This window comes from Dendrobates tinctorius, unplaced genomic scaffold, assembly GCF_039654945.1.
Source record: "Dendrobates tinctorius isolate UK_male_01 unplaced genomic scaffold, ASM3965494v1 ptg000065l, whole genome shotgun sequence".
Classification (NCBI taxonomy): Eukaryota; Metazoa; Chordata; class Amphibia; order Anura; family Dendrobatidae; genus Dendrobates; species Dendrobates tinctorius.
The window spans coordinates 25,612,564-25,684,652 of NW_027361733.1; the positions used below are offsets into that span (position 1 = coordinate 25,612,564).

The 72,089-nt window shown below is 46.2% G+C and overlaps 2 protein-coding genes across 2 annotated transcripts in view; one reads left to right on the forward strand and one right to left on the reverse strand.

Moving 5' to 3' along the window:
* The first annotated feature begins 33,661 nt into the window (after window positions 1-33,661).
* Window positions 33,662-45,639, forward strand: PSMF1 (proteasome inhibitor subunit 1). Its single transcript, XM_073580784.1, has 7 exons — window positions 33,662-33,861; window positions 41,015-41,161; window positions 42,215-42,297; window positions 42,604-42,777; window positions 42,849-42,902; window positions 44,509-44,655; window positions 44,763-45,639. Exons 1-7 carry the CDS (start codon window positions 33,727-33,729, stop codon window positions 44,812-44,814), a joined length of 792 nt encoding a protein of 263 aa, XP_073436885.1. The 5' UTR covers window positions 33,662-33,726; the 3' UTR covers window positions 44,815-45,639.
* A 25,639-nt stretch (window positions 45,640-71,278) lies between these two features.
* The window catches only part of TMEM74B (transmembrane protein 74B), a 5,884-nt gene continuing 5,073 nt past the window's right edge, over window positions 71,279-72,089 (reverse strand). Inside the window, exon 2 of the mRNA XM_073580785.1 lies at window positions 71,279-72,089. This exon is cut by the window's right edge and continues 2,446 nt beyond it. The gene's annotated coding sequence lies outside the window, so the exon portion shown is untranslated.

The window sequence follows — 72,089 nt, forward strand, 5'->3', positions numbered from 1 at the left end:
TGTCAAAAGTGACTTCATTGAAGTGAATGACTCATTCGGGGTTCCCTATCAGAATTTTCAAGGACTCTGATAGAATAATGCTCAGCTGATAGCACTGTTTAAATGTGAACATAGCCTAAAGGGGGTATTCCCATCTCCAAGATACTATCTAAATATATAGTTGGTATAATAATAAAATTAGCAAATGCCTCCAATTAGAAGTATAGTATAGTTCTTCTGATTCACTATGTTGCTTACCTCATGTGCAGGACATTGCAGAAGCTTAGGCATCTATGGTTACGACAATCAACAACTAACTTACTATACAAGTGGTCCTATCCATGCATACCTAAGCTATTGCAATGCCCTGCACATGGAGTAAGCGACATGGCTTATCAGAAGAACTATACTACTTTTCTAATTGGAGGTATTTGCTAATATTATTACACCTTCTACATATTAGGATAGGATCTTGGAGATGTGAATACCCCATTTAGGCTATGTTCACATTCAAACAGTGCTATCAGCTAAGCATTATTCTGTCAGAGTCCTTGAAAATTCTTATAGGGAACCCCGATTATGTCAAAAGTGACTTCATTGAAGTGAATGACTCAATCGGGGTTCCCTATCAGAATTTTCAAGGACTCTGATAAAATAATACTTAGCTGATAGCACTGTTTGAATGTGAACATAGCCTAAAAGGGGTATTCACATCTCCAAGATCCTATCTTAATGTGTAGAAGGTGTAATAATATTAGCAAATACCTCCAATTAGAAATGTAGTATAGTTCTTCTGATAAGCCATGTCGCTTACTCCATGTGCAGGGCATTGCAATAGCTTAGGTATGCATGGTTACGACCACTTGTATAGTGAGTTAGTTGTTGATGGTCGTAACCATAGATACCTAAGCTTCTGCAATGTCCTGCACATGAGGTAAGCAACATAGTGAATCAGAACAACTATACTACACTTCTAATTGGAGGTATTTGCTAATTTTATTATTATACCAACTACATATTTAGACAGGATCTTGGAGATGGGAATACCCCTTTAATGACACTTTTGAATGTGAAAACTGTTAGGGTATGTGCACACGTTGCGGATTTGCCAGTGATGTACAGTACAATGTTAGGCTATGGAAAATAAAAACAGCTGTGCACATACTGTGGAAAATTCTGCGGTTTATTTTCCGCACCATGTCAATTCTTTGTGCGGATTCCGCAGCGTTTTTACACCCATTCCACTATAGGAATCCGCAGGTGTAAAAATGCAGCCGAAATCCATACAAAATCCGCTGAAAATCCACAGGTAAAACGCGGGCATTTTGACCTGCAGATTCCGTGTGGAAAAATCCGCACACGAATCCGCAACGTGTGCACATACCCTTAGTGTTTGGAACGGTGGCATCCACTTTTGCTAATACCAAGGTTTGATTAATACACTAGATGATGGTGCCAGTTGCAATATGGCTGATGAGGTCCAGTAGATGAAGAACACTTCTTGTCGTTATTATTAGTCTTTGCATCTATTGATAATGACTATTAGGTGGAATGAAGGCCCTTCATGTGGTCTCAAAGTCCAATATTGCACAATGCAAACCAGCCTTTACAGGCTGATCGTCAATGTTTAATAGTCTGTTTAGACAGGCCAACTGCACTAATGATGTCCACAATCGTCACCAGCAAGTCTTGTTTAAACAGGACAATGCTGCCGAGAATAATGATAAAATACATATAATTATTTTTTTTTTTTTTTTTTTTTTTGCAAGCTTAAAAATTATTTCACTAGTTCTGCTCCTTTGCTGGATGATCGTCAGCCTGTTCACACTACCTGATTATCAGGGAATGAGCGTCCATAAATATCTTGCAGTGTAAATGAACCCTAGCACCTGTCTACATCTTCTTTGATCTTTCTGCAGAATGATGGTATAAATCCAGACAATGGCGGTTTTGTGACAATGTGTCTGAATCAGCAGAAGTTTTGTGACATTCTGGTTTGTCGGTTGTAGATGACAGAAGTCCCTGTCTTCCTGAAACCCGCTGATCCCTCACTTCTGTCGTTACTCATCCATCTTGTGGCTTCAGTATCGGCTCTGAAGACTTTGCCCCGGAGGAAAATACCTTCATTCCCGTAATGCCATCAGGTACAGGGGAAGTCTGAGTAGCAGGAAAACAACTTGTTCCTGCCGTAAAGAGAAACTATGGACGGAAGTATCAGAACATGCGTGTTAAAGGGAACCTGCCACCACCACCCCCAGGGCGTTTCAGTAAAAGAGCCACCTTCCGCCTACCATCTGTCCATCATGCCTGTCCTGTGTCTCGGCGCCGCCCACCATCTGTCCATCATGATGCCCCTGTGTGTTGCTGCCCCCTCTTGATTTGAATGCAGGCGCCTGCACTGTGACAAGAGTTCTCGGGCATGTGCAGTGCGCGCTGCTCGAGAACCGACATCAGGCTGTTGAGCCTGCGTGTTGCTGAGGCCCCAGCCCTGCAGTGTGAATACATCATAACACACTGCGGGGCGAGATCTGGGGCCTCCACAACGTGCAGGCGCAATAGCCTGATGTCGGTTCTCGAGCAGCGCGCACTGCGCATGCCTGAGAACTCTTGTTACAGCACAGGCGCCTGCATTCAAATCAAGAGGGGGAAGCGCTGCACAGGGGCATCATGATGGACGGATGGTAGGCGGCTGATACAGGGGGACACACCATACCTATGGGACACATTACAGGTTAGAGAAGCTAATTATAAAAGTTGATATTTCAGCGTTACTAGGGGTCAGAAAAAGAAGAGCCACCTACACAGAATGCAGCCTTAGTGCTGCTGAAGGTGGCTCTTTAACTGAAAAATGCCCTGGGGGGGTGACAGGTTCCCTTTAATGATTGAATTAAGGCTTTTCTTTCATTCCCGTTGCCCCTGGTTTATAATATCCAGCCCCTCACTGTGCAGTCTGCCTTTATTAACATTTGTGAAAGAATGACATTGAGCAACTTGGCCACAAAGTGAAGTAAAATTACAGAGCGGGGTCACAGAGTGCTGAGGAGCAGAGGGCAGAAAAGTCTGATCTGCTGACTCCATAACTGCATCCATCAACACACAAACTGTGGTTTCCATGACTGAGCTGGCGCATGCAGCCTTACATCGCCAAGCACAATCTCAATTGTCGGATGGAGTGGTGTAAAGCAGCTGCTACTAGATAATCGAACAGAAGAAACGTGTTCTGTGGAGTGAAAGCTCACACTTCTCTATCTGGCAAGTCTGGGTTTGGTGAATTCCAGGAGAACATTACTTGCCTGACTGCAATGTGCCTGCGGTAAAGTTTGGTTTAGAAGAGAAAATACTGTGGGGTTGTTTTTAAGAGGTCACCCTAGGCCACTTCGTTCCTGTGAAGGGAAATATTAACACTTCAGCATACAAATAATTTTAGGGAATTGTAGTTTTTTCTTTTCAATTTTGTGAGATCGGTTTGGTAAAGGCCATTTTCTGTTCCCCCCATGATTGTGCCTAATTCACCCAACCCACATGGTTGGGTGAATTAGGTGTGGATGGAAGAACTGGACTGGCTGCACAGAGCTCTGATTTCATGCCCAAAATGGGGAGGTGCAACTTCATATTAAAGAAGCCTGGAAGTTATCCTCTATTCTTGGTATAGGGAACAACTTCCCGCTCGCTGGGGGTCCGACCACTGGGATCCTCACCAATCTAGAGAGCCAGGGCTCTGAAGAGTCCTGTGTAAATAGAGCGGTGGTCAATCATGCATACCTCCACTCATTCTCTAGTTCTGATTTGGAAGGTCTTGGGCACTCCTATTGTCACGGTCACGTGTGTCTGGACGCAGCGCGTACCGCAAGGCGAACCCATGTGACGCACGTGACCCTGGATACACCGCCTCCAGTGGGGCGAATTTAAATAATAAACACGTGCAGCTGGATACACCGCCTCCAACTGGCGAATTTAGACATTACATGTATATACAAGTCTGGAAACCCTGCCTCCAGTAAGGCAAATTTAAACAATAGGGAAACCTGGGAAACAGTAACAATGGTGGGCCCTGCGATAGGGAATAGGGAAGTGGAGACCTCCTGAGCTCCCCTGAGCCAGTGTCCCTGCACTCCTAACGTTCCCTATGCCGGTTCCGCATCGGGCGCGCAACAGGAACCTAAAAACCCTAGCTCACCCTGACCCTAAACCCTCACTAGGGAATTGGTCGGTGCAGGTACTAATCCCACCACTGCACTAAAACACACATGAGGAAAGACGACAAAACAGGGGAAACACCACTTAGCTCTGCTCTGTTGCGTACGCTCCCAGCAACAGAGCCCACCACCTGTGTGCATCTTCTCCTCCACCCGGATCCATCACCATAACTGGATCCTTTACCATAGTGCAGCCTTGGAGCAGAGTCCACCACCAATTGCAGAAGTCCAGTAACAGAGTCCCAAAGATGAGTTCAGCTCCTGCCCAAAAGATCAAGCATGCTTGAGTCCAGCTCTCAGCAACCAAGTCCCGCATGCTGAGTGCAACTTTCTCCATAGTCGTCACACCACCAAGCCATGCAAGCACTTCCTGCCGACATCATAAACTGGAACTCCACCACGCCATGCCAGCCCTTCTTGCAGACCACCTAGCTGCCACTTGTCCCTTCTGGCTGGGCTGCGCAGGACTCATGTTCAGCTCCTTCATTCACCTCAGGCTTCCTTGTGAATGACTAACACACAATATCACCAACAGCGATTGAACCCACCTGGCTCCCTTTTATAGAGCCTCACACCTGAATTATAATTACGTGCACTAAACCAAAGAAACTAAAGTGCACTACCACTCACCACCACCGGGGCAACTTAGAATGAACGACACCACATGTAATAATTCTAATGGCCACCGGGGGCAATCACATCACTTTGGCACCTAGCCAAAGGAAAAAAGTTCACTTATCCATTTAAACTGTCAGATCCACGCTGGATCATGACACCTATTAAGAATGAATGGAGTTGAGGAGCACATGATCGACCACTGCTTCATTCACATTGGACTCTTCAAAGCCCTGATACTCGGGATTGGGGTGCTTCTAGCGGTTGGACCCCCAACAATTTGGATATTATACCTATCTTGATACAACTCTTTACCGCTTATCAATGTAGAGTGCGATATTATAAAAGCTCCTGTAGGTGTAACGTGAAGGTGTCCCAATATGTTTTATCTGAAGTCTTTGTGGCCCTTCTTAACAGCTGACATCAAATTTATAGAAGTGTTTATGCTGTAGACCAGTGTTCCCCAACTCCATTCCTCAAGAGCCACCAACAGGTCATGTTTTCAGGATTTCCCTTAAAATTGTACAGGTGAGATCTGCTCAACTGCACAGGCAATAAGACTGCGGTGACCCGGGCCCAAACCCCTGGCACATTTACCCAATTAACAAACCCCAAACAATTAAAACTCGTGACACAGAGTGATGGGTGAAGGTCGGTCACAGCTTTATTAACTTTTTCTCTTTTCTTTTTTATAAAAGATTAACCATTAGAAAGGCACTTATATTTTATTAGGATGCGCTCGTCGCCCAATGCCCTGTACCAATTCATAGGCAAGTCAGCCAACGAACCGTAAACTTGTGTCCTTTCTTTCTTTTCCCGCCATGGAGGATCCTGTAACTCAAACAGGACACCCTCACCCATCAACAACACGGCCTGCTCAATCCCATCCTGGAGACCAGATAGGAAGAATGTCTCAACAATGCCACATTATCCCCTTCCAGCTGCCTGTGTCTTATGACTTCCCCAAACCTTTCCCGGACGAACTTGGAAATACGAGCATTAATTGTTAGTCTTGTACGCTCCACCGCCATACCATCTCTTGCACCTTGCCACAGCGCTCTGGGAATCATTTCGGACCACACCACGATAAGCTCTGAAAAGAAACTGAGAAAGCGGTCCATATCTGAGCGCATCATGGTCATGAGCTCAGCTAGTTTGTACGAGCACAAGTCCTTTCCACCTGCATGCAGCACGAGAATTATCGGGCCAGCAGTCGTTCTGGCGATGTTCACAACTTCAGGAAGTACTTGCAGCCATTGCAAGCCCCTGATGCCTCGCCACATGATATTCACCTCTCGAAAACCCAAATTTCTCCCTCCAGGGCGGCATTCGGCCCACTGAGCGACCCAGAATATATATGAATGGCCTAAGAGCCAAAAAGTAGGTCTAACAGCACCTGTAGATAAAATAACAGTATTAATAGAGCAAGTCCGGCCTAATGTACCTGGCAAAGTACGCTGAACGCCACCGACCTAGTCTCTGTACCTCGGAATCAGGTAAACTCGACTTGGCTGCCTCCGTCGCAGCCCTGATCCGAAATGAGTGCGTGCCATACTCTCCTGGCTCAACCCCCGCTGATGACAGACATTTCGCGAAAACAGACTGAAATTGATACCTCGTAAAAGGTTGGCCGGCCTCATGAGCCAGGAAAAACTTGCCCTCGTGCCTGACCGCCGAATAATTAGTAATTAAGGTAACGGGACAAGAAGGACCATCTGACGGCCGAAGTAACACCCAAGCCCCTTTGCCCGAAGGGTCCATCTTCAACTTGTGAATTCTGAGGCGAATGGCGTTCTTTACCACCACAACGTCGTCAAATAGCAAACCTCCCTCGGCGCTAAGCTTTGACTTCGGAACTAGTTCGCCGATACGCAGCGCGCCAAAGAATGCAATCCCAAAAGCAGCTAAGAGCTTGAACTCGAAAGCAGAGCTGCATACTACTCCCGTAATGTCTATAATATGGCTAAGTAAGTTTAGGGAGACGGGACGCCTACACTCGATGCTGGGTTGTGACCTCCTCCATCCCTTCATGGCCTGGCGAATAATAAACATTTTTGTAACATCCATCCCAGCAGCTGAAAATAGAATGGTAACCCCGATAAGTGCTGCTGGGCGTACGTGCCCGATAATCCTTGGCGATGAAGATGTAAAAGAAACTCCATAGTGACTTGCAAGCGTGCTTGGTCACAAGACCCAACCGGTCTGCTACCCGCCAACAGACACCATTCCTCCCATGCCTTACCGTATGCTTGCCAAGTTGAGCCACAGAAGAACGCACCAGCAGCATTAGTTGTTCACTACCACATCCCACAGGGAATGAGGGCAAGGGGAGCACCTCGGAAGAATGTCGGGAAAGATGTCCTTCACGGCCTGCCAATCAAAACAAGTCAGAGCATTAAGAACGGTGTCCTCACGTTCCACGGCAGGCCGTGCCCTTGGCCAAATATTTAATTTTAAACATAACAAAGCTAAACGACGGAGAAGGCCCAATACCGGAAGTGCTGAAGACGACATGTGATTTATACAGCGTAAAACCCCAAGATTGTTGGTCAGAAAACAAAGCGTCCTGTTAGCCAACTGCTATCGATGGTCAACACGATAGCAAAAACTTCACATAAAATCCTGTCCTGATTCAAACCAGAGTCCACCGAAAACTGTGGCCACGAAGCCCTGCACCACAGTTCCCCAAACGCCACGATGAAACCGCCCACCATGTCCACGGCTGTAAAAATCCGTAAGTCCCGAATTGACACTTTAGGCAACATGAAACATGTATGCCCGTTAAACCAGTCCAAGAAATCCCACCACGCCTCCAAGTCCGCCCTCATTGAAACCGTAACACTCAATCTGTGATGAGGCATAACAATGCCTTTGGTCGCTAAAGACAACCGCCGCGAAAAGACTCTGCTTACCGGCATGACCCTGCTAGCGAAAACCAGTACCCCCAACAAAGATTGCATTTGCAGTAAGGTAACTTTACGAACAGAAATGACTCCTTCAATTAGTGAAATTGCCTTTTGAATGTTATCAGCGGATAGCCGGTATACCATAGCAATAGTATCAATTTCTATTCCTAGAAATGTCAACATCTAAACTGGCCCAATGGTCTTTGCTGGGGACAAAGGGACACTGAACCACCTTGCTACTGCCTTGAACGTGTCCAGCAATACAGAGCATAAGTAAGAGTTCCCGGGGCAGACAAAAAGGAAATCATCTAGGAAATGGGTAACTGACCTGCTTCCAGTCTCGTACCTCACCACCCACTCCAAAAAGGAGCTAAACAGCTCAAAATGGTAACAAGAGATGGAACAGCCCATGCGGAGGCACATGTCATAAAAGTACTCGCCGTCCACTTGACATCCCAAAAGGTGAAAACACTCGGGATGCAGTGGCAGCAAACGAAAAGCAGAATCAACATCTGCCTTCGCTAGCCAAGCCCCGTAGCCCGCTTCACGAACCAAAGCGACTGCTCTATCAAACGATGCATATGACACTGATGCGTCCTCCGGCAAAATCCCGTCGTTGACCGAGCGCCCTTTCGGATGTGAAAGATGTTGAATCAGGCGAAAGCAACCGGGTTCCTTCTTCGGCACCACTCCCAAGGGCGAGACTCTAAAATTTGAGAAAGGCGGGGACAGGAAAGGCCCCGCCATTCTACCTAACTCAACTTCTTTGACCTTATTACGAATGACCTCCGGATGCTCCAGGGCCGACTTTAGATTGCAGCTTAAATGGAATGAAAAACCCGCTCCTGAAACCTAAGCACAAAACATCCGCCTCATCCTTTCTAGGGTAACGGTCTAGCCACGGCCCCATCGCGTCCACGATCACTGGAGTCCTTGCGCTCGGCCTGTTGGGGCCTACTTGCTGGTGACTTCCCTGCTGGGCGAGAACACTTGGCCGTGGGGTTGGATCCCCCGCAAACTGAGCATTCGTGCTTGAATTTACACAAGCCATAGAAGCGGCAATGTCCCTCATTAAATAACCAACAGGCACCGGGTCTCTGGACGACCACTGAATTGGAGCCTGCCGAGTATTGTCCAATGGCCGCTGCTGAAAATGGGGCCTGCTTCTGTCTCAATGTGGCACCCCTGAGGGTTCAGTCACCACAGAGGTACTGCACCTCTCCCTCAGATGTGGTACCCCACTATCCAGGTAAGGTGGAGACACCTGACCACACTCCAACACCTGCACCCAGCACAGACACTTTAGAATAGCGGGGCACTCTGTAAGTCAGCTGCTTTGGTTCACGAAGGGTGCTGGGGAACGAGTGGCGCTTAGACTGCACAAGAGAGCGGAAGAAGGTTAGGAAGGGGGCAGATAGTGAGAGAAGATCCCCGGAGAGGGATGGAGCAGAAGCAAGTGCAGCAGCAGACTGTTGTGAGTCCGAGATGTTGGCACGGGAAAGAGCAAGAGAAAGCCTGATTCTTCGGAAGGGAGATAGATTAGCATGGAACGTGGGGAGAAGAGAACTGAGGACAAGTGTGAGCTCAGAGCCCTTCCTTAAGTTAAAGCGCATGGTTCGTAGTCCGGTATCCGAAGTTGTATGGATGCTGATGGTCCTGCAGCAGAAACCGGAGGAAAACAAGTTGTCACCACTTAAAACCTAAGACTCGGGGGCACAATAGCAACGTGTGTGAGCCGGGACCTGATAGTAGGAAGTCCTCGAAGCGGGCTACAGCTGTCTGCCGTACGAGTGGAGTTCCAAGTAACATCTGGAAGGAGGAACTTGAGTCTAATTCACGACTACAAGTACCTCAGTTTAGGCGCTAGTGAGGAGACGATCAGGAAAGGCATATGTTGGAGGAGTGCTGGAAGGTGTACTCTATCTTGCCTGGGAGTTGACTGAGCCCCTGACCTGGAGGACCCGGCACCGACGCGGGCATATATGTGCACCAGACTGTGAGTAAAGCCTTGGAACTACATCCCACTGTGTCCTCCGCTTTCTTTCTGCGCCACGTTCCCCGCACTGCTGCATCTTCCGCTCTACACTACCTCACCATCTACCAACTCTCTTCAGCTGCCCTAGGACTACAGCTCTACCTGTGGAGAGCTTCAACATCATAGCTGCACCACACCATCTGTCCCAGAGAAGCAGCCCTGCAGCGCCTGTCAAACTGACCGGAAACCATAGGTGGCGTCACGAATCATCTCAGTAACTTTATCCCCATCACTCTACCCCTTTTACATTGACTGCCTGAGGCCATGGACTGGGTCACTGCCACTGTGACATCTCCCATTGAAATCAACGGGCCCTGCACCAAGTACCCCACGGCCTCTGGGGGGCGAGTAATCAACATCAGACGCAGCCAAACATCGGTGGCCTTAACCCCAACCTATTCCTGGCTGCAGAGCCAGGCACCTCCTAAACTCCTCGTCATAGCACCACCGTGCGCCCTATATGAATTGTATATCACAGACTTGGCCCTATCCTGGATCTCATCATACCTAACAGACCAAACATTTAGTGTCTCCCTCTCACACACCGCCTCCTCACCTCGCCACCTGTCTGTATGTCTTCCTCAAGGCTCAGTCCTAGGACCCCTACTCTTCTCCATCTACACCTTCGGCCTGGGACAGCTAATAAAATCCCACAGTTTGCAGTATCACCTCTACGCCGATGACACGCAGATCTACCTATCTGGACCTGACCTCACCTCCTTACTGACCAAAATCCCACAATGTCTGTCTGGTATCTCAGTCTTCTTTTCTGCTCGCTTTCTCAAACTGAACATGGACAAAACAGAATTCATCATCTTTCCCCCATCTCACTCTACCCCTCCACCAGACCTATCCATCAATGTCAATGGCTGCTCGCTTTCCCCATTCCCACACACTCGGTGCCTTGGGGTGATCCTCGACTCTGCCCTCTCTTTCAAACCACATATCCAAGCCTTTGCCTCCTCCTGCCGCCTCAAACAAAAAGATTTCCTGGATCCGTACATTCCTCAACCATGAAACCACAAAAACACTAGTGCACGCTCTTATCTCCCACCTCGACTACTGCAACCTCCTACTCTCTGACCTCCCCTTTAGCACTCTGGCACCATTCCAGTCCATCCTACACTCTGCTGCCCGACTAATCCACCTGTCTCCCCGCTATTCCCCAGCCTCCCCCTTATGCCAGGCCCTCCACTGGCTTCCTATTGCCCAGAGGCTCCAGTTCAAAACCCTAACCATGACATACAAAGCCATCCACAACCTGTCTCCTCCATACATCTGTGACATGGTCTCCCGGTACCTACCCGCACACAATCTTCGATCCTCTCAAGATCTCCATCTCTACTCTACAACCCCCCCCCCATCTCTTCTTCCCACAACCGCATACAAGACTTCTCCCGTGCTTCCCCCATACTCTGGAACTCTCTGCCGCAACACATCAGACTCTCACCAACAACGGAAACCTTCAAGAAGAATCTGAAGACCCACCTGTTCCGACAAGCCTACAGCCTGAAATGATCCTCAGTCTACTCAACCACCACACGACCCGCTCTACCCTGTCCTAGTGTATCCTCACCCATCCCTGTAGACTGTGAGCCCTCACTGGCAGGGTTCTCTCTCCTTCTGTACTTGTGTGTCCCTTGTCTTACACATGTTTATTGTACTATATTTTACCCCTTTTCACATGTAAAGCGCCATGGAATAAATGGCGCTATATAATGCATAATAATAATAATGAACAACTCCGAGCAACGCTCAGGATGCCTCTGGCCCGTAATGCAACCCGAAACTGAAAATGCTTGCAGCCAATTATTCATTGACTTAGCCACCTTCTGTTTGGACCTCTCTGCAAATCTATCCATGACCCTCTTTTCTCTGTCAACGGCATGCTGGTCTATAGAAACAAGAGACCAGATGTCAATGTACTCATTGTTCCAAATTTTTTGTTTGATATTCTCTTCCAGGTGTGACCCAAGTGCACTAACACTACAAAGGAATGCATCTTTGTGCACACCCACCGGCAGAGGAACCACTTTACTGCCGGGTCTCGTGGAACTGACTGAAGCCAATAATTGGTCTACAAACACCTTGAGGGCTGTCAACATTGAAGCATTTTCACCATCAGGAACACTGGAAAATGAACAGTCACCAAGGTTTCCACCTGGAGGAGGGACTCCCACCGACGGAGGTGCTCCAGCTCCAGGGTGATGAGGAGAAAAATTGATGCCATGGCTTGTAGCCCCAGGTGGTGCGCTTGGCTCGACCAGGCTGGAAGCCCTTGAGTGCAACTTCGACTCCTGCCTGACGCTAATATGGCACTGCCCACGATCGGGGCTCGCAGACACGTTTGACCTCTCTGACGATGAAGAGGGAGAGCGGCGCCACGAGGACCGGCTACGATAACGGCCACTTCTGGACCTGCGACTCAAATGTGACGATCTCCTGTCACGCTTGCCCGACGAGACGTGACGAGTGTGGGGATGAGGAGGAGTAGGACCTATCGCATCTACGCCTGCTATGCTTACCCTTACCCTCAGGCTGCCTGGGCCGTTGAGCTGCAGCACATGAGGGCGGAAGGACTGTGGGTGGGGACTTCCCCCAAGCACGGCGCCGGCCTGAATTTCCGGCCCGTGAAGAAGAGCTGTCCCTCAACCGCATAGGAGGGCGGGAACGCCGAGTGGACCACCTGCCTCCAGACTGGCCAGTCCCAACCGCCCAACGGTGAGGTAACGACGGTGCAGCGCGCTGACAGATACTGACACGGGGGCGGGAAGGTGGCTGGAGTGAGCGGCGGGGGTAACGGCGACTGCGGTACACAGGGGAGGTGAGCGCTGAGCCCCGATATAAGAGCCTGCAGCCAGCGCTCACTCTCCTGGTCCGCTCTAACGTGCAGGGCCTCAAGCAGACGGTCTGCCATCCTCTCCCTACCAGACAGCGCTCACGACAAGCGCTTCCAGAACCTGCTCCAGTCAGGAGGAAGAGGAAGTGAGAGGGGCACGGTACACCATTATATGGCACCCTAAAAGGGGGCGGGCTAAGAACCAAACATCTCATTGGCCCTATAATCCCCCGCTCCACCCCCATCACCGCAACCAAGCCTTCCAAAGCATGCCTCAGGCAACATGGGAGGGGGGGAAAAGGAGGAAGAGGGGAAAGGACGGGCAGGGCACCGCAGTCAGAGGCACTCTCCTTAAACAATGCGGTGCCTGCCTTTCCACTACCTGGGCGATACTAAGGAAATCCTTAAAACCTGACCTTTTGGTGCCTCTTGAGGACTGGAGTTGGGGAACATTGCTGTAGACTAAGCCAGTTATAGAGGTCCGACCCACAAAAATGGTGTCCCATAGACAGCAATTATTTTCAAGTCAACTCTTACATATACACCCCTGCCTCCCTGTTCTGATATGAGACACATGGGCCAATGTAAGCGTAGATGTGCTTACCACGGGCTCCAACTGTGCCCTATGGTAGATTGTACAATGCAGAAAAAGTTCAGAATGGAATAAGTGTTTGCCCCGTCCAAATATGGGACCTGGCCATATATTTTAAGATCCATTGTATTATCTTGTAAGAGGTAGAGCTTTATTAAGACCAATTAAAAACTCAATACATTCACGAGAATTAAATGGTAGGGTGATGACAGAGAGAGACCAGAAATGTGGAACCGCAACTCAGAGGAGTAATAATGAGACACATGTACAGAGTATAGCATATATAATACTATAAATATATAAAATGAGCAAATAATCATGTATTTGACATAATGTTACCTGAGAGTTGCGGTGCCACCACCCCAACGTTCATGTCGACCAAAGTCCCTTCTTCTGGCCAAATGGCCATTAGACAACTGACAATATATTTGCCGATCAGCGGTAATTTCAATAGCCTGTTTGAACACCGCAACTACACTTCCCATACCAACAGAGTGGTCGGTGATACGTTGTTCTGTGTGCTTAGAATTCCGTTATGGTCAACATTGCAAGTCCTGTTTACACAGGACGATATAATGCCGAGAGCAATCATCTTTTGTGCAGAACAAAAGATTATTTCACCTGACAAACAAGCATTTTGCTTGTGCGTTAGATTATCAGCAGCCTGTATGCACTGGTCAATTATCAGGAGACCATGGTTCCTCGGAATGTCGGCTAGTGAAAATGCCCTTTTAGGGCTCATACTCACTTGCGAGAGACTCGCACGATTCTCGTGCGAGTCTCTTGCATGAAAACCTGGCTCTGCCGCCGGCATTCGGACCGGAGCGTGCAGGTGCATAAAAATACATGTAGCCGCACGCTCCAGTCCGAGTGTTTTCATGTGAGAGACTCACACGAGAATCGTGCTAGTCTCTCGCAAATGAGTATGAGCCCTTAATGACTTCATACTGATTATGTTTAAGAACAAGTTCCAGGGAGATTTGAGAGTTTAAAGGGGTTTTCCAGTTTTGGAAAACCTGTTCCCAGGACCAGATTTTTTTTCTTTGTCATAAACAATCTGTGTTTTTCTCACCCTCCCACCCTGTCTGGCGTAAAGGTTGCTCCCAGTGTCCACGTTGGACCTGGTGAGGGTGAGTAAAGCATAGGTTGTTTTTAAAACAAACTGCAGCTGGGGGCCAGGGGGTTTCCTAAAACAAGAAAATCCCTTTAAGGCTTCCACACACAAGAAAGAAAAGTCCTCGGGGGGGGGGGGGGATCGGCCTGCTATGTTAGGCTGGTTTCACATTAGCGATTTTTAGCGCAGCGCATCGTACGCGGCCATGCGCCTCTTTGTTTAACATGGCGGCCGCATGGTCTAGCGTTTGCACGCGCACGTATGCGTTATTGTGCGCATACGTTTTTTTGTAGTGTGCGCCGAGGCGCACCCGACGCAACCTGTTGTATTTTTGGGTCCATCCAATGGCGTAAAAAAAACATGCACACGCTAGCGCACAGAATGCGCAAAAATAACACATTGCAGTCTATAGGAACGCAGGCGTGCGCATGCATTTTAAGAGTTAACCTGGCTACAAACCGGTTAAAACGCATGCGCCTAAAAAACGCAAACGCATGCAAAACGCATGATGCGTTTTTTGCATGCGTTTCTATTGTGCACGAGGCGCTGCACTAAAAAACGCTAATGTGAAACTAGCCTTAGGTGTATGGGGATCTTACAGCTCTCGCCCGACAGATGTAGTTAGGGGGAAAAAGGATCACGCGTTATATTTCAGCACCTTGATGTGCTTCCTTGGAAAATGAGCTGCTGTCAGAGGTGTCTGTCTGGCAGTAGTTTACACCCCTCTCCCAATCAAATACAGGTGCATGTGAGATAGTTGTCAGCTTTTGAAGGCGCATGGTCACATTTAGGATTTTGTTTTCTACATACCATAGTACAGACCTGGTTCGGGTCCCTCTGTAGCACATAGGAGTACAAAATGGCTGTCGTCCTCAATTGAGTTGCATTCTCAGCCTGCTGCCATGTTTTAACCTTCACAAATAAAGGAGGATTTTAAGGGACGGTGAGTGACAATTTTTCTTCTTGTCTCACATTCCACAATATTTGCCTGTTAGTCGTTTTGGCACCTGAGATCCTTGCTGTATGGAAGTTGGTCTAATAGCTTTTTAAGACAAGGCGAGCATTGATGCCATTTTCTATTTCTTGGTCCAAAATAACATAGGCTCAATACTCATCCAGTGTAAAAGATGCTTTTGATATAGTTAATGGGGTAACAAACGAGACAACCCCTACATGATGCATAAATGCAGATGTGGACAGCAGTGGTGTATCTAGAGTCTGATGGGGCCTGGGTGCAAAAATTGGGAGCTGGGCCCCACCTGTTTGTTCAGATGTATGGGCCCTTGTAACGTTCTAAATCCTATAGACATCCTGTACTAATGTCACCTATCCTGGGCCCCTTCCTGGTATAATGTCCTCCATCTGGGGTCCTTTCTAGTAATAATGTCCTCCATCCTGAACCCTTACCAGTAATAATGACCAAAGCCCTGGGCTCCTCCCTGGTGTATCCCCCATCTTTAACTTTTTCCTGTAAAAAAAAAAAAAAAAAAAAAGGCCTCATCCAGTAATAATGTCCTGGTGTAATGTCCCCTAATTGCTCGGTAATACATGCCCCCAATCCTTTGCCCCTTCCTGAAATAATGTCCTCCATCCTAGGTCCTATTTTGGAATAATATTTCCCCTCGTCCTGTAATAATGTTCAATGTTCTGGTCAGTTCTCAAATTCTTCAAACAAAAAAAAGAATCTCACACAGCAATGTCTTCTATAGTCATCACAGAGGCCGGCTGCTAAATTCGGCGTGCCTGCTATGGGTGATGCATGACTTCACTGCTATTCGCCGTCTGGGACTGACATCCCTAAGTCAGCTGCTGGCCTCTGGCCAGTGGCATGCATTGCCGCTGCAATACATTTAAGCTGAATGTGCATCCTCGCTGGTGTTAGTGGGCCCCCCTCACGCACCCTCTTGGTACTATCTGTGCAGTTGCACTGGGGCCCACCATAGTTTCCAAACCATCCTGGATTCAGCAGTATTTATTGCATCTAAATACTCGCCTCTCTCCTATGTCTTCATTGCTCAGTAGCTCCTGCTCCTCGAAGGGCAGGAGCCGATTTTCACTGCTCAGTACATGGGTCGCCCTCCCAGGACTGCGGGGTACTCGGTACCGGGCCGGTATCTCAGAGGGGAATGTCACAGTAGCGGTGACCCGGTCCGTGGCCCTGGGCGCCCATGTAAAAAGGGGGGGAATTAAGAGCTGGAATAAAGTTTATTAGGAAATGATTCATGACGCCACCTGTGGTGTTCGGCAATGGAGATGTTAAGCCGACGCTGCAAGCAGATCCTCTGGGACAGATGGTGTAGTGCAGCAATGATGGTGTGGCCCTCCACAGGTAGGGCTGTAGTCCCAGGGCAGAGTAGATGAAGTGACGGCGAGGGGAGAGAGACGTGGATGGTGCAGTGTTAGGCCTGTTTCACACATCCGTTTGTGTCCATCAGTCAAAATCCGCTGTTTTGCAAAAAAAAACGGATCCGCCATTTTTCTTGGCGGATCCGTTTTTTTTCCCATTGAGTTGCATTACCGGCGGATCTTGACGGATGGCCATCCGTTGGATCCACTTTTTTGCGGATCCGCCAAAATTTTGACGTCTGCCGACATGCCCGAACGGACCATGCAACGTTTTTTCGGGCGGCAGGATCCGCATTTCTCACTGCGCATGCCCGAAAGACTTCACTCAGCAGCAAATTTAACCCTAAACTCTGTTCTGGCGGCTGAAAAATTTTCTCTCTCTCTCCCTTTAAAATTCTTCCTTTGACGGATCCGTTAAAATAACGGTCCGGTGCCAAACGTTGTGGTCAGTACAGGAACGGATCCGTTATCAGTCATTTTAGGGGATTTTTACTGACCAAAAAACTGATGTGTGAAAAAGGCCTTAGGCACAAAGATGTAGCAGTGCTGAGGGGGTTGGCGCAGGAATAATCGGAGGACACCAGGGCATGTAGTTCCAAAGCTTTACTCACAGTCTGTTGTGCATACAGGTGCCCGCATCCATGCTGTGTCCTCCAGGTCCCGGGCCCAGCCAACTTCCAGGCAAGATGAAGTGCACCCTTCAAACAATCCGCCAACATATGTGCCTTTTCTGAACGTCTCCTTTTGCGCCTATAGTGAAGTACTCTCAGTACTGAATTACACTGGAGTTCCTCCTGTCAGATGTTCCCATGAACTCTACTTGTACGGCAGACAGCTGTAGCCTGCTTCGGGTACTCCTTGCTACTAAGTCCCAGCTCACTCTTGTTGCTGTTGTGCCCCCAAGTCTGGTGTGGGAATAAAGTGGTGACAACTTCTATTCCTCCGGTGTCTGCTGCAGGACCATTAGTATCCATACAACCTTGGGGACCGGACCCCGGCCTTGCGCTGTGAACTTGGGAAGGGTTCTGCTCTAACCCTAATCCTTAGTCCTCCTCTCCTTACGTTCCGTACTAATCCTTCCTTCTTAAGGAGAGAGTCAGGCTTTCCATCAATGTTCCTCTCCTGTGCCAGCGGACCCAGGTCACTGAGGTTGCCTGCAGCACTTCCTTCATCCATCCCACTCAGGGGATCCTCACTCCTCCACTGACTCTGTCAGACTGACTAAATCCTAAACTCTTCCCGCTCTTTTGGTGCCAACTAAACTCCACCCGCCTCCCAGCACGCTTCGTGTTCCAAGCAGGGAGCCACCAAAGGGTGCTTTGCTACACTACTGTGTTTTGTGGGATGCAGGTGTTGGAGTGTGGTCAGGTGTCTCCACCTTACCTGAATGGTGGGGTACCACACCTCGGGAGGAGGTGCAGTACCTCTGTGGCGACTAAACCCTCAGGGGCGCCACATACATAAATTAAATTATTCACTTTTTTCCTTCTCTCCTAGAACTCATATCACCATGTTCACAAGCTGTAGCTCTGTCTAGGACCCACAGCCTACAATGATGTAGATAGGAGAATTTGGAAATCATAACATGTACTGCAGGCAGTAAACCCAGAAGCAGATTATATATGTCCATAGAGATACATGGTGTATAACAATGTATTACTATGGTCCCTCTATACTGAGATGAAGAAAAAAAATGTTTTGCTCTTATAAAACTAGTAAAAAATAATAAGAATTACAAAGACATAATTTTCTTTTCTTTGTGAGAGTCTCCCCAGATCTCAAACCCCCCATCTTAACATTACATTGTGCATGTGTCTGCACAAACGGTTAGAAACCGACTCCATGAGGATGGTCTGAGTGCCCGACGTCCACAGATGGGGGTTGTGCTCACAGTCCAACACCGTGCAGGACACTTGGCATTTGCCACAGAACACCAGGATTGTCAAATTTGCCACTGGCGCCCTGTGCTCTTCACAGATGAAGGCAGGTTCACACTGAGCACATGTGACAGATTCTGGAGACGCCATGGAGAGCGATCTGCTGCCTCTAACATCCTTCAGCATGACCAGTTTGTCAGTGGGTCAGTAATGGTGTGGGGTGGCATTTCTTTGGAGGGCCGCACAGCCACACTCACACAAAAACACACTCTCACTCACACACACACTCTCACACACACTCTCACACTCCGACTCACTCACACACACTCACGCAGCCTCTTTCGCGGTACCACCAGCGGAACACCGTCGCAGGCGCAGTAAATCATTCCTCTGATCCCGGCAGCAGATGCGCAACGTGTCTACAGGCAGAGGAAGCCGGTCACATTAAAGGGGTTTTCCCATGAACGAAAGTTCATTTTAAAAATTGTCTGACCGTGTACGGAGCATACCACATCTTCTGGGCAGGGGAGGAAGTAAAAGACATTACAGCAGGGGATCACAGAGGATTCATTTTGTGAGAGAAAATATTTCACTGACTGTTTTTAAACAATATTTTACCTCACAAAATGTATCCCTTGAGATCTCCTGCTGTAATGTCAGTATTGTCTTTTGCTTCCTCCCCTGCCCAGGAGCTGTGGTATGTTCTGTACACGGTCAGACACAGGGGTGAGAGAGACAGAGCACAGGGGGAGACAGCTCAAACGGGACAGCACATGAGGGGAAAACACAGCACAGGAAGGAGAGAGACAGCAGACAAGAGGGATAGCACATGGGGTAGACAGGTCAAAGAAGAGCACAGACGGGAGAAGTCAGCACATGAGGAAAGAGAGAGTGGATAGGTGGATGAGCACATTGGGGAGAGAGATTCTCAACGCTGCAAAGCCTTCCCCCATCGTGACATTACAGCCCTCCAGATGCGATAGCATCGGGCCTCCATCTAGTCTATTTATATAAATGCCTTGTAATGTTTTCATTTCCTGTTCTGTCCAGATGTCACCATATCCCATAATTCCAAGCGGAGGAAGTTCACCGACCGCCATATTGGGACACCCAAGTGATGGGTGTCTCAATATGGAAACTGCTGCTGGTACCAACCTATTGTGCAGTACCATGCACACACACTCTATACGTCGTACGCACCACTCTCACACACTCTCGCACAGTACCAGCAGCGGAACACTGTCGCACTGCACCTGCGCGAATTCCGCGCAGGGACAGTGAGTCATTCAGCAGATCCCAGTGGCAGATGCGCGATGTGTCTACAGGCAGAGGAAGCCGGTCACATTAAAGGGGTTTTCCCATGAACGAAAGTTCATTTTAAAAATTGTCTGACCGTGTACGGAGCATACCACATCTTCTGGGCAGGGGAGGGAGTAAAAGACATTACAGCAGGGGATCACAGAGGATTCATTTTGTGAGAGAAAATATTTCACTGACTGTTTTTAAACAATATTTTACCTCACAAAATGTATCCCTTGAGATCTCCTGCTGTAATGTCAGTATTGTCTTTTGCTTCCTCCCCTGCCCAGGAGCTGTGGTATGTTCTGTACACGGTCAGACACAGGGGTGAGAGAGACAGAGCACAGGGGGAGACAGCTCAAACGGGACAGCACATGAGGGGAAAACACAGCACAGGAAGGAGAGAGACAGCAGACAAGAGGGATAGCACATGGGGTAGACAGGTCAAAGAAGAGCACAGACGGGAGAAGTCAGCACATGAGGAAAGAGAGAGTGGATAGGTGGATGAGCACATTGGGGAGAGAGATTCTCAACGCTGCAAAGCCTTCCCCCATCGTGACATTACAGCCCTCCAGATGCGATAGCATCGGGCCTCCATCTAGTCTATTTATATAAATGCCTTGTAATGTTTTCATTTCCTGTTCTGTCCAGATGTCACCATATCCCATAATTCCAAGGGGAGGAAGTTCACCGACCGCCATATTGGGACACCCAAGTGATGGGTGTCTCAATATGGAAACTGCTGCTGGTACCAACCTATTGTGCAGTACCATGCACACACACTCTATACGTCGTACGCACCACTCTCACACACTCTCGCACAGTACCAGCAGCGGAACACTGTCGCACTGCACCTGCGCGAATTCCGCGCAGGGACAGTGAGTCATTCAGCAGATCCCAGTGGCAGATGCGCGATGTGTCTACAGGCAGAGGAAGCCGGTCACATTAAAGGGGTTTTCCCATGAACGAAAGTTCATTTTAAAAATTGTCTGACCGTGTACGGAGCATACCACATCTTCTGGGCAGGGGAGGGAGTAAAAGACATTACAGCAGGGGATCACAGAGGATTCATTTTGTGAGAGAAAATATTTCACTGACTGTTTTTAAACAATATTTTACCTCACAAAATGTATCCCTTGAGATCTCCTGCTGTAATGTCAGTATTGTCTTTTGCTTCCTCCCCTGCCCAGGAGCTGTGGTATGTTCTGTACACGGTCAGACACAGGGGTGAGAGAGACAGAGCACAGGGGGAGACAGCTCAAACGGGACAGCACATGAGGGGAAAACACAGCACAGGAAGGAGAGAGACAGCAGACAAGAGGGATAGCACATGGGGTAGACAGGTCAAAGAAGAGCACAGACGGGAGAAGTCAGCACATGAGGAAAGAGAGAGTGGATAGGTGGATGAGCACATTGGGGAGAGAGATTCTCAACGCTGCAAAGCCTTCCCCCATCGTGACATTACAGCCCTCCAGATGCGATAGCATCAGGCCTCCATCTAATCTATTTATATAAATGCCTTGTAATGTTTTCATTTCCTGTTCTGTCCAGATGTCACCATATCCCATAATTCCAAGCGGAGGAAGTTCACCGACCGCCATATTGGGACACCCAAGTGATGGGTGTCTCAATATGGAAACTGCTGCTGGTACCAACCTATTGTGCAGTACCATGCACACACACTCTATACGTCGTACGCACCACTCTCACACACTCTCGCACAGTACCAGCAGCGGAACACTGTCGCACTGCACCTGCGCGAATTCCGCGCAGGGACAGTGAGTCATTCAGCTGATCCCGGTGGCAGATGCGCGATGTGTCTACAGGCAGAGGAAGCCGGTCACATTAAAGGGGTTTTCCCATGAACGAAAGTTCATTTTAAAAATTGTCTGTGTCAGACCGTGTAAGGAGCATACCACATCTCCTGGGCAGGTGAGGAAGCAAAAGACAATACCGACATTACAGCAGGGGATCACAGAGGATTCATTTTGTGAGGCAAAATATTTCACTGACTATTTTTAAACAATATTTTACCTCAAAAAATGTATCCTCTGCGATCTGCTGTAATGTCAGTACAGATGGGGCCTGGAGTAGGGTGTAGCATGAGGGAAGCCCTCCATGACTGCGATGGGCAGGAAGGTTTTCAAATTTGTTTTGGTATCTGAAGACCTGTCTGGTTAAAGGGAGGGAGTGGAAGGAGTCTTTTTTTTTTTTGGGGGGGGGGGCTGCTGTGGGTAGTGGGAAAAAGTGCGAAGAAACTGCCATTCCACCCTGGGAGCAAGTACTGGAAGAACCCACCTCAGCAGCACACATCCCATGGAGTCCGTGGATGCGCTTTTGTCCCGGCTCCAGGACGTTGCTCGGTCCAGGAGGGGAGGATTGCTTGAATCCCAGTTGTCCTCTCTTCTCAGGGCTTCAGGGGGATCTGGAACGAGCCAGCGGGGCAGGAGGACCAGGCCCCCAGAGAGACTGTCACCGGAGGTGTCGGCGCACAGCAGACTGTGTGCCAGGCACATTGTACATATGGTGGTCAAGCATAGCTACGGTACGATGAGCAGTTTAGGCAGAGGAAGGCTGTGCGGCCTGAGATAAAATGGGTTCAGAAGGACGTTGGGCTTTGGCTCAAGGTGATGGCTCCAGTCAGGTATGGGCAGTCCTTTCACGGGAGCGGGGGTAGTGGCAATCAACAGGCAGGACACGGAAGTGGTAGTCAGGGGACCCAGGGATGAAAGGAAAAATCTGGAATGTGCTGGCAGTTTAATGATGGCCAGTGAAAATACAGGGAACAGTTGTAAGTTCAAGCCCAAGTGTTCCCACTGCAACAGGAGCTCCCATGGGGCTTCAAAATGTTTCAAAATGGGGAAGGGAAAGCCCTCTGTGGGTGCCGGTCAAGGGGGAGAGCCTGGTGAGACTTCTAGAGATGGCCCCCTTTCTAAATAGGTACCCTTATCAGGTGGAGGCTACCATTATTTGGAATGGTTTTGCTGATTGTTTTAGGATGTCATGTGGTTCCTTTTTTGGTTATGAATTTGCGGTCTGCGACAATACATTTTGGAGGTAGTTGACGGTAAATTAAAAAAGGAAGTGGAACTGGGTAGGATGGCGGGTCCATTCACGAGTTTGCCAGTCACAGGGGTGAATGTGTCCCCTTTGGGGGTGGGGCCTAAAAAAGAGCTGAACAAATCTCGTTTGATTCAGCATTTATCGTATCCAAAAGGGCTGTCGGTTAATGATGGTATTGCCCAGGAGTTGTGTTCGATGAAGTATACCTCGTTTGATACGGCTGTGAAGTGGGTGCGCGGTTATGGTTCGAGGGCTTTGCTAGCAAAAACTGACATAGAATCGGCTTTTCGTTTACTGTCGGTTCATCCGGACAGTCTCAGTTGTTGGGTTGTTTCTGGAACGGGGGTTTCTATCTTGATGGGTGTTTGCCGATGGGTTGCGCAATTTCTTGTTCATTGTTTGAGACGTTCAGTACTTTTTTGGAGTGGGTTTTGAGGGTATGCAATCTATCATCCATTACTTGGATGATTTTCTTTTTATTGGTCCCCTGAATTTATTATTGTATGGGAATGCGTTGGTGGCTATGGTTTGGGTGGCAGAGCGTTTTGGTGTGCCTTTGGCGACGGAGAAGATTGAGGGCCCTAGGACCGTTAGAAGTTTTTTGGGTATTATAATTGATCCGGAAAGGATGGAGTGTTGTTACCAGAGGACAAATTGTTGTCGCTAAGGCAGGAGGTGGATAGGATGGAAAATCTACGGAAAGTGACGTTGAAGGAGTTGCAATCGTTTTTGGGCAGATTGTAGTTTGCGTGCAGGATTATGCCCATGGGTTGAATATTTTGTCGACGGCTGACTGGGGCGACGGCAGATGTGAAGGCTGGATACCATTTCATTCGTTTGAATAAGGAACATAGGGAAGACTTGGTTGTGTGGCGGCATCTTTTGAGGAGTTACAACGGTCGGTCGTTGATGCAGAAGGAGGCCTTGAGCAATTTTGACTATGAGATTTACACGGACGCGGCGGGCAGTTTTGGCTACGGTGCCTACTGTAAGGGGAGGTGGAGTGTTGGGCATTGCCTGGACACATGGAAGTCGTCAGGCCTTACAAAGAACCTGGCATTGCTAGAATTGTTTCCAATTGTCGTTGCAGTTTCAGTATGGGGTACAATGTTTGAGAACCGGAGGGTGAGATTTCATTGTGACAATGCAAGTGTAGTCTCAGTAATCAACAGTTTGTCAACCTCATCTCCCCCTGTGATTAGGTTCGTTAGGGTTCTGGTTCTCCAGTGTCTTGAGTTGAATGCTTGGATTTCAGAGGTGCATGTGCCGGGTGTTACAAACTCAATAGCAGATGCTTTGTCTGGTTTTCAGTGGGAGCGTTTTCGAGAGTTGGCTCCAGGAGCGGACGCCTCGGATGTGGAATGCCCTTCATATCTGTGGCGGGTGATTATGGAAGAGCAGGAAGGTTGATTAGGGAGTCGGTTACGAGCCAGACCTGGTCATCATATGAATCCTCGTGGCAGGTATGGCAGTTGGGTGTCGAGCTGGGGTGGGGTGGAGACCAAGGAAAATAAGATGTTGGCAGTGTTGTTTTTAGTCGGTGAGGGCTGCTGACATGGGTTGGTCGATTTCTAAAGTGAATAAATTTATCGCAGGTTTGGCATTCTGCTTCAAGTTGCAAGGATCGACGGATGTTACGAAACAATTTTTGGTTAGACAGCCGCTTTCGTTCAGTATGTTGGAAAGGTTGGGTAGAGACTTGGTGGGTATCTGTTGTTCTGGGTTTGAGTTGGCATTATTTAGGCTAGCTTTTTCTTTGGCCTTTTTCGGAGAAATGCGAATAGGTGAGGTCGTTTCTCGTAGCAGGGACAGGTCCGGGGTGTGTTGGCAGATGATATGGAGTTTTGAGCAGGGGGCATTGTTTTTTGGATAAGATGTTCAAAAACCGATCAGTTGGGAAGAGGTAGGCGGGTGGTGTTGGGGCAAGTTGAGGGTTTGCTGATGTGCCCGCAGAGGTGTCTGGAGTTGTATTGGCATGCGTGGTCAAGAAGGGTGGGCCCTTTGTTGTGTCACGCGGACGGGACTTTTTTGTCTTGAAGAAGGGACTGTTAGTTAGGTCTTCCCCCGGGTATGTATGGGTCACATTCTTTCAGGATCGGGGCTGCTTCAGAGGCTGACAGTCTTGGTTTGGGGGCTGAGGCGATCAGGAGGATTGGCAGGTGGAGGTCGGATCATTATTTATTGTATGTCCGTCATTAATTATGGTTTTAGAATTTTAGGAAATTTGTTTGCAAATTGCTTGTTGTATGTATCTTTCAGGTGACGACCCCTTACTAGCCTGGATATTTGGACACTCGTACGTGCATTGGGGGGCACTACGAGCTGACGTAAGGCCAGACGGTAGGCAAATGGGTTTTAGAAGGGAGCAGATGGTGATTCACTGGTTAGGATTTCGAGGGATGGTTTGGAGTAGGGTACTTCCAGAGTTTTCCAGGGCCACTCGTCTGGATAGAACACCTGACATTCTTGTTATGCATGCGTGCGGTAATGATTTAGGGGTTAGGCCTGTTAGGGAATTAATCAGGGACATACGTTTCGACTTCCTGAGGTTGTGGACGTCTTTTCCGAATGTGTTGACCGTGTGGTCGGATATTGTACCTAGACAAAAGTGGAGACAGGCTAGGTCTTTAAAAGGGATTAATAGGGCTATGGTAAAATGAAATAGGGCAGTATCCGGTTTTGTATCCAGGAATGGGGGTTTCAGCGTCAGGCATTTTGAGTTGGAATCTGGTGTGGGTAATTTTTGGTTGGAGGGCGGGGTTCACTTAAATCAGATTGGAATTGATTTGTGGGCATTGGCAATACAGGAAGGGATTGAGAGGGCACTGGTGGCTTTGGGGCACTCACGAGCTGTTCGTGGTTGGCGGGGGGGGGTGGGGTTCTTGGAGTTCATGCTGATTGGTCGGGGAAGGAATTGGAAGTAAAATTCCGGGCAGTTTTAAATGGTATGGGGTTGATCTGGCTTCTGGTTATGGGCTCTGGACGGGGTTTTACCCCGGTAGTTCTGGTGGTTAGTCTTCCCGGAACGGGATGTACGATGCCCTCGAGCTGGTGATGAACGGCTGAGGGTAACATGGTGGGCGAGTTTTCATTGGTTTTGCCAAATGTTTAAGCCAGATCTTTTAGCTCCAAGAACCCTCCCCTCATATTTTTACATTCTGATTATATATTATTGCTTATTGTTATATGTTATTGTTTGTTAATAAAATTGGACGCTGTAGCCAAAATTATCCAAAGAAATTAAGTTGTAGTGTGTTTATTTTAGGAGTTGGTGTATCGGTGTGAGTGAGGGGTTCGGATTGGGGCTGGCTAAGGGGAGAAACCGTACTCGCCGTACGCGGTAATGTCTTTTGCTTCCTCCCCTGCCCAGGAGCTGTGGTATGTTCTGTACACGGTCAGATACAGGGGTGAGAGAGACAGAGCACAGGGGAGGGACAGCTCAAACGGGACAGCACATGAGATGAGAACACAGCACAGGAAGGAGAGAGAGAGCAGACAAGAGGGGTAGCACATGGGGTAGACAGGTCAAAGAAGAGAGCACAGACGGGAGAAGTCAGCACATGATGAAAGAGAGAGTGGATAGGTGGGTGACCACATGGGGGGGAGAGATTTTCAATGCTGCAAAACCTGTCCCCATCATGAAATTACCGCCCTCCCGATGCGATGGCATCGGGCCTCAATCTAATCTATTTATATAATTTGCCTAAAAAGAAATGTGTCATTTTTAACTTTAGGCCTTTTAGAGATCATTTCATCTTCAACTTGCTTAACTGTTCACAATAACAGTAATTTTGACTAGGGGTGCCCAAACTTTTGCATGCCACTGTATGGGGGCCATTTCTAACTCCAAAGCATCTTCTGCCACAGACAAAGGGGTGCATTATGATGTGTTATTTAACTGTCAAGTTCCCCTATTCTGACACCCAGGCATACCACACGGACACATGTTAGGGCCCCGTCACACATAGCAATCTCGCTAGCGAGATTGCTGCTGAGTCACAACTTTTGTGACACAACAGCAATCTCACCAGCGATGTGTGACAGCGATCAGCGACCGACCCCCTGCCCGTATCGCTGATCGCTGCAAGAAACCTCTGGACATTTTTTTTCGTCGCTGATCTCCCGCTGGTCAGCACGCATCGCTGCGTGTGACAGGCGGGAGACCAGTGATCAGGTGTAAAATAATAAAAAAAATTAAAAATATTGTTATTCTCACCTTCGGCATCCCGCGCAGTCTTCCCGCCTCTCTCCACGCTCCCGGTCCCAGTAATCCTTTGCAAGAATGACCGCGAGACTTCGCGATCCTGCGAGAACTGACGTCATCGCGGTAATTCTCGCAAAGGATTACTGGGACTGGAGCGTGCAGAGAGGCGGGAATGCTGCGCGGGACGTCGGAAGGTGAGAATAACAATATTTTTTATGTTAATTCTATTTTTGACATGAATATTTAATCAGCGCTAATGAACACAGCGATGCCGCGCGCGCGGTGTCGCTGTGCTAATCGCTGGTGAAGCTGTCTGTTTGACAGCTCACCAGCGATCACATAGCGATTCACCAGCGATCCTGACACGTTGATATCGTTGTTGGGATCGCTGGTAAGTCGCTATGTGTGACTCCAGCCTTATGTTGGGGGGGAGATCAGGGATCACGCTGCATTTCATGACATTGCTCTTCTTTCCGTGACCGCAGGTCCCCTATAGGCTGTGAGCTGATTGCACAGGTAGGTACCGGAGCGTGGGTGATGTGGGCAGCGTGATGGCACTTGCTCTTCTTTCTTTCTTCATAACTTCCCAGTTACATAACCAGATGATTTCATAACTGTCGCTACGTAGACTATTTACCCAGCGCTCCCCACCGTCTGGGAGAGGGAACTTGTTTTCTCTTTCAGGATCCTCCTGTCTGCACATATGTAAATCATTGCCCGAGGGGCAGATCTGAGCGTGTAGGGCCAGTTATGGATAGGACCTTAGGTTGGCACAAGGACCAGGGCAAAAGCCTGAAAGACAGATGTTTCGGGTTATTAAAGTTATTGCAAAGAAATGTGATATTTGCTCAAAGCTGCCAATCAGATAAAGTCTATTGTTCTCTGTTTTCAGTCATTTGTGGCTGCAGAAGAGGTTGCTTGCATTGTTCTTCAATAGATGAGTAATACCAGGATTAACAACCTCCCTGCCCCCATAATCACTACTTTATGTTGGCATCCAGCTGCTGTGAGACTTACTCCCAAATTGGGGCTGTCCAGGCATGCTGGGTGTGGTAGTATCACAACAGATTGGGGTCCACTGATGTAGGGTATGCACGCCCTCTTAAACTGGTCATACAGAATGGATGTAAATTGGCTGATCTCCACAATCGGTAACGGACTGGTCTACCTAAAGTAAGGGGGCTTCTCTACTTTGCCCATTGGAAGAAATAAGGATCAGGCAGTTGGATTAGCAGCCTCATCGTAAAGATGAGACACTGCCAGGAACAGCGAAAAACATATATTTTTGACTGGCCGCTATCTAACATGGATGGTCAACCCATATGCATGGAAGCCCCCCATAAATTTGAGAGAAAATGTATTGTAAGGGAGAAGTCACTCGGCCGTATAACTCGGACAAGGATCACAACGCAATGCTAGGACTGGTCGGCAGCACTTCCAACTTGGGAGAGCCATCGACAGTCCGGGCATTGCGCTGTGATCCTCCTCCGAGTTATACAGCCGAGTGACTTTTCCTAATGTGGGTGCAATCTTTGAGGTTTTGATTATTCTATAGAAAGTCTTTTTTCCAAAAAATATAGCTAGGCTAATGTTACCCTATAGGTATACTATAGAGGGTAGTGCGGTTATACACTCTTCTTCTACCCACATGGACCTTGACACTATTTGCTTTCATGCTATTCTCACGTGCTGCATTTTTTGAATTGTGCTGTGCCACGCGCGTCCAGTGGAAAGACTCCGTGCAATCTGGAAAAACTTAATCCTGGCTCCCATAGCTGACCATTCGCACCGAGAGCGCGTGGCTCAGACACTCGGATCAGGTTGCATTTTTTTTTCCAGGGTGTGTTATGGAAGAATGGTGATTATTATATGGAGGAAGCAGGAATGACAAGGTTAATGTAACCAGAGAGGGGAGCCCAGGAGAACAGGCCCCTGTATCCGGTGACCACAGAGCTGCATTATTTAGTAGTTATTATTTAAAGAGCCCCCTCCACCCTCAAAATAAATATGAGACCTTGAGATGTGGTAATTGTATTATGCCACTTTAGCTTTCCCAGGGTGGTCACACAGCATTGCTTTGAGATCTGATTGGCAAATGCAAAGACCCTAATAGTTTAACATACCCCCTCCCCCCCCGACAGATGAAGTCGGAGAAAGTAAGGATCCAACATGTTCGATTTGTGGACTACCAATCCTTTTTTCTTAAAAGGATAAAAGACACCGCCAGAGAAGTCTGGCAGCTCTCTCAAGAGAGCACAGGAACACTTGGCATAGTGTACTCTACTGTATATGTTGGATTGGGCGAGACAGCTACAGGCTAAATGATCAGCTGAACAGCTATCTAAAGTATAGGAGAGAGAACAAGACTGCTCTAAAAGGCTTACAGAGGACCACTCTCCCTCTGTAGAATTACTTAGGTACTGTGGTCGCTATTGACTGTGGCATCTAAGGGGTTAAACATTGCAGCAGGTTGTTAGGAGGTCAGGGGTTAATAAAGTTATCCAACACAATTCAGGGCCAATCAGGGGCAGGAAATTGGTCACACCCATATGCACCTCCCCTCTTTGATCCAATTAGCAGAGCAGAAAAAGGTCATATGACACATTGCCTTAAAGCCATAGCTCCCACAATGTAGAGGCGCAAGGACAAGCTCTTCTGCCTCTTTATTGATATTTTATGGCGAAGCATTATCCCATTAGTTCAGACGTTTCAAATGGGAATTATACAACTGCCCACATTTTAAGAGATCCTGCCCAGGTGAGACATCTCCTTTAAGATGTAGTTTTACAGCAGTGCCTTAAACCTAAACATCTGTAGTGTAGTAATCTAATGCAACCGTCATAGAGAAGCAATATAGGGCTTCATTTGGAGGACTACAAGTGCCAGTATATCTGAGGATTGAGAGCAATGCTGGAGGCATCTCCACAGGGTGATGTTCAGTGACCTGATTCAGAGACTCCGCGGTCAGAATAGGTATAAATATAAGTGATAACCAGAAGGAAGCCTCTGTGGAGGCCACGAGACCTTAAGGAGATAATTCTGGAGGTGAAGGAAGGAAATGTTGAGATTGAGGAACCCGGACTGGTGATAACTGTGCCGTCACCATAAAATTAGAAAACCTTGACACAGGGTTCAATACAGGGCAAGGATAGAGGACATCCCACCGGGGCCCCAGCCCATCCGGCCGCTGGAGCCACTTCTGTAACGATTTATACTTTGTGCAATTCTTTGATATAAGAGCGAAAGAAGAAATGGAATCGGCTCCTGGCAGGATTTATCTATTGAGTGGAGCATAAGAGAAGGACTAATGATTTTCTTCATCAGTCGCCGCTTGTTCATATGAGATCATGTGTGGTGCATTGACAAACCTCTGACAATAAGCCCCCTGCTGGGCCCCCAGCTCGACCTCCATTGAACCATCTAAAGGACACCTGTCACCAGATCTAACCTTTTATTTTAGGACATCTGTATGATGTTCTCACAATGGGAAACCTTCTAAGTGCTAAATTACAGGCGCTTAGTGTGTTCATTACTGTCCCTGAGAACTCTCATCTAGTCAGAGGCTCACAGGGTGATGGCTTCCCTTTATTAGGATATATCATTGATGCCCCAAGTCTATAAGGCCACGGTCACACCGTCAGTATTGGGCCATATTTTACCTCAGTATTTGTAAGCCAAAACCAGGAGTGGGTGATAAATCCTGACATGGTGACGTGTTTCTATTACACTTTCCCTCTGATTGTTGCACTCCTGGCTTTGGCTACAAATACTGAGGTAAAATACTGACCAGATACTGATAGTGTGAACGTGGCCTTAAAGTCTACACCTACCTACAAGCTTTACTACAGCTCTGTGACGAGTCTGTGTCCCATCAGTGATGATGGTAGGGTATAAGCGTACGTGACATCGGTCTTAATCCGGTACTTAGTGCCAGCATGTGCCCCCTCTAATCACTTTTACAATGTTCCTGTAGAGCGTGAGGAGGAAACCCCGGAGGACGAGCGAAGAGAATTACAGAATTAAAGGGCTCGTCCTGTTTTCTATAACTAAAGTCCGTTTTTTTAACATTTCATTCTAAGGGTGATACAGGACTATTACATTTTGTCTCTATGGCCAAAGAACTAACAGGCGGGTTGTTGATAACTACCTGCCTATTGTGCCCGGTACCAGTCTCTGCCTGCCAGTGATTCAAGCAGCTTCCACTGACGTCCCATTGTGGGAACAGTGGCTTCTCATCCGCTCTGCTCTGTAGATGGATCGTCTCTGACAGTTTCATGCTAATTGACAGTGGGGTTCCCACTGCTTAACTGCAGGGAGCCATCTGTCAATCATCATGACGTTGGCAGTCACGCCCTGTTGACAGAGCGGCCCTGAAGAAGAAGAGCTGCTCTGTTGACATGGAGAAGCTGGATTGCCGCTAGGAGCGGTCGGTGACTGTTCTGAGACGGCACCAGGTTGAACAAGCAGGTAATTGCCTCTATTAGCAACTACTTGCTTGTTAGATTTTAGGACCTTAGTAAAAAAAGAAATAATAAAATGGTCCTGGAAAACCCCTGTAAGTTCAACATTCTGCACCGATTAGTTATTAGTTTTATAATATACCTTTATAGCTGTCAGAGCTCAACATTGACTGAATAAAGATTCAAAAGCTAACGTTGGCCCAGACCACCATAACGACTACTCCTAGCCACTACTGTCTCCACAGAGTTTGCTGTCTTGACATCTAGAGACCTTCATTTTATTAAAGTCCACATTTGATTAAAGTCAACAGTAATGATGTGAGGGGAGAAAAGGATATGTATTTTAAAGTGGTTGCCCAGAAGCACCGTTGTTGTTCTCCGCTCCTTTCAATTTCAGTAAGAGCCACGCGGCATTGTCCAGGACCTGTCACAGTACAGAACTGTGCTGTTCAGACACCAATGGAGCTGATAACAGCTGAGCAGTGGGGGTAGATCATCCATACCACAATGCTGAGCAGCCCAAAGATTGTGGTACTACAACTAGATTGGATCCTTTTGTTTGCCCAGGAGAGAAGTCACAGCTCGATGTGTGTGCCAGCAGCTTACACTTCCCTCCTCATTGAAAGCATGTGCATGCTCTGTATAATTGAGTGTACATGTACAGTACAGACCAAAAGTTTGGATACACCTCATTCAAAGAGTTTTCTTTATTTTCATGACTATGAAAATTGTCGATTCACTCTGAAGGCATCAAAACTATGAATTAACACATGTGGAATTATATAATGAACAAAAAAAGTGTGGAAACAACTGAAAATATGTCTTATATTCTAGGTTCTTCAAAGTAGCCACCTTTTGCTTTGATTACTGCTTTGCACACTCTTGGCATTCTCTTGATGAGCTTCAAGAGGTAGTCACCGGAAATGGTTTTCACTTCACAGATTCTCTTTAATGGTTGATTTCTCAGCGCTGGCTCATCAGACGGCCACTAGACAGGTATTATTTTTAGCGTTGCACTAGGACGTGTACGGATATATCACTTGTTCCAATAGTAGTAAAATCGTCCTCTGTGCGCCAGGTCTAGTAGCTCTAGTTCATACTCCGCAAGAACCACTATTCTCGTGTAGGACACCCGAGGAAGGAGGCGTACTGATGACTGGTCGACAAGGGTGAATGGTGGAGCTAGGAGTCAATGGCTCCCTGGCTACAATGTAGTTTGCAATCTTATCCGTATCCTGAGGACGCAGATAGAACTGAAAATGGCGCCAGTGCGGTGTGTCACCTGTCAGTGATGAACTCCCCCCAGTATGCAGTGAGCTCCCTCTAGTGGCAGATGCAGAGAGCCAGGATCTTATCATGTGCATTTGTCTAGAGAGGGGATTTATAACCACTGAACTCTGCGGATAATATTACGACAGACAGAATTTTAAACAAGTTTACGTAACAAAAAAAAAGACTTTTTTCTAGTTATATAGTGCATATAGCTGAAATGGTCATTTGTCATGGTCAATGGTCAATGGTCATCTGAAGACCCACCTCTTCCGACAAGCCTATAACCTGCAGTAACCACCGATCGACCAAACCGCTGCACGACCAGCTCTACCCTCGCCTACTGTATTATCACCCATCCCTTGAAGATTGTGAGCCCTCGCGGGCAGGGTCCTCTCTCCTCCTGTACCAGTTATGACTTGTATTGTTTAAGATTATTGTACTTGTTTTTATGTATACCCCCCTCACATGTAAAGCGCCATGGAATAAATGGCGCTATAACAATAATAATAATAATAATAATAATAATAATTTGCACCTTGTTCCTCTTGGTGAGTGCAGATAATTCTATCTGTGCCTGCAGTCCCATGTATTTTTGCATGGATCCAGTATTTTAGTAGCTTGTATACAGCAAAACAAGCTCCTGTTCCCCCAGGACCGCACAGTATGTATATTCCCCACCCCCATCTCTGGTAGCAGCTATTGATCCACACAGCTCTGCAGTGCACTGTGCTGTGATCTGAGCAGCTCGACTGCCTGGCGACATCTAGTGGCGGTTTGCCCGCAAGACACCAGAGCTGTCTTAAAAGAAAAACCTATCCAGCGCCATCTAGTGGTGAAGCCTGGAAATGCACACGGAAATATCGCGGGTTTCAGTGGTGGGCCGGAACCGTTGGGTGGTGTCACGTGCTCTGCTGATAGCCACAAACAACATGGCGTCTCCCGGCATAGAGCTGCTGTTAGAACTGGCATCTACTGAGATCACTAGGCCCCAGGATCCGCTCATCTGCTTCATCCACTGGGAGCTGATCAACCACGGTCTCCGCATCCTTGGCCTAAGCGAGCAGGTGATGCGCAGCTCCTCCCTGCTGTGTACATGTCATACACTGTGCAGCCCACATACTTCAGCAGTGTCACCCCTGCCCTGCTAGGAACGCCTGTGTCTCCCCTGTCCGGCCGGGAACGCCTGTGTCGCCCCTGTCCGGCCGGGAACGCCTGTGTCTCCCCTGTCCGGCCGGGAACGCCTGTGTCGCCCCTGTCCGGCCGGGAACGCCTGTGTCGCCCCTGTCCGGCCGGGAATGCCTGTGTCTCCCCTGTCCGTCCGGGAACGCCTGTGTCGCCCCTGTCCGGCCGGGAACGCCTGTGTCGCCCCTGTCCGGCCGGGAACGCCTGTGTCTCCCCTGTCCGGCCGGGAACGCCTGTGTCTCCCCTGTCCGGCCGGGAACGCCTGTGTCGCCCCTGTCCGGCCGGGAACGCCTGTGTCGCCCCTGTCCGGCCGGGAACGCCTGTGTCTCCCCTGTCCGTCCGGGAACGCCTGTGTCTCCCCTGTCCGTCCGGGAACGCCTGTGTCTCCCCTGTCCGTCCGGAAACGCCTGTGTCGCCCCTGTCCGTCCGGGAACGCCTGTGTCGCCCCTGTCCGTCCGGGAACGCCTGTGTCGCCCCTGTCCGTCCGGGAACGCCTGTGTCGCCCCTGTCCGTCCGGGAACGCCTGTGTCGCCCCTGTCCGTCCGGGAACGCCTGTGTCGCCCCTGTCCGTCCGGGAACGCCTGTGTCGCCCCTGTCCGTCCGGGAACGCCTGTGTCGCCCCTGTCCGTCCGGGAACGCCTGTGTCTCCCCTGTCCGTCCGGGAACGCCTGTGTCTCCCCTGTCCGTCCGGGAACGCCTGTGTCGCCCCTGTCCGTCCGGGAACGCCTGTGTCGCCCCTGTCCGTCCGGGAACGCCTGTGTCGCCCCTGTCCGTCCGGGAACGCCTGTGTCGCCCCTGTCCGGCCAATAAATGGATACCCCCTCTACCTAATAATAGTAGTCACCCCTGCCTGCATATAAGTAATTGTGTCACCCCTGTCTGCCTATAAGTAGATATTCCCCCCACCTAATAATAATGGTGTATAAATAAGTGTCACCACAGCCTACAAATAGTTGTCCCCCCTGACCAGCCTGCCTAATAATAGGTGTCACCTTTGCTCATAAAGTATTGTCACTCAGCTGCTTATAAACAATCTCCCCTGCCTGTCTGCCTCAGTCCTGCCTGCTGATAGTTTTGTCACCCCACCTGCTTATAAATAGTTATGTCTCCCTTGCCTGCCTAGAAAGAGTTGGCGCTCCTCTGCCTGCTTATAGATGTATCCTCTCTTGCCTGCGTATTAAGTTGTCACTTCTGCCAGCTTATAAACAGATATACCCCTGCTGCGGTATAAATGGTTGTCACCCCTGCCTGTCTATAAAGAGTTGGCGCTCCTCTGCCTGGGTATAATTAGGTGACTCTCCTTATTGCTTAGAAATACTGTAGGTGTCACCCAGTCGACTTATAAATAGGTCACTGAATATAATGGCTGGGCACAACTGGTTCGGTGAGGCAGCAGTGCGGCACGCCAAGGGATGCGATCAGAAAATCATATGTCGTTTTATGATAGTGTCAGCATATATCTCCAATGTGTACAATGGCCAACGATTCAGTCATCTGTGGACCTTATACTGCCTTAGGCCTCCTTCACACGTCTGTGTCTCCGGTACGTGTGGTGACAGTTCTCACACGTACCAGAGACACGTTACACACGTAGACCCATTCAAATTACCGTAATGGGTCTGTGCACGTGTCAGTGTGTTTCCACGGACAAAACACGCTGACATGTCCATTTTCTCCTGGATGCACGGACGGCAAAATGTCCCGCACACTGAGAACACATGTTGATGTCCTCCGTGAGACACGCATCGGCACCAGGGAGGAAGATCTACAGTAAGCACTGCTCACCGGCAGCAGGTGCTGAAGACGGCTCTCATCATTCTCCCCTGCTCTGCCAGTGAGCAGAGGAGAATGATGAGCAGTATATTAAAGTCCGAACGACAGCAGGTGGTGGCTTTTGGGACTCTTACCCCATCATCAGTAGTAATAGAGATGAATCTGTGCTGCACTTTATGTACATTCTCAGTAGTGACTGGTGCTGTGGGGTCAGAGTGGAGATGAATCTGTGCTGCACTTTATGTACATGTTCAGTAGTGACCGATGCTGTGGGGTCGGAGTGGAGATGAATCTGTGCTGCACTTTATGTACATGCTCAGTAGTGACCGGTGCTGTGAGGTCGTAATGGAGATGAATCTGTGCTGCACTTTATGTACATGCTCAGTAGTGACCGGTTCTGTGGCGTCGTAGTGGAGATAAATCTGTGCTGCACTTTATGTACCTGCTCAGTAGTGACCGGTGCTGTGAGGTCGGAGTGGAGATGAATCTGTGCTGCACTTTATGTACATGCTCAGTAGTGTCCGGTGCTGTGAGGTCGTAATGGAGATGAATCTGTGCTGCACTTTATGCACATGCTCAGTAGTCACCGGTGCTGTGGGGTCGGAGTGGAGATGAATCTGTGCTGCACTTTATGTACATGCTCAGTAGTGACCGGTGCTGTGGAGTCATAATGGAGATGAATCTGTGCTGCACTTTATGTACATGCTCAGTAGTGACCGGTGCTGTGAGGTCGTAATGGAGATGAATCTGTGCTGCACTTTATGTACATGCTCAGTAGTGACCGGTGCTATGGGGTCGGAGGTGAGATGAATCTGTGCTGCACTTTATGTACATGCTCAGTAGTCACCGGTGCTGTGGGGTTGGAGTGGAGATGAATCTGTGCTGCACTTTATGTACATGCTCAGTAGTGACCGGTGCTGTGGGGTCGGAGGTGAGATGAATCTGTGCTGCACTTTATGTACATGCTCAGTAGTCACCGATGCTGTGGGGTCGGAGTGAAGATGAATCTGTGCTGCACTTTATGTACATTCTCAGTAGTGACCGGTGCTGTGGAGTCATAATGGAGATGAATCTGTGCTGCACTTTATGTACATGCTCAGTAGTGACCGGTGCTGTGGGGTCGGAGGTGAGATGAATCTGTGCTGCACTTTATGTACATGCTCAGTAGTGACCGATGCTGTGGGGTCGGAGTGGAGATGAATCTGTGCTGCACTTTATGTACATGCTCAGTAGTGACCGGTGCTGTGGAGTCATAATGGAGATGAATCTGTGCTGCACTTTATGTACATGCTCAGTAGTGACCAGTGCTGTGGGGTCATAATGGAGATGAATCTGTGCTGCACTTTATGTACATTCTCAGTAGTGACTGGTGCTGTGGGGTCGGAGGTGAGATGAATCTGTGCTGCACTTTATATGCATGCTCAGTAGTGACCAGTGCTGTGGGATCGGAGTGGAGATGAATCTGTGCTGCACTTTATGTACATGCTCAGTAGTGACCGGTGCTGTGGGATCGGAGTGGAGATGAATCTGTGCTGCACTTTATGTACATGCTCAGTAGTGACCGGTGCTGTGGGGTCGGAGTGGAGATGAATCTGTGCTGCACTTTATGTACATGATCAGTAGTGACCGGTACCTGGGTGATGAAATCCATCTTGTGGTTGTTGTTTAATCTCTATTTTCAGTTATGAGTTAGTGATATGCTCGTGCATCGGGGTGGGCCTATGGGGGATCTTCATGTGGTGCTCTCGTTAGGTTTTCATGTGTAGGACCTGAACGCATATGTACTATGCGTAGAATTAATTTGTTTGCTGTTCTCCTGATTGTCATTAAAAAAAAAATATGAATATGGGGCAGGTGCCAGCGGCGCCATTTGATAGCTGCCACTGTGCAGGCGCGACCGGCGCCATATTCATTATGTAAACTATGGGACAGGTCAGTGAGGGATCAGGGACCCGTCAGAAGCCAAACAGATGAATACCTAAGCAGAGCACCACATGAAGACCCCACATAGCTCACCCCAGAGCACGAGCATATCTAACTCAAAACTGAAAATAAAGATTATACAACAACCACAAGACGGATTTTATCACCCAGGTATCATGGTAATCAGTATAGTGGCACCAACCTGACACTGTCTGTAGGTTACTGTGCACAATCCTGCTGACAGGTGTCATCCCTGCCTACACATAGATAGGAGTCTCTTCCACCTAATTCATAGCTGTCTCCCCTGCCAGCTCAGAAATAACTTACATTTACCTGCCTACATCTTAAAGGCAACCTGTCACCTTGTAAAATTATTTTTACCTGCAGATATACGGTTAACCTGAAGGGTAATAACATTGCTAGGTTGTTAAGCCGCCTTACTGAAAGAGGAACCTACATTGAGGAAATTAACTTATTTCCTCCCGGGAGCCGCCAGCTTTCAGTCATAGAAGTAGTGCAGGGAGCGGCTCCAGTCATTGCTGACGCACCGCTCTCTATACTGCGAGCTGCAGCTGTAGGCACGCCCCAGCACTTTGATTGACAGCCCACTCTGCAGTGCATCTGTGAGCTATCAATCAAAATAACGGGGCGTGCTTAGCATCATCGCTCATTTTACGGTGACTGTAGCCCATCTCTGCACCTCCTCTATGACTAAAAGCTGGCAACTCCTGGGAGGAAATGTACTTATTTCCTCCCAGTAGCTGCACTTTCGGTAAGTCGCCTTGGCAGCATTGTAACGCTATTTACCTGTAGATTAACCCTATATCTGCAGATAGGTTTTTTTTTTTCCAAGGTGACAGGTTCCATTTAAGGCTCACATACACATAAGTCAGACAAACCTGTTGATTTTGGTCGATCGACTGTTCAATGTGTATGGGGCCTCCCGACTCTCTCGTGACAATCACGTGGAATTTCATACCTACAGTCATGGCCAAAAGTTTTGAGAATGACACAAATATTAATTTTTACAAAGTCTACTGCTTCATTTTTTCTAATGGCAATTTGCACATACTCCAGAATGTTATAAAGAGTGATCAGCTTAACAGCAATTACTTGCAAAGTCAATATTTGCCTAGAAAATTAACTTTATCCCCCAAAACACATTTCAACATCATTGCAGCCCTGCCTTAAAAGGACCAGCTAACATCGTTTCAGTGATTGCTCCATTAACACAGGTGTGGGTGTTGATGAGGACAGGGCTGGAGATCAATCTGTCATGATTAAGTAAGAATGACACCACTGGACACTTTAAAAGGAGGCTGGTGCTTGGCATCATTGTTTCTCTTCTGTTAACCATGGTTATCTCTAAAGAAACACGTGCAGTCATCATTGCACTGCACAAAATGGCCTAACAGGGAAGAGTATCGCAGCTAGAAAGATTGCACCTCAGTCAACAATCTATCGCATCATCAAGAACTTCAAGGAGAGAGGTTCCCTTGTTGCGAAAAAGGCTCCAGGGCGCCCAAGAAAGACCAGCAAGCGACAGGACCGTCTCCTGTTTCAGCTGCGGGATCGGGCTACCAGCAGTGCAGAGCTTGCTCAGGAATGGCAGCAGGCGGGTGTGAGTGCATCTGCACGCACTGTGAGGCGGAGACTCTTGGAGCAAGGCCTGGTCTCAAGGAGGGCAGCAAAGAAGCCACTTCTCTACAGAAAAAACATCATGGACAGACTGATATTCTGCAAGAGGTACAGGGAGTGGACTGCTGAGGACTGGGGTAAAGTCATTTTCTCTGATGAATCCCCTTTTCGATTGTTTGGGACATCTGGAAAACGGCTTATTCGGAGAAGACCAGGTGAGCGCTACCACCAGTCTTGTCTCATGCCAACTGTCAAGCATCATGAAACCATTCATGTGTGGGGTTGCTTCTCAGCCAAGGGAATGGGCTCTCTCTCAGTCTTGCCTAAAAACACAGCCATGAATAAAGAATGGTACCAAAATGTCCTCCAAGAGCAACTTCTCCCAACCGTCCAAGAGCAGTTTGGCGATCAACAATGCCTTTTTCAAAATGATGGAGCACCTTGCCATAAAGCAAAGGTGATAACTAAATGGCTCAGGGAACAAAACAGAGATTTTGGGACCATGGCCTAGAAACTCCCCAGATCTTAATCCCATTGAGAACTTGTGGTCAATCATCAAGAGACGGGTGGACAAACAAAAACCTTCAAATTCAGACAAAATAAAAGCATTGATTTTGCAAGAATGGACTGCTATCAGTCAGGATTTGATCCAGAAGTTGATTGAGAGCATGCCAGGGAGAATTGCTGAGGTCCTGAAGAAGAAGGGTCAACACTGCAAATATTGACTGGCTGCATTAACTCATTCTAACTGTCAATATAACCTTTTGTTACTCATAATATGATTCCAATTATAGTTCTGTATGTGATAAAAAAATCTGACAAACACACATAAAAACCAGAGGGCAGCAGATCATGTGAAAATATAATATTTGTGTCATTCTCAAAACTTTTGGCCATGACTGTAGTTAGTGCTGAGCTTGAGTGCCCGTCTGCTTATAGTATTTGAACACGCCGAAGATACTCTATGTTCGAGTCCCTGCGGCTGCTTGTCTCGTGGGTGTTCAACAGCCGCCACACATACAGGGAATCCCTGTTTGTTAGGCAATCCCTGCATGTGTTGCAGCTGTCGAACAGCCATGAGACATGCAGCCGCAGGGACTCGAACACATTAATCGTGCAAGTGAAGATGCTCTAATAGCACATGATTGTGCTCTAATAATACGTCATCCAAGGACGCTCGCTCATCACTACAACTAATCCTTTTATTCCTAGCCAAAATAAAAGGGATCAGACAGAGCAAGCATATGTATGGGGGAATCAGGAGGAATAGATGTAATTTAAAGGGAATTTAACATGAATTGCTGGATTCACGATTGCAGCAAGGTATATTGTGCCAGTTCAGAGACAATATACATAGAAGATTCAGCCATGGACCATAGCTGCATATGAGTGTAGTCCGGCTCTTCCCAGTGCTGCTGAAGGTGATCAGGTCTTCCCCTACTTATAAGCATCAGTGCTGGGAAGTGTCGGCCAAGGGCAGTGCAACTAGTCCCGGTTCCCAGATAGATCTTCAACAGTTAATGAAGGTGTATGGGCTTCCTTACCGTGTCAGCCATGCCTGCTTATAACTAGTAAAAAAAAAAATGGCTCTTTCCACACCTCCTATGTGACTATAAATACTAGTGGGCAATTGTAGATAGTGTTCAGAGTAGATTGTTACATGATGTGCCCACCCACCTCCACAGCTTCTCTCACCTGCAGGCAGGAGCTCAGGAGACGGGCACTGAGCGGCTTCCGGCTGGATGGGCCAACAACAAGGAGCTATACACCCTGCGCTATGGACGTGGGACATCACAGATCCTACTTAAAGCACTGACTGTGGAGGACACCCTGATAGTCAATGCAATGGTAAGCTTGCAACCTTCAATTTATTCCTGTGTTGCATCAAAAATCTGTAATGAAGCTACTGCAGATTATTGTGACTGAACATCTACCTTGTTTTGTGTATACAGCATTGTAAACAGGGCTGTGGAGTCGGTAAGCCAAACCTGCGACTCCGACTCCGACTCCTCAATTTCCCTTACACCGACTCCAACTCCGACTCCACGACTCCGACTCCGACTCCCACACATATTGCTTATATTTAAGTGAAAAATTTATTGTAGTACAATGTGAACCTCAGACATTTAATCATTTTTATGATCCAATAATCAAGATATTTAGATAGAACAGAATATATATTGGTGTACTACCCGGTTTTCATTCTTTTTGGTACAGATACGATATGGATAGACAGATATGGATAAATGGATAGATAGAGCAGATTTCTAATCTGCTTTTGCTATTGAAAACATTATCTATGAGCTCAAAAACCTTTCAGGTGATGCGGTTTTTTAAAAATATGATCAGCTTTTGCAGCTGAAAATCGTATCCTCAAAAAACACAGGAAAAACGCTGTGTGTGAATGTAGCCTTAGATCAGGAATAGAACAGCCATTTATAGGACATTTCATAACTTTCCCAAACTCCTATGAAAAAATATTCAGCACATCCTGCATTGAATTACTGTACCCAATTTATTATATATTTTAGGAGTCGGAGTCGGTCCATTTTATACCGACTCTAACTCCGACTCCACCAAAATGAGCACCGACTCCGACTCCACAGCCCTGATTGTAAACCTACATGTGTCCATGGTTACTGTCTACACACAACCCCTGCGTGGGAGTGCAGCATCAGACTACACAGGAATTGTTTTGTAGTCTGTAACCATGGAGATTCATAGGATCTGTAGACACAAACTCTACTTTTTTCATCAAGGCTTAAAGTAAAATTACTTTATTTTGGATGCACGTGAAAATAAAAGTGGTTGTGAAAGACTGTCCTGGATTAGCGTCCACCAGTAATCTGTCATTTGTGTCCATTAGGATGTAGAATAGACCGCTGTGCTTACTTCTTGCAGGAACTTCAGTCGGACAAGGTTTCTGATGTCACCTTGAAGATCGAGGACTTCATAGACAGTTCCCACCTCAAGCAGTACCAAGGGTCAGTGTGCCTGCTCTATGGTGGTGGGCTTATTATTTACCATCAGTAGAGATTATCAAGAAGAGGGAGTGAAGGGACCCATGGCCGTGACTACAGGACCAGGCCACACAATGCTTGTGTGTAGTCATTGAGACACATTAGTCAGTATACACAAAGTGGACGCAGAATTACTATTACAAATTTGTTGAAAATTTTTATTTTAGATGAATTGGAGACAAATGGTTGCATAATCTTAAGTGTATATTCAGAGCGATCCAAGGTGCTGATTTAAAGATGTGCCTGATGTGGTCACCTTTTCTATTGTAGCGTGTATAAAAATCCTGTGGAGCTGAAGCGCCAGTTGGAAGCTAAGCTTTTAACCCCTTTATTTGGCTCCAAAAAGGAGAATGTGAAGGCCGAGAAACCACGGGAGAGGCCTCAAGCAGATGATAATCCCCTAAGGGTTCCCACCAGGAACCCACCATCACGTCACCCACCCTGGTAGGTTCCTCCAGTCACTTTTTTCTCCTTACTTTGCTTACCTCCAGTCCAATGTTACATCTCTTCTGTAGGACAGACCCTCCTGGACACTTTCCATACGGTGCAGCAGACCTGGACCCCCTGGGGTGAGTTCCCTCAGGCCCATACGTTTGTATGTAACGACCTAAGTAGATTTATTCTAAGCTCCAACAGCTGGCATCGATCCATCAATGTACTCATACCGGGCCATATGTAACACTATAATGCCTAATGCCCTTATTACCCGGACACATATAGGTTGTACATAGCTCTGCTCTTTGTCTGTCTTCAAGATTGCTGACTGTTTCTAATAACAACCAGCAGAATAGTGAGTGCAGCTCTGGTGTATAATACAGGATGTGACTCAGGATCAATAAATGATAACTCACTTAACATTAAGTAAAGTTGTTATGCAGCTTCTAACCCTAAAAAGAATAGTGTTAAGAGGTTATTTTTCTCACCCCATCCCTCCAAAAAACCCAGCAAGTTATCACCAATTCATGGGAGGTAGGCATGTTCGACCTCTGCTCCATTTTTTTTCTCCATAGGTCTGCCAGAGGAATCTGAGCGCTGGGACCCCTTGCGATCAGCAAATTATCCCCTACCCTATTTGTAGGGAATAACTTGTTTTTTGGGGGAATAACCCTTTAGTATTTTTTAATTTAATAAGAAAAACAGTCTACATATTATGCTTGGAAGAAAGCAGCAATGTTTTTCTTTCCTCGCCTACTACAGTGGGAAAAAAAGTATTTAGTCAGCCACCAATTGTGCAAGTTCTCTCACTTAAATAGATGAGAGGCCTGTAATTGACATCATAGGTAGACCACAACTATGAGAGTCAAAATGAGAACACAAGGTCAGAAAATCACCTTGTCTGATTTGGCAAGATTTATTTTTCAAATTATGGTGGAAAATAAGTATTTGGTCACCTAAAAACATGCAAGATTTCTGGCTCTCACAGACGTGTAGCTTCTTCTTTAAGAGTCTCCTCTGTCCTCCACTCATTACTTCTAGTAATGGCACCTGTTTGAACTTGTTATCAGTATAAAAGACATCTGTCCACAACCTCAAACAGTCACACTCTAAACTCTACTGTGGTGAAGATCAAAGAGCTGTCGAAGGACGCCAGAAACAAAATTGTAGCCCTGCACGAGGCAGGGAAGACTGAATCTGCAATAGGCAAGCTGCTTGGTGTGATGAAATCAACTGTGGGAGCAATAATAAGAAAATGGAAGCCATACAAGACCACTGATAATCTCCCTTAATCTGGGGCTTTTTTTTTTTTATTTATGTACAGCGCAGAAGCAGTTGATGAATAGCAGTAGTCCCATCAGCTGACACCAGTGACCGGAGGTAAACGTTATACCTTCGATCACAGCTGAGTGCTCACGCTCTCTTTTGACAGCGTGACAGTGCGACAAACACCTGGTCTTCGGGCAGCCGGACCCGAACAGTACAGAACTTTACTGTTCGGATTTGCCCATCTCTACTCCTGAGGACTGCAGTGAAGCGGCACAGGCCGCTCTTTCTTTTTTCCATAACCCGAGCGTCATAGACGCCTGCAGCTTGCTTCACTAAAGACGACACCCAGTGTATTAGATGACCTCCGACTTTTGATAAGATTTTCAGGGGTTAAAAAGTTGTCTTATACGCTGGAAAATATGGTATCTTTTCTACTGTATAACACACAGTCGACTTATTGCCTTCCTACAGAGGACACTCTGGGGGTATGATCATGGATCCCTTCCTTGCTGGCCGTACCAGACCGAGACCTGATCCACTAGGTTGCCTTCCTCCTGGAGCGGTTCCTCCTGGGGCACGTTTTGATCCCTTTGGGCCTATCGGTTCTGGTCGTCCTGGGTGAGTAAAATAAGCAAATCCCCAGTTTTTATTTTTTTATTTTTTTTTGTTATATGGGTTGAGGTTTGTGTAGGATGAATAGTGATGATGTCCCTGTTCCTTCACAGGCCTGATCCTGATCATCTGCCACCCCCAGGATATGACGACATGTTCATGTGATGAACCACAAAGGCCACTGAGTAGGAGTTGATGTTTTCTTCCATATTATTTGGGCCAATCTAAAATATTACAAGGCCAAGTCGCTGCTTTGTGCTTTGTAAATGAATTAAACTGGACTTGAAGACGTCCTGCTGATCCCAGCTGCTTTGGTTTCTCCAACATATGTGACCTCAACTGAGTGCCTCCTAGCAAACGTGACTACTTCATGTGGATGTGGTCTCTTTGCGGCATATCAAAACTTATACTAAAAAATATGGCTGTGTAAAGGCAGGCTCTTCCTGCAGCATGTCGCCTCTCCATGAGCTCTCTGTTACCAGTCATTTGCGGTTGGTCTATTGCCTTTATCAGTCATTTCAGGCTGGGGAAAGGCAGCCACTGCACTGTTGATAAGTAAGACAAGTGTCAGAAAATGCAAATATGAAATGTATTTGCCCCCTGATCACTTTATAGTGAGGTCTCCAGTGCTAAGACCCTCCTAGAGACGTGAACATCTACATATGTTTGAGTTGCTTGTCTTATAACGCCACCGATCTGTTACAAGCTGCAGACAGCAAGGGTTAATATTAATTAATAGCACAACACACTGTGGTATTATTCTGCTTTATTACAAACTGGTAACGACACAATGAAGAGAATCCTTGGCATAAATCTCTGATGAATAGCGCACAGGCGGAGTGAGGCTTTGTATATTTCATGTAAATTCTACTGCCGGTGACCGGGTGAGCGCTCCCTTATCTCGCCCCCAGTGTTGGTTTTCACCATGGACTTGCTGTAGAATTTAGTTTTTTTTGTGAACTTTTTAATAAATCAGCAGAATTTAATTGATTGGTGAGATGGTTCCGGTATCCTTGATGCAACATCATCACCAGACTCGCGTCTTACAGGTTACTTTTTACATTGCCGTCGGCACATTCAATGCACTTAACCACCTCCACAAAATGAATAAATAAAAAATTGTACAAATAAACTTCATAGCTCAGATGCATCTAAAAATATATATAATTAAGGACTTTTACAGTCTTGATCAAAAACCTCCTATGCCGATTTACAGTGCTTTGAAAATATATTCATACCCCGTAAACTTTTTTTCATGTTACACCCACAAGCTTAAATGTATTTTATGCGATCTACCAGCACAAAGTAACAAGTGTTTGTGAAGTGTAAAGGAAATGATGCGTGGTTTTCTAAATATCTTAAAAATATAAATCTGAAAAATGGGACGTGCATTTGTATTTAGCCCCCACATAGCCTGATAGCCCTGAATAAAATCTTGCGTGACCAATTGCCTCCAGGAGTCACATAATAAGAAAATTGAGTCCACCTGTGTGTAATTTATTCTCAGTATAGCTACAGCTGTTCTGTAATGGCCTCAGAGGTTTGTTTCGGAACATTAGGGATTAAGCAACATCATGAAAACTAAAGAACACACACAGGTCAAGGATAAGGATGTTGGGAAAAGTAAAACACAGGTTAAAAAAAAAACCTCAAATCCCAATCTCTGAACATCTCACGGAGCACTGTTCAATCCATCATACAGAAATGGAAGGAGTATAGCACAACTGCAAACCTATCAAGAGATATAGCCATCCACCTAAACTGACATCTCAAGCAAGCAGAGAACTAACTACAGAAGCAGCCAGAGGGGCCCATGGTCACTGTGGAGAAGCTGCACAGATCCACAGCTCAGGTGGGAGAATTTGTGTGTAGGACAACAATTAGTCATGTAATCCACAAATCTGGCCTTTGTCGAAGAGCGGCAAGAAGAATGCCATTTTTTTTAAAGCAAGCAATAAGAAGTCCCATTTGCATGAAGTTGGACACAGCAAGCATGTGGAAGAAGAGACCAAAGTAGAACTTTTTGGACTAAATGCAAAGAGCTATGTGTGGTAGAAAATGAACACTGCACATCATCCTGAAAACATCATCCCCATTGTCAAACATGGTAGCAGCAGCATCATGCTGTGGAGGATGCTTCAGTGACAGGTAAGCTAGACAGAGTTGATGTGAAGCTAGATGGAGCTAAACACAGGACAATCCTGGATGAAAACCTGTTACAGGCTGCAAAAAATTTGAGATTGGGGTGTGGGCTCACCTTCCAGCAGGACAACGGCCCTAAACATACCACCGGAGCTACAATGAGATGGTTTAGTTCAAAGCATATTCGTGTGTGAATGGCTCAGTCACAGACCAGACCTAAATCCCGTTGAGAATTTGTGACAAGACTTGAAAATTGCTGGTCACAGATGCCTCTATCCAATGTCACTGAACAACAGCGAGTGCAAAGAAGAATTGGCAAAAATTTCAGCTTCCTAGATGTGCAAAGCTATTAGAGACATATCCCAAAAGATGTACATCCGTAATCCCTGCAAAAGGTGGTCCTACAAAGTATTGATTCACGGGTGCTAAATACAAACGCACATCACAATTTTCAGATTTATATTTTTAAAATAATTAGAAAACAATGTATAATTTCCTTTACACTTCATCAATACTTCCTACTTTGTGTTGGTGTATAGCCTAAAATCCCAGTAAAATACATGTATCATATTTTCCGGACTATAAGACACATCGGACCATGAGACGCACCTCAAATTTTCATAAGGAAAATGGGGAAAAATAAAATAGTGGGTCAAATGGGGGTCCGTCTTACAGTCCGAATTCAGTTTACCTGGGGGGGGGGGATCAGCAGCGTTGTTGGAGCGGGGTCACGGGGTGTTCCGTGGTCCGGCGATATGACTCCCATCCCTGGCAGGTTCGGCGAGGGACTCAGTCGGCATCTTCTGAAAGCCCGGAGGCCCCGCATATCCATTGCTGCGCTGCGTTGACCTCTGGGAAAATGGCTGCTGGGGGCTTAGATCTCAATTTGAGCATGCACCGCCCCCAGCAGCCATTTTCCCGGAGGCCACCACATCGCAACAGCGGCTATGATTACTAAGACAGTCACAACCTATAGTACTCAGCGCCTCATGTCTATCATTGTGACTGCATCAACGTGTTTTTCTTTTTAGATTGAATTGAACTGTAATTGGTACTAATTCTAGTTTGCTAATGTCTTCCCTCTCCTACTGACTGTTTCTCCTCTAGATCAGAAAAGACAAATTGTAACTGGACCATTTGTTATCCAACAGCATTTTCATCAGATAGCTGCTTAATCATGTGCCATGATTCTGCGGCTTCTCTTCCACTCTGTCAACAGGGCGTGACTGCCAACGTCATGCTGATTGACATCCGGCTCCCCACTAGATAACTGCCTATCTGTCAGTCGGCATGTCGCCAGTAGTCACGCCCTGTAGTCTGAGCAGCCCAGAAGAGAAAGAACTACTCTGTTGACGTTGAGCAGCAGAATTGCCGTCAGGAGCCGTCAGCGACCACTCTGAGCCAGCGCAGACTACAACAGGAAGGTAGTAACATCCTGCCTGTTAGTTTGTAGTCCCATAGTAAAACAAAATGTCCACATTAACCCCTTTAAGAACCCATTTAGGAAAATATGCATCAAAACACTTTTATGAGGTTTTCTTTCTTGCTTTGCATATGTTTTTTCATTGCACTAGGATGAGAGGTTTGTCTGATCTAGGAAAATGCTGCTATAGAATATATACAGTGTCTTGCAAAAGTATTCAACCCTTTTTTTTAACCTATTTTGTTACATTATAACTAGGGATGATTGAATAACTTCGAATAAGCACTTATCCGAATAGCTATAGCGCTTCCCGAATAGCTGCCTCGGAAATCTGGATACCTGGAGCGCTCATGATAATCAGCTGTTTGGCGCCGCAGCTGCATGTGTTGCGGCTGTGTGAAATCACAACAAACATAACTAACAAACAATTTCTCCTTCGCCTCATTGGGGGACACATACTGTGGGGTGTATGCTTCTGCCGCTAGGAGGCTGACACTAAGTGAAAAAAAGAGGTTAGCTCCTCCTCTGCCGTATACACCCTTGCCCCTATTGCGGACGGAAATCAGTTTTTTGCTTAGTGTCCATGGAGGCACACTTTTTTCTCTTTTCTCATGAAGATTAGACAGGGGCAACGGATCCTATTGAAAGGGTCCGATTTCCCGAAACCAACAACGGGCGAGCACGTGCGAGTAGCACCTCCACGTATCCTCTCCCGCAACGAGGGACATGTCTGGTCTTTTTCCCCAGACTTTTTTATTTTTTCCAAGAAGATGAGACAGGGGCAACGGATCCTATTGAAAGGGTCCGATTTCCCCAAACCAACAACTGGCGAGCACGTGCGAGTGTCCCTCCACGTATCCTCTCCAGCGTCGTGGGACAGAATGCCTGACTTAGCCCTGACCACCCCTAGGTATTGAAACCATGGGCTGTACAGAGGCACAAGACTAGTCCGTGCGGCCCCCACTGCTCCACCAATGCTTAGACTGTGGTGCTGCAAGGTGGCGGACGGTCCCTCTCCTCACCCCCTGAAGGGGTTAGATGGAGCTAGGGTGCTCCTGCACCGTCCTATTTTTTCGAGGCCCCCTCACATACCTGCGCTCAGGAAGCTGAAGAGGATCATCGGTGAGGAGAGGGTCTGGGAGGGTTCCTGCAAAGATCCGAGGGCTGGAGCCACCGGCCATGCAAGGCTAAGAGTGGCTGGATCCGTCAGGCGGCGCCGCGCCAGGAAGTAGCGCCATGGAACCGCGCGCCCCCCCAGGCCGGGTAGGGGATAAATTGAGGCCGCGGCTTTAGCCGGTGCTAGGCCGCGCGTCACTTCCGGTGGCCCGCCCCACACCGGGCGGCGGCAAAGAAATTTAGGCCCCGGCTTCGGAGCGCGGCTAGGCCGCAGAACGGAAGTACCGCCCCTAGAGCGTTTTTTTATATGCTGGTGGCTCACTCCCACAGCTGCTGGCGTGCGATTTGAAGGTAGAAGCGTCCAGGACTGGGGTAAGTGCTGCCCGAGAGACCACGCTACAGGGAAAACGAGGTGCTACCTCCTCCCCCCTCCCCAGCAGCGGACAGATACAGCATGTCCGAAAAAGCAAAGACGCACACGTTCTTTTACGCTGCATGCATCTCTTGTCGGGCTGCGTTTCCGCGGGCGCAGAGCAAGCAATTATGCGAAGCCTGCGAATCCGAACGCACCCAGGACCCCTCCCCTGTGACCGTGACCAATGTGACGAATCCCCAGGAGTGGGCCCTATCACTGTCACAGTCCATGGCGTCGCTTACGAGAGCAATAGAGTCCCTTCAAGCCCCAGATAGGGGCAGGAATAATGGCTCGCCGACCTGAGAGGGGTCCTCCACCTCACAAGAGCCTCCGGCCTGCAGGGGCCGCTCTCACTCCAAGCAGACCCGGAGGAAACGAATCCACACTTTGTCGCCCAGTCCATTCGGTGCCTTGGCATCCGTAAGCTCTGCTTCTCGCTCCTCGTCACCAGTGGTTGATGGCGAGCAGACCTCAGATTGCGACTCAGACGAGCCCCTTGTCCTGGACACTCCAGGGTTGCGTGAAACGGGACGGCCTCATAGAAGCCGTCATTCAGACCCTGGGGATTGAGGATGATCCCGCAGCGGCTACGGGGCACAAAAAGTGGCATTTAAGCAAGTGAAGCGCCCGCACAGAATTTTTTTTCCCTCACCCGGAGTTTGAGAACATAGTGCAGCGGCACAGAGAACGTCTAGACAGGCGTTTCTCGGGTCAAAAGGCACTCGAAACAGGGTATCTGTTTGCTCCGGACCTCCGTAAAAAATGGATGGAATCCCCGATGGTGGATCCACCGGTTTTCGCGCCTAGCCACAAAACCCCTTTTATCTGTACCTAGTGTTTCCTCTATTAAGGATCCCACGGATTGCCTCATAGAGAGCTTAGCTCGCTCAGTATATGAGGCGTCAGGGTCAGCATTTGCTCCCGCGTTTGCAGTAACTTGGGTAGCCAAGGCTATGATCTCATGGTCAGAATCATTAAACAAGCTAGCGCAGGAGCGAGATCTACCTGCAGAAATATCGGAGGTCGCGAGTCAGATGGCGATGGCCTGAGACTATGTAATCAATGCTTCTTTGGATGCGGCCAATTGCTCGGCACTTGCTGCCGCTAATGCAATTTCTATCAGAAGAGCTCTATGGTTAAGGACATGGCGAGCCGATTCTACTTCCAAGAAGTCCTTGACTTCCCTGCCTTATCAGTTCGGCCGCCTATTTGGATAAAGCCAACCCATTGGGAAGAATATGTACTCAACAGCCCAGATTGTGGGGATCCAGATCCCAAAGATCGTCAGCCAAATGACTCGAGGCGATTACCAGACGACCCCAGCAAGGTGGGCGGTCGCCTACTCTGGTTTTACCACGTCTGGGTTAAGGTCGCACACGACGCATGGGTAAAGGAGTTGGTGGCTTCAGGTTACAAAATAGAATTTGTCAGATACCCTCCAAGACGATTTTTTCTGTCTCGTCGGCCCAGGGTGGATACCCAGGCAAAGGCTCTGTTAGGAGCCATCAAATCGCTCCAGCAAAACGGAGTCATTGTTCCAGTGCTGGAACACGAAAGAGCTCACGGCTTCTATTCCAACCTGTTTGCGGTTCCCAAAAAGGACGGATCTGTCAGGCCTGTTTTGGACCTGAAGCTTCTGAACAAAGTCATCAGGATCAGACATTTACGGATGGAGTCTCTCCGTTCAGTCATATCGGCCATGGAGCAGGGAGAATACTTGGCCTCGATCGACATCCAGGACGCATATCTGCTAATTCCCATTTTTCCTCCTCATCAGAGGTTTCTACGCTTCGCCATCAGTGGTCGACATTTTCAGTTCGTAGCGCTACCCTTCGGGCTAGCCACGGTTCCCAGAGTGTTCACAAAGGTTATGGCACTTGTCATGGCCATACTGCACTCTCGAGGCATAGTCGTCTTGCCTTACTTGGACGACCTCTTGGTCAAGGGCCCGTCAATACGGGCATGCGAGGAAAATGTCAGCATCACGCTAGATACTCTTGCCCGCTTAGGGTGGTTGGTCAATGCGAAGAAGTCATCCCTTGTGCCAGCTCCAGGGTGGATTTGATTTAAATCTAACTGATTTAAATCACGATTTAAATCACTAGTCAGTAAGGCTTGATTTAAATCAGTGATTTAAATCAAAGTTTCTACCTAAACTAGTTCTTGCTACTTTAACATGCAAGTAGATGAAGATTTTTAGAATCACTTTTTATATTGGTGGGACAATACACATGATTGGAATACAAGACTAGAAGGATACAACTTATTTGCAAGAAACAGACTTGATAAACGAGGAGGAGGTGTCGCATTGTATGTTAGAAACGCGTATATCTGCACAGAGATTGAAGCTTCAGAGACTGGGAGTTCTGTGGAAACTGTTTGGGTAAGAATACAAGGACAGAACAATGGAAAGGACACCATTGTAGGCATTTACTACAGGCCACCTGTGCAAGCTGAAGATATGGATGAACTCTTTATGCATCAAATGGCCAAGTTCTCCCAAAAATATGACAGTTGTCATGGGAGATTTCAACTATCCAGACATTTGTTGGGAATCTCAGGCAAAACTAACAGGTCAAGGAAATTCTTATCCTCTCTTGCTGACAACTTTATCTTCCAAAAGGTAGGGGAGAAAACAAGGGGAACTGCTACCTTGGATCTAATCCTTATAAACAGGGAGGAAATGGTTGAGGAGGTAAAAGTGGCTGGGACCCTAGGAGGTAGCGACCATGCTATTTTAGAATTTTGGATAACTAGAGGAGGAAGACCTGTGAAGACTCAGACGTCAAGGTTAGATTTCAGAAAGGCAGATTTTAAGGGATTCAGAAAGAGAATTGGAGGGATCCAATGGCTGGATATCCTTAAAGACAAAAATGTCCAGGAAGGATGGGAAATCTTGAAAAATGAAATTCTCAAAGCACAATTGTTAACAATTCCAAAAAGAGGGAAGAATAGGAAGCATTTAAGGAAGCCAGGATGGATGAACACAGAACTTAAGCACATGCTAAAAAGGAAGAAAAAAATGTTTATAAAATGGAAAGAGGGAGGCATATCTAAAGAAGAATATAATGCTGTCTGCAGAACCTGCAGGGCACAAATCAGATTATCTAAAGCTGACAATGAATTGAGGCTTGCAAGAGATGTCAAAAGCAATAATAAAGGATTTTGGGGATATGTCAAAAGTAAAAGAAAAGTCAAAGATGCTATAGGATTTTTACAGGATGAAAATGATGAAATGGTAAGACAGGATGTTGAGAAGGCCGAACTTTTAAATTCCTATTTTGCATCTGTTTTCTCTCAGAAAGGAAATGTGACATCAACTGTTCTTCACTGTCCTATTAAGGGAATAGAAGAATCCAGGATATCTATAAACAGAAAGATAGTGAGGAAACACTTAGCTAACCTAAATGAATTCAAGTCTCCAGGTCCAGATGAATTACACCCCAGAGTACTGAAGGAGATAGCAGAAGAAATTTTTGAACCCCTCTCCATAATATTTGAAAATTCTTGGAGAACAGGAGAAGTCCCAGAAGACTGGAGAAGAGCAAATGTTGTTCCTATCTTCAAAAAGGGGAAGAAGGTGGACCCAGGCAACTATAGGCCGGTGAGTCTGACTTCTATACCAGGAAAGATCTTTGAACAAATTATTAAACAACATGTATGTCAGTACCTGGATAAGAATGAAGTGATTAAACAGAGTCAGCATGGGTTTGTAACTAATAAGTCATGTCAGACTAACTTAATTTCCTTCTATGACGGAATCACTGATTGGGTGGATCAAGGAAATGCTGTAGATATAGTATATCTTGACTTCAGCAAAGCATTTGACAAAGTATCTCATACAATCCTTATTGAAAAAATGACTAAGTATGGAATGGACAAGGCAACTGTTAGGTGGATTCATAACTGGCTTAGTGATCGGACCCAAAGAGTGGTCGTAAATGGCTGCACATCCAGTTGGAAGAATGTCTCAAGTGGGGTACCACAGGGCTCTGTCCTGGGCCCTTTATTGTTCAACATCTTTATCAACGATTTAGATGAAGGAATTGAGGGTAAACTGATTAAATTTGCTGATGACACAAAGCTAGGAGGGATAGCTAATACTAGAGAAGAGAGAGAGAGGATTCAAAAAGATATAAATAAACTGGAGAAGTGGGCAGCAACTAACAGAATGGTTTTTAACAGGGAAAAATGCAAAGTACTACATCTGGGCAATAAAAATGAAAAAAGCATATACAGAATGGGAGGAATAGGCCTAAGCAACAGCACATGTGAAAAAGACTTGGGTATACTAATAGATCACAAACTGAATATGAGTCAACAGTGTGATGCAGCAGCAAAAAAAGCAAATGCAATTCTAGGATGTATTAACAGAAGCATACAGTCTAGATCACGTGAAGTCATTATTTCCCTCTACTCCTCTTTGGTCAGACCTCATCTGGAATATTGTGTCCAGTTTTGGGCACCACATTTTAAAAAAGACATCAACAAGCTGGAGCAAGTTCAGAAAAGAGCAACCAGAATGGTGACCGGTCTGCAAACCCTGTCTTATGAGGAAAGGTTGCAGGATTTGGGATTGTTTAGTTTGCAAAAGAGAAGACTGAGAGGAGACTTAATAGCTGTCTACAAATATCTCAAGGGCTGTCACAGTGTAGAAGGATCATCTTTATTCTCATTTGTACAAGGAAAGACTAGAAGCAATGGGATGAAACTGAATGGGAGGAGACACAGATTAGATATTAGAAAAAACTTTTTGACAGTTAGAGTGATCAATGAGTGGAACAAGCTGCCACGAGAAGTGGTGAGTTCTCCTTCAATGGATGTCTTCAAACAGAGGCTGGACAGACATCTGACTGGGATGATTTAACGAATCCTGCTTTGAGCAGGGGGTTGGACCAGATGGCCCAGGAGGTCCCTTCCAACTCTACGATTCTATGATTCTATGATTCTATTACTTTTTTCTCCCCAGTTTAATGGGTTAATCATTCATATTTGGACACCACTGTTCTGTTGTACTTAGGAAGGAGAAAAATAATCCTGACCTTAATAACAATTTAAATAGATTTATTCAACTAAAACAAAAACATTACAGCATAAGTTATTTGCTTAAACAAACATCCATGTTTGTTAACTAATTTGGCTAAACAAAATATATATATATTTTAAGAAACTTAGACTGTCAGCCCAGCCGACACATGCAAAACTTAAATACTACTGTCCCTGCTGTCCTCTGTAGCTCACTTGTCGTCATCTTCATCATCATCTTCTTCTTTGTTCCTATTCATAATCTGGAAAAGAAAAACAAGCTTTCCTGCTTTATTGGGTCCCAACCGATTTCTCAATTTAGAATGAATGAGTCCAAAGGAAGAGAATATTCTTTCAACGCCTGCAGAAGAAGCTACTGCTGTTAAAACTGAAATCATTACTTGAACAGTCTCTAAATCCAAGCGCTTAAGTGACTTCCACCAGTTTACTGGTGTGACCTTCCTTAAAATATCTTCAGCAAACATATATTTCTTGAATGGTTCCCCCTTAGCTCTGAAGTTTATTATAGTTGGCATTAAAGATGGATGATTGCTGGATACCCATGTCATAGCTAACTCCTCTTCCTCAGCACTTAGGTTTTGACCCTGATATTGGATATTGACAATATTTGCCAAAAAATGAGCTGGAGTCAGTGCTTGTCCCATTCGTTTGTTTACTGCTTGTAATTTAATTCTGTCCATGTGTAGTTCTGTTTTTAAGTGTTCACTCAGTTCCTTCCAAATTTCAACAGCATCCGCAATAAAACAGCTATTTTTCTGTATTTTGTTTAAAGCTTGAGAGATGGGTTTCAGGAAGCTCAGCATATGTTCAACATTTCTCTTAAGCCCAATGTTGAGGATTTTGGCCGTGACAGTGCCATCTATTTTATCTCGATTTTCTTCACAAAGTGTCATCAGAATAGGCCAGTTTTTGATATACTGCTCAAGACAGTCCACCACAGAGTTCCATCTAACATCTTGTGGGAGCGTTAGCTTGGTTCCACCCATCCTTTTCAGAGCTGCTGCAGCAAAATGATTATTACGGAAGTATTTAGCAATTTCAACAACATTAGCCTTTATTTCTGGAACACTTAAGTCTTTGGCTAAGAGGTGCAGCAAATGAGCACTGCAACCATATGTTATTAGCAGCTTTGTATTCCCTCCCTGCTCTTCTAAATCTCTTCTCATCTTGGATACGTTTGCAGCATTGTCAGTGACCAAACTGCGTACTAGACATTTGAATTTTTGTTCACATGTCGTTATAGCTTTTACTGCCACTTCTTGTAAGTATTCTGCTGTGTGTGCATTTCCTGACGTATCAGTTGTTTGTGCAAGGAAGACTTTACCTTCTTCTGTTGTTATACAAGCACATACAATAGGATCATTGTGGACATTACTCCACCCATCAATACTTAGGTTAACAATTTTACCCTCCAGAGCTGTTGCACATTGCTCCATTTCTCTGTCATACACTTGATCCAGCAGTTTCCCTGCAACATCAGCTCTGCTGGGTGGACTGTATCCTGGTATCAGTGACTGAACCATATTAATGAAATGTGTGTTCTCAGTCAGACGGAAAGAAGAGTTCGTTGCATAAATAAACTGGGCAATTTTTTCATCAATCAACTCTTTTTCTAATCTGCTAGTTCTTATCACAAACCTATCTATGGTGGTTCCAGGAGGTAAAGGTTTTTTCTTCCTTTTGGGTGATGGTGATATGTGGCTGTGGGTGTCTGATGATGATGCTGCTGCTGCTAATGAAGCACTATCCTGGATGGATAACTCTGAAACTGTAGAACAGGATGATGGTGATCTTGGAGGTGGATAGTTTCCAGAATCCATGAATTCCCCTAAACAAAAAGTCAATGCTGTTATTTTATTGTTTATACAATTTCTGCTTATTGTACACAACACATCACTGCCCCTGCCCCAAAAGGAATATTTGTTTTTCTTCATAACTGTACCAAATAACAGTAACATGCAGTAATAATAAGAAATATAATTTTTCTCACACATGACAGTTCAGTCTTTAGAAATAGGATTCAATAAAAATGTTTACCAACCTGAAGATCCTGCCTGTTCAGAAGTGTTTCTTTGGTCATCTTCATCACCGCACTTCTCATGATGTTGCCTCATTCGCGCCACCAGGCCTTGCATCTCTTTGTTGCATCGTTTGCATTTTGCACGCATGCCTGCCTTACCGATAGGCGAAGGAGCTTCATTAAAATATTCCCAAACTGCTCAAAGTTTCACTTTCATTTTCTTGTCTGCTTGCCCTTCCTCCTCCTCACACTTAGATTCACATTCTTATTGTGTTGTGCAGATCTATTCCACTCCAAACAATCAGAAACATATTGTCTAACTTCTTGGACTTGGCACTGAAGGGGTTGATTCTGTATTCATAGGTTTGTAGAACAATAGGATTAAGGTCCTTTTTCTCAACTCTGTTCATGTTGTAACATTTTTGCCGTGAAGAAGAGGCTGGGACCTCTGCGGAGTCAAATTCAGTTTTGAGAACTGCGTAAGTAAAGCGAGCGTCTGTGATAATATAGGAGAGAATCTGCCCACTAATCCTACAGAAACCTCTGGAAGAGCATGGCATTGTGAATGTTACACATATACAGCCTTTATTCTACTGAGTTAAACAACTCAGCTTCATCTCATGATGGAAGAACCTTTGGATGGTAAAATATTTTCCTCAAAAAGCAGTTTATTGAAAAAAACCCGATTTAATTCAAAAAAATCCGATTTTTTTGATTTTTTTAAAAAGAACATTGATTTTTATCCACCCTGGCCAGCTCAGAGGATTTCCTTCTTAGGCATGATCTTCGACACTAGCCGAGGGTTGGTAATTCTCCCTCAGAAAAATGCGCTACCTCTCCGGCAGGGAGTCTGGACACTTCACCAACCAGTCCCTCATACCATCCGATCCCGGATGAGGATTCTAGGGAAAATGGTGGCAGCAATGGAAACTATACCGTTCGCCCAGTTCCATCTTCACCCCCTGCAGCACGCCCTCTTGTCAGCCTGGGACAAGAATCCTTTCACGCTCGATCGGCGGTGCCAACTGTCCTCTCAAGTCAGGCAGTCGCTCGGATGGTGGTTAACCAGTTCCTCTCTGACTCAGGGGAAATCTTTCCCCCCAGACTATTGGTTGGTGACGACAACTGACGCCAGTCTCCTCAACTGGGGAGCGGTGTTTCGCCACCACACAACCCAGTGACGGTGGTCGCCACAGGAGGCACGTCTCCCGATCAACTTATTGGAGATACGAGCAATTCGGCTGGCCCTGCAAAGGTTTCATCACTTTCTCGCAGGCCGCCCTGTCCGAATTCAATCGGACAACGCCATGGCGGTGGCTTACATAAATCACCAAGGGGGCACCCGCAGCAGAGCAACCATGCGCGAAGTGGGGCACGTTCTTCAATTGGCTGAAGCAAACCACTCAGTGATTTCGGCTGTACACATCCCGGGCGTGGAAAATTGGGCGGTAGACTTTCTCAGCCGGCAGGGTCTTGCGTCCCAAGAGTGGTCTCTACATCCCGAAGTCTTCCAGCAGATTTGTCAGCTGTGGGGAACTCCGGACGTGGACCTGATGGCGTCCAGAGTGAACGCCAAGGTGCCCACATATGTTGCTCGGGCCAGGGACCCGCAGGCAATCGCTGTGGACGCGTTGGTTCTGCCATGGAACCAGTTTCGCCTCCCATATCTATTTCCCCCGCTGCCACTACTGCCGAGGGTCATCAAGACGGAAGGGGTTCCGGCGATTCTGCTGGCCCCAGACTGGCCCCGTCGAGCGTGGTGCGCAGATCTAATGCAGCTGCTCGCCGATGTTCCTTGGCGCCTGCCAGAGTGCCCAGATCTACTTTCTCAAGGGCCGATTTGCCACCCGAACTCAGGGGCCCTGTGTTTGACGGCATGGCCGTTGAATCTTGGATTCTAACCTAGGCAGGGTTTGGGAGCAAGGTGGTCGCCACAATGGTTAGCGCCAGGAAGCCTGCTTCAGCACGAATTTACCACCACACCTGGAAGGTGTTCTTTGCTTGGTGTCGAGGCCGCGGTATTTCTCCGCTGAGATTCTCGATCCCCAAAATCTTGGCTTTTCTCCAGTCGGGCCTAGACTCGGGCTTGGCCCCAAGTTCCCTCAGGAGACAAAGATCAGCCTTATCCGTCCTGTTCCAGTGCAGAGTTGCGACCAATTTGCAGGTGAAGACTTTCATCCAGGGAGTCTCCCACTTGGTACCTCCCTATAAGGCGCCTATGGATGCCTGGGACCTTAACCAGGTCCTAAGTGTTCTGCAGGAAGCTCCATTTCAACCGCTTCAGGATATCTCTGAGGTACCTTCCTGGAAAGTGGTGGTCCTAGTGGCCATCACTTCTATCAGGCGGGTTTCAGAGCTGGCGGCCCTATCCTGCCGAGCTCTGTTCCTCACTTTCCATAAGGATAAGGTGGTGCTCAGACCAGCCCCTCCTTTTCTGCCGAAAGTCGTGTCCTCTTTTCACATTAATGAAGATGTTGTCTTGCCTTCATTTTGTCCAGCACCGGTGCACCGTGTGGAAAAGGCTCTTCACACGTTAGACCTGGTAAGAGCCCTCCGGAGGTACGTGTCGAGGACGGCACCCTTTCGTCAGACGGACACGCTGTTTGTGCTCCCCGAGGGGCGCAGGAAGGGACTTGCTGTCTCAAAATCAGGGTGGATAAAAATCAATGTTTTTTTTAAAAAAATCAAAAAAATCGGATTTTTTTCAATAAACTGCTTTTTGAGGAAAATATTTTACCATCCAAAGGTTCTTCCATCATGAGATAAAGCTGAGTTGTTTAACTCAGTAGAATAAAGGCTGTATATGTGTAACATTCACAATGCCATGCTCTTCCAGAGGTTTCTGTAGGATTAGTGGGCAGTTTCTCTCCTATATTATCACAGACGCTCGCTTTACTTGCGCAGTTCTCAAAACTGAATTTGACTCCGCAGAGGTCCCAGCCTCTTCTTCACGGCAAAAATGTTACAACATGAACAGAGTTGAGAAAAAGACCTTAATCCTATTGTTCTACAAACCTATGAATACAGAATCAACCCCTTCAGTGCCAAGTCCAAGAAGTTAGACAATATGTTTCTGATTGTTTGGAGTGGAATAGATCTGCACAACACAAGAAGAATGTGAATCTAAGTGTGAGGAGGAGGAAGAGCAAGCAGACAAGAAAATGAAAGTGAAACTTTGAGCACAATACTGCAGCATAGCCACAGACAGACAAGTCTGGATCTGTTTGTGTGTACGATCTGAGGTTTATTACATTCTTTCCTTATAATGGCAGCAGGCCGTAAAAGAGACCGAGTTTGGGAATATTTTAATGAAGCTCCTTCGCCTATCGGTAAGGCAGGCATGCGTGCAAAATGCAAACGATGCAACAAAGAGATGCAAGGCCTGGTGGCGCGAATGAGGCAACATCATGAGAAGTGCGGTGATGAAGATGACCAAAGAAACACTTCTGAACAGGCAGGATCTTCAGGTTGGTAAACATTTTTATTGAATCCTATTTCTAAAGACTGAACTGTCATGTGTGAGAAAAATTATATTTCTTATTATTACTGCATGTTACTGTCATTTGGTACAGTTATGAAGAAAAACAAATATTCCTTTTGGGGCAGGGGCAGTGATTTGTTGTGTACAATAAGCAGAAATTGTATAAACAATAAAATAGCAGCATTTACTTTTTTTGTTTAGGGGAATTCATGGATTCTGGAAACTATCCACCTCCAAGATCACTATCATCCTGTTCTACAGTTTCAGAGTTATCCATCCAGGATAGTGCTTCATTAGCAGCAGCAGCATCATCATCAGACACCCACAGCCACATATCACCATCACCCAAAAGGAAGAAAAAACCTTTATCTCCTGGAACCACCATAGATAGGTTTGTGATAAGAACTAGCAGATTAGAAAAAGAGTTGATTGATGAAAAAATTGCCCAGTTTATTTATGCAACGAACTCTTCTTTCCGTCTGACTGAGAACCCACATTTCATTAATATGGTTCAGTCACTGAGACCAGGATACAGTCCACCCAGCAGAGCTGATGTTGCAGGGAAACTGCTGGATCAAGTGTATGACAGAGAAATGGAGCAATGTGCAACAGCTCTGGAGGGTAAAATTGTTATCCTAAGTATTGATGGGTGGAGTAATGTCCACAATGATCCTATTGTATGTGCTTGTATAACAACAGAAGAAGGTAAAGTCTTCCTTGCACAAACAACTGATACGTCAGGAAATGCACACACAGCAGAATACTTACAAGAAGTGGCAGTAAAAGCTATAACGACATGTGAACAAAAATTCAAATGTCTAGTACGCAGTTTGGTCACTGACAATGCTGCAAACGTATCCAAGATGAGAAGAGATTTAGAAGAGCAGGGAGGGAATACAAAGCTGCTAATAACATATGGTTGCAGTGCTCATTTGCTGCACCTCTTAGCCAAAGACTTAAGTGTTCCAGAAATAAAGGCTAATGTTGTTGAAATTGCTAAATACTTCCGTAATAATCATTTTGCTGCAGCAGCTCTGAAAAGGATGGGTGGAACCAAGCTAACGCTCCCAAAAGATGTTAGATGGAACTCTGTGGTGGACTGTTTTGAGCAGTATATCAAAAACGCCTATTCTGATGACACTTTGTGAAGAAAATCGAGATAAAATAGATGGCACTGTCACGGCCAAAATCCTCAACATTGGGCTTAAGAGAAATGTTGAACATATGCTGAGCTTCCTGAAACCCATCTCTCAAGCTTTAAACAAAATACAGAAAAATAGCTGTTTTATTGCGGATGCTGTTGAAATTTGGAAGGAACTGAGTGAACACTTAAAAACAGAACTACACATGGACAGAATTAAATTACAAGCAGTAAACAAATGAATGGGACAAGCACTGACTCCAGCTCATTTTTTGGCAAATATTGTCAATATCCAATATCAGGGTCAAAACCTAAGTGCTGAGGAAGAGGAGTTAGCTATGACATGGGTATCCAGCAATCATCCATCTTTAATGCCAACTATAATAAACTTCAGAGCTAAGGGGGAACCATTCAAGAAATATATGTTTGCTGAAGATATTTTAAGGAAGGTCACACCAGTAAACTGGTGGAAGTCACTTAAGCGCTTGGATTTAGAGACTGTTCAAGTAATGATTTCACTTTTAACAGCAGTAGCTTCTTCTGCAGGCGTTGAAAGAATATTCTCTTCCTTTGGACTCATTCATTCTAAATTGAGAAATCGGTTGGGACCCAATAAAGCAGGAAAGCTTGTTTTTCTTTTCCAGATTATGAATAGGAACAAAGAAGAAGATGATGATGAAGATGACGACAAGTGAGCTACAGAGGACAGCAGGGACAGTAGTATTTAAGTTTTGCATGTGTCGGCTGGGCTGACAGTCTAAGTTTCTTAAAATATATATATATTTTGTTTAGCCAAATTAGTTAACAAACATGGATGTTTGTTTAAGCAAATAACTTATGCTGTAATGTTTTTGTTTTAGTTGAATAAATCTATTTAAATTGTTATTAAGGTCAGGATTATTTTTCTCCTTCCTAAGTACAACAGAACAGTGGTGTCCAAATATGAATGATTAACCCATTAAACTGGGGAGAAAAAAGTAATATAAAAAGTGATTCTAAAAATCTTCATCTACTTGCATGTTAAAGTAGCAAGAACTAGTTTAGGTAGAAACTTTGATTTAAATCACTGATTTAAATCAAGCCTTACTGACTAGTGATTTAAATCGTGATTTAAATCAGTTAGATTTAAATCAAATCCACCCTGCTCAAAATCGACCATAACCAGATGGATTAGTTTGACTATTCATGAGTCCTACCGCATTAGAGGCACGCTGATTCCAGCAGGGATCACAGCGCACTCTACTCAGACAGAGGGCGCCTTTTGGGTGCTTCGGCACCAGGCTTCGACGGAGCAGGTTTGCAAGGCAGCAACCTGGTCCAGCCTGCACACATTTGCCAAACATTATAATATCCATACTCAGGCCTCGGCGGATGCGAGCCTGGGTAGAAGGATTCTCCAAGCAGCGGTGGCGCACCTTTAAACAAGAGGTGCATGTAGCTTGGATCGGTGAGTCAATCTCCCACCCAGGGACTGCTTTAGGACGTCCCACAGTATCTGTGTCCCCCAATGAGGCGAAGGAGAAACATGGATTTTTGTGATAACTCACCGTAAAATCCTTTTCTCCGAGACGCTCATTGGGGGACACAGCACCCATCCTATTAGCCAGTTGGCCTTGTTTTGTTTATTTAATATACATTTACTTATTTGGTATAAGGGTAGTGTTGTTATTTGGACATGTTGTACCTGTATTAAGGCTGATTTTTTGTCCTCCTACTGCTTTGGTACCAAACTGATTTCCGCCCGCAATAGGGGCGAGGGTGTATACTGCTGAGGAGGAGCTAACCTCTTTTTTTCACTTAGTGTCAGCCTCCTAGCGGCAGAAGCATACACCCCACAGTATCTGTGTCCCCCAATGAGCGTCTCGGAGAAAAGGATTTTACGGTAAGTTATCAGAAAAATCCATGTTTCTGTCCCACAAAGTCAGCGTAGGGTAATCTTAACGTACATTACAAATTGCCACAGGCAAATAAACTCTATCTATGGACTCTAAGATATAACTTTTATTGGTGCTATCAAAGGAAATTAGAATTAGTAAAACATGCACTTTTCAGTGTGTATCTTTGAACACTAGCATACTAATTATCAGACTTGCGTCTTTAAGGTTGCTCACAGTTCTAATCCTAATATGTAACAGTATTCATGGGTATGGGGTAAGGTGCGGCTGCTACCTATAGCCCCTCATAATCCCATACTAAACAATCACTGTCTAGTTGCAGCCTTGACCCCCTGATGACGCCAGTCTAGCTGGTGAAACATGTTGGGGAGGCTTAGGAGAAATTTTTAATAGCACTAGGCAGTGCTTGTGTAGAGTGGGATTTTTAAAATACAGGAGTCTGATAATTAGTATGCTAGTGTCCAATGATACACACTGAAAAGTGCATGATTTAAGAATTATAATTTCCTTTAATAGCACTAGTAAAAGTTATATATTAGAGTCCTTAGTTAGGGTTTATTTTCCTTTGGCAATTTGTAATGTAAGTCACAACAAACAAGCTCTCCATGCATGTGTTGTGACTGTCACAGAGCTGAGACACATGCAGCTGCGGCGCCGATCAGCTGATATCGGGAGCGTTCCAGGTTACTGAGGCAGCTTCTTCGGTAAGTGCTATAGCTATTCGGATAATTGCTTATCCGAAGCTATTCAATCATCCCTAATTACAACCTGTGTTTAAATATTTTTGTAATCCGATTTGTGTGTGATGCATCAGCACTAAATTGTCTTACGTTAGTGAAGTGAGAAAAATACAGGCTTAAATTAAATTTATGGGATCAAATAACAAATTGGCATGTGCACATGTATTCACTCCTAAAAATTTATGGTGCAAGCAATTTCCTTCATATGTCATATGCTTAATGAAAAGAATTCCGCCTGTGTGCAATCTAAGTGTCAGATACAGTTGTGCTCAAAAGTTTACATACCCATATTCGGAGAATATGAATGATAACACCAAAACCTTATCTCCACTAGTGGTTGGGTGAAGCCATTTATTGTCAAACTACTGTGTTTTCTCTTTTTAAATCATAGTGACAACCCACAACATCCAACTGACCCTTATCAAAGTTCACATACCCTGGTGATTTTGGCCTGATAACATGCACAGAAGTTGACACAAATGGGTTTGAATGGCTACTAAAGGTAACATCCTCACCTGTGATCTGTGTGCTTTTAATCAGTGAGTGTGCATAAAAGCTGAATGAGTTTCTGAGATCCAGACAGACTCTTGCATCTTTCATCCAGCCGCTAATGTTTCTGGATTGTGAGTCATGGGGAAAGCAAAAGAATTGTCAACGGATCTACGGGAAAAGGTAGTTTAACTGTATAAAACAGGAAAGGGATACAAAAAGATATCCAAGGAATTGATAATGCCAGTCAGCAGCGTTCAAACTGTGATTATCAAATGGAAAATCAGGGGCTATGTAAAAACAAAACCATAGTCAGGTACCCCAACAAAAATATCGTCCACATCTGCCAGGAAAATTGTTTGGAATGCAAAGAAAAACCCACAAATAACAGCTGAAATACTAGAGTCTCTGAAAACTAGCAGTGTGGCTGTTTCAAGATGCACAATAAGGAGGTGCTTGAAGAAAAAATGGGTTACATGATCGAGTCGCCAGAAGAAAGTCATTACTGTGCAAATGCCAAAAAGTATCTCACCTACAATATGCAAAACAGCACAGAGACCAGCTTCAAAACTTCTGGAACAAGGTAATTTAGAGTGATGAGACCAACACTGAACATTTTCTCTACAACCATAAATGTTACATTTTGGAGAGAGGTCAGCAATGCCTATGATGAAAGGAACACCATTCCTACTGTAATGCATGGAGGTGAATTGCTGATGTTTTGGGGATGTGTGAGCTAGAAAGGCACAGGAAACTTGGTCAAAGTTGAAGGAAAGATGAATGCAGCACGTTACCAGCAAATACTGGAGGCAAATTTGCAATCATCAGGCTGGAAGCTGCGCATGGGACATACCTGGATGTTCCAACATGACAACGATCCAAAACACAAGACCAATTCGACCTGTCATTGGCTGCAACAGAAGGAACAAAGTGAAGATTCTGGAGTGGCCATCTCAGTCTCCTGACCTCAATATCATTGAGCCACTCTGGGGAGATCTCAAGCACGCAGTTCCTGCTAGACAGCCCAGGAATTTACAGGAACTGGAGGCTTTTTGCCAAGAAGAGAGAGCAGCTTTACCATCTGAGAAAAAAAAGAACCTCATCCACAACTGCTACAAAAGCTTCAAGCTGTGATTGATTTTAGAGGGGGAAATAAACAGCATTAAGAAATGGGGTATGTGAACTTTTGATCAGGGTCATTTGGATGTTTTGGGTTGTCATTATGATTTAATAACAAAACACAGTAGTTTAGCAATAAATTGCTTCATTCAACCACTAACCATGAGTGGAGAAAAGTTTTGGTGTTATCATTCATATTCTCTTAAAAAAGGCCATGAAAGCAAAAATTCTGCCAGGGTATGTAAACTTTTGAGCACTATTGTAGTCTGTCAGTATATGAACACCTTTTCTGAAAAGCCACAAAGGCTACAACACCATTAAGCAAGAGGCACCACTAACTAAACAACTTCAGTAAGACCAAGGAGATCTCCAAACAAGTCAGGGACAAAGTTGTTAAGTACAAGTCTGCCAATCTCTGATGATCCCCGGCGCACCATCAAATCCATTATCATCAAATGGAAAGAACATGGTACAACAATAAACCTGCCAAGAGAGGGCCGCTCGCCAACTCTCAGCCCGGGCAAGAAGGGCATTAATCAGAGAGGCAGCACAGAGAACAAATGTAACACTGAAGGAGCTGCAGAGTTCCCAAGCAGAAACTGGACTACTTGTCCATACAACCACAATAGGCCATACACTCCATAGAGGTGGCCTTTATGGAAGAGTGGGCAGAAAAAAGCCTTTACTTGCCCACAAAAATTGTAAGGCTCATTTTGCGCTTGCCAAAAGATGTGGGAGACTCCCCTAATGTATGGAGGAAGGTGCGTGGTCAGATGAGACCAAAATTAAACTTTTTGGCCACCAAGGTAAACGCTATGTCTGATGCCAAACCAACACAGCCCATCACCCCAAGAATACCATCCCCACAGTGAAATGTGGTGGCAGCATCATGCAGTGTGGGGATGTTTTTCGGCAGCAGGGACAGGTAAAATGGTCCAAGTTGAGAGGAAAATGGATGGTGTGAAATACAGGGATATTCTTGCGCAAAACCAGTTTCAGTCCGTCAGTGATTTGAGACAAGACAAAGAAGAAAGCATACTGCTAAAGCAACATTTGAGTGGTTTAATGGGAAACATGTAAATGTTTGAGTGGCCTAGTCAAAGCCCAGACTTTAATCCAATTGAGAATCTGTGGTCAGACTTGAAGATTGATGTTCACCAGAGGAAACCATCTAAGGCCCCTTTTACACGTCCTGGTGATTTTAGTACTGGTAAAACCAGTACTTGTGAGATCCGTGGTTCGTGTCCATGTGACATCTATGTACTGTCAGTGTGAAACATATGAAATGAAATGCAACATAGTAATTAAAGAGTGTTATGTATTAAAGATGTTCAAATATATAGTGATGAGGAACATGTTAGAAATGTTAGTGTGGTATATAATCAGTGCTTTGTGTGTTTTTTTCTGTACTTTAATTTTTAAATAAACTAAAATGGTGTGGCCTCCTGCGTAATTTTCATAACCAGCAGAGGAAAAGCCAACCGCTAGGAGATGATATCAATAATCTAGGAAAGGAGCCATTAGCGCTAAATGTTCCGAGACTATTACTAACAGCTCACAGCTGTTTGCTTAACCTTTACTGGTTAGTTTATAGGACCCCAGAAAAACAATGACGTAGGGCCTCCCTATACATTCTAACTAGCAAGGCCAAACAGACAGCTGTGGGCTGATATTAATAGCCAGGGAATGGGCCATGCATATTGCACCCCCACCCCTAGACTAATAGCATAAGCACCTATCAGCCACAGAAATGGCGCATCAATAAGATGCGCAAAACCTGGCGTTTAACCTCACTCTTCCCACTTTCCCTGGTGTGCTGGCAAGTGGGGTAATAGGGTTGGGGTTGATGTCACCTGTTTTATGGCCACTGACATCAAGCCCAGGGTTTAGTAATGGAGAGGAATTTATAAGACACCCCCATTACTAACCCCATAGTCATATTGTTAAAAGTACACAGCCAGAATGAAGTCATTTAATTGAAAGAAAGACACAGACTCCTTTATTTGAAATAAACACTACCCACCCTCTTTTACCTATTAGAGTAGAAATAAAAAAACACCATATTCCTTACCTGGCTGACGATAATTCATTTGTCCCACGCCGTAATCTCTCTGCTTCATCTGGATTCCTTTGCTGAACAGTGGCAAGATGTGACTGTTCAGCCTGGCATGCAGGAGACGCTGAGCGTCAGCGCAGCTTCCGTGACCCGTGGTGACGTCATTGAGGTTACCAAAAGCCACTGAAACTGCGGTTCCCACGGGCAGCTCATTGTGAGCGGCCCGAGGAACTGCGGTGGCCTCAATGAGATCTCTGCTAGAACCATGAGAAATTTCTCACTGTGTTACTGGTGACATAATTAATGTTGCCGCAGTTTATTGGCAGGCTCACGGTGAACTGAGCGTGGGAGCAGCTCGTGTGTCCTGGATTCATGGCTGAACAGTCGCATCATACCACTGTTCAGCAATGTAATCCGGTTGTAGCAGAGCTGGACTTTTTCATGGGACAAATGGATTGTTGTCAGACAGGTGAGGAATATAGTTTATTATTTTAATTTTACAGTAATAAATGTAAAATGAGGGTGGCGTGTGTTATTTCAATTAAAGGACTTAACTCTTGCTGTGTATTGTTTACAATATGACTATGGGGTAAGTAATGGGGGTATCTTATAGATACCTCTCCATTACTATCCCTTGGCTTGATGTCAGCTGACAGTACAAAAGTGACATCAACCCCAACCCATTACCCACTTGTCATTGCACCGTGGGAAGTGAGAGGCTAAGCTCCAGATTTGGTGCATCTTATTGGTGCGCCATTTCTGGGGCCACTGAGGGCTGATGTTCTTAGCCGGCGAGAGGGGCTAATTTCCCTGGCCCCTCTCCAGGCTATGAATATGAGCCCACAGCTGTCTGTTTAGCCTCTGCTGGTTAGAATGTTTTTCTGGGGTCCCCCGTAAACTAACCAGTAAAGACTAAGCAAAGAGCTGTGAGCTATTATTAATGGCCTAGGAGCCTTTTGGGATATTGTCCCCTTTTCCAGATTAGTAACATCCGCCCCCAGCTGTAGGCTTTCACTTTGCTGGTTATCAAAATTATGCGGGAGGCCATGACAATTTTTTTAATTTAATTACTAATTTTTCACAGGGATGTACACAGCAGGTGCTGAATACCACTCTCATCATTGTCGCCTGATCACACAGAACAAATGGAAACCAGGCCATAATGATCGGAGCTGTCTTCATAACACGGTGCCTAGGAACTCTGTGAACTGTAATGCTTTTTCCCCAGGCTGTGGTACGTGTCACGCTGATGACACACAGATGTCATCCTTGTCTCATCAGCGTTCTTGTGTTCGGCACACATTTTGTCCATGGTGCACATTTAAAACTGACATGTCTGTGAGCTTTTCACATGTCCATGTGAAAAACCTGACGTGTGCACCACCATTGAAAACAATGGGTGTTCGGGTGTCTGCATTTGCGGTCCTTAAAAAGCAGACCGCATACTGACAAAGATAAAAGACGTGAGGGGAGCCTAAAGGTATTGTCACACTTAGCGATGTACCAGCGATCCCGACCAGCGATATGACGCGGTCAGGATCGCTGGTACATCGCTAAGTGGTCGCTAGTGAGCTGCCACATAGGCAGATCTCACTAGCGACATCGCTGGGGACGGGGATCGCTACTTACCTGTCACACCAGGCGATCCTGCGTCCTCCCGCCCGGCTCCACGCGTCGCTTGTCCTCACAGCAGGAAGCGCCACAGGAAGCTGACGACGAGAAACAGTCCAGGACGTTCTCGCGCGATCAGCGATAAGCAGCGGGGGAGCCGGTCGCTGGTAAGTATCAGACACTGAGATATCGCTAGCAATATCGCTATAACGTCACTAGTTATAGCGATATTGCTAGCGATATCTCTTAGTGTGACATGCCCTTAACTTGAAGGAGCTGGAGCAGTTTCGTGTCAAGGAATGAGAAAAATCCCAGTGACAAGATGTGGAAATCTCATAGAGACTTATCCAAAGCGAGTTGTAGCTGTAATTTCCACAAATAAAAGGCTCTACAAAGTACAGACTTTAGGAGGGGTGAACAATTATGCACCGTGAGATTTTCAGTTATTTTGTCCTATTTGTTGTTTGCTTCACAAATTAAAATGGAATGTTCACAGATGTAGGCATGTTCTTTACATGAACTGATGCAAACCCTCTAAAAAGAATAGTGAAATTCCAGGTTGCGAGGTAGCAAAACACCAAAAATGCCAAGGGTGTGAATACTTTTGCAGACCACTGTGTATCTATTTATATAATTGCCTTGTAATGTTTACATTTCCTGTTTTGTCCAGATGTCACCATATCCCAGAATTCCAAGCGGAGGAAGTTCACCGACTGCCATATTGGGACACCCAAGTGATGGATGTCTCAATATGGAAACTGCTGCTGGTACCAACCTATTGCGTGGTACCACCAGCGGAACACCATCGCATCACACACACACTGTATGCCGTATGCACCACATACACTCAGACTCACACACTCAAACTCAGACTCTCACACTCAAACTCACACATTCAGACACACACAGTCACACTCATACACTCACACTCTTACAGTCACACTCATACACTCACACTCTCAGACTTACACACTCTCACACTCACGCAACCTCTTGCGCGGTACCACCAGCGGACCACCGTTGCGAACACGCTGCCGCCGGGCTCAGCCGAATGATTTACTGACTGCTTCCATCTTTTTACAGGAGGAGCCCATGCGCAGTTTTAATGTGACCGCCGATATCTGTCTGCACAAAGATGGCGGCGGTCTGATTTACTGCGCCTGCACAAATTACGCGCAGGTGCAGTTAATCATTCGGCTGATCCCGTCGGCAGATGCGCAACGTGTCTACAGGCAGAGGAAGCCGGTCACATTAAAGGGGTTTTCACACGAAAGAAAGTTCATTTTAAAAATTGTCTGTGTCTGACGGAGCATACCACATCTCCTAGGAGGGTGAGGAAGCAAAAGACAATACTGACATTACAGCAGGAGATCACAGAGGATTCATTTTGTGAGGTAAAATATTTCACTGACTGTTTTTAAACAATATTTTACCTCACAAAATGTATCCTCTGCGATCTACTGTAATGTCAGACGGGGAAAGCGGGAAAGCACATGTGGAAAGAGAGAGTGGATAGGTGGGTGAGCACATGGGGGGAAGAGATTCTCAACGCTGCAAAGCCTGACCCCATCGTGATATTACCGCCCTCCCGATGCGACAGAATTGGGCCTCCATCTAGTGTGTATATATATATATATATATATATATATATATACACGCTCCATAATCACTACTTGTTTGAGGAGTCCCTTGTCAATAAGAAGGACTCAAAGTGTTCCCCCTGCTTGGACCCCCAGCGATCTGCTGTAATCTGTGAGGAAATCTGTCAGTAAGGGTTCAGTTTTTCTAGAGCGCCACCACTGGAAAAATAAAGAATTAAAGAGTCCATTCTGATGAATGGGTTGCGTGTGTCATACAGGACAGGATGTCCAGAACACTAGATGCACTTTATAAGCATTCCAACACTAACCAGCAATCTGGCACAGAGACCACCCATTGTATTAATTTTAATTCTTTAATGGGTTTTATGAAAAGGTTTTTCTGAAATACACAACCCCTTTAACAAATTGATGTTTCAATGTAAATTGAATTGTCATTCTCTAATGTCTGAACCCTCAGGATTCCTACAGCTATATGGTTTGTGTTCTTATGTATTTACAGAAATATTACATCCACCATTATGAAGCCTATGGCACTACTAATCCCAGAATGACTTTTCTATCTGTGGAGGCGGTGCATGACAGGTATCAAAGAGAGACCCCCCTCCTGTGTCATGCAGCGCCCCCATTTCCTGCACTAGGTATAACATATATTGGTTTTATCATCTAGTCTCACTCTATATGATCTCGTCAGTCAGGAATGATGGGATGTGTACTACCTTCTCATACATTCTCCTACCAACACAGTATGAACTCATAAGAAAAAAGATCCTGCATCTCCCTCTGAATGGGAATGAGTCCATTATTTAGCTGTGTGTACATGTGATATCGAGACCTCCATTATACTGACCAGGAATAATGTCACTGGCGTCCGAATGCAAGCAGTACTGTTATAGGTCATTCCAGTCTGACATTAGGAGGATGGTGTTTTCACGCCAACCGCTATTAACTAAAGGTTAGATATTTGGTCCATCAGATGATGCACATTGTTAGCATGTCGGATTGCTTTGGCAGCAATTGTGATTGGTCTTAAAACTGGATTAATCAGTTTGCACAAATCTGTAGCATGAAAGCCCACCCGCAATGACTCCTGAAAGATGCAGGATGGAAATGTATACATCTGTAGTGTGTAAGCCCACCCGCAATGA

What these genes read in the sequence shown, in the direction of transcription:
- PSMF1 (XM_073580784.1), top strand. Translation starts at nt 33,727, where the DNA reads ATGGCGTCTCCCGGCATAGAGCTGCTGTTAGAACTGGCATCTACTGAG. An exon ending in CCATCACGTCACCCACCCTG is followed by an intron (nt 42,778 to 42,848) that starts GTAGGTTCCTCC and finishes TCTCTTCTGTAG; the next exon opens with GACAGACCCTCCTGGACACT. An exon ending in GCAGACCTGGACCCCCTGGG is followed by an intron (nt 42,903 to 44,508) that starts GTGAGTTCCCTC and finishes GCCTTCCTACAG; the next exon opens with AGGACACTCTGGGGGTATGA.